The 72,089-nt window shown below is 45.7% G+C and overlaps 3 pseudogenes; all 3 read right to left on the bottom strand.

Moving 5' to 3' along the window:
- Positions 1 to 24,984: 24,984 nt before the first annotated feature.
- Positions 24,985 to 26,332, bottom strand: LOC123165040 (3-ketoacyl-CoA synthase 5-like; annotated as a pseudogene).
- A 6,169-nt stretch (positions 26,333 to 32,501) lies between these two features.
- Positions 32,502 to 33,504, bottom strand: LOC123170807 (3-ketoacyl-CoA synthase 4-like; annotated as a pseudogene).
- Positions 33,505 to 59,636: 26,132 nt separating this feature from the next.
- LOC123170806 (3-ketoacyl-CoA synthase 19-like) lies at positions 59,637 to 71,314 on the bottom strand (annotated as a pseudogene).
- Positions 71,315 to 72,089: the final 775 nt, after the last annotated feature.

The following is a 72,089-nucleotide window of genomic DNA, read 5'->3' as shown; positions in this document are numbered from 1 at the left end:
ATATTAAGACACGAGTGATTCAAAGCAATAGTCTATCATTTAACATAAAAACAATAATACTTCAAGCCTACTAATAAAGCAATCATGTCTTTTCAAAATAACATGGCCAAAGAAAGTTATCCCTACAAAAATCATATAGTCTGGCTATGCTCCATCTTCACCACACAAAATATTCAAGTCATGCACAACCCCGATGACAAGCCGAGCAATTGGTTCATACTTTTTAATGCGCTTCAGCTTTTTCAACCCTCACGCAATACATGAGCGCAAGCCATGGATATAGTACTATAGGTGGAATAGAATATGATGATGGGGGTTATGTGGAGAAGACAAAAAGGGAGAAAGTCTCACATAGACGCGGCTAATCAACGGGCTATGGAGATGCCCATCAATTGATGTCAATGTGAGGAGTAGGGATTGCCAGGCAATGGATGCACTAAGAGCTATAAGTGTATGAAAGCTCAAACTGGAAACTAAGTGGGTGTGCATCCAACTTGCTTGCTCATGAAGACCTCGGGCATTTGAGGAAGCCCATCATCGGAATATATAAGCCAAGTTCTATAATGAAAATTCCCATTAGTATATGAAAGTGATAACTCAAGAGACTCTCTACATGAAGAACATGGTGCTACTCTGAAGCACAAGTGTGGTAAAAGGATAGTAACATTTCTCCTTCTCTCTTTTTCTCTCATTTTTTCCCTTTTCCCCTTTTTGTGGGCCTTCTCTCTTTTTTTGGCCTTTCTCTTTTTTTTGCCTTTCTCATTTTTTTTCGTCCGGAGTCTCATCCCGACTTGTGGGGGAATCATAGTCTCCATCATCCTTTCCTCACTGGGGCAATGCTCTAATAATGATGATCATCACACTTTCATTTACTTACAACTCAATATTACAACTCGATACTAGAACAACGATATGACTCTATATGAATGCCTCCGGCGGTGTACCGGGATGTGCAATGATCTAGCGTAGCAATGACATAAAAAACGGACAAGCCATGAAAACATCATGCTAGCTATCTTACGATCATGCAAAGCAATATGACAATAAATGCTCAAGTCATGTATATGATGATGGAAGTTGCATGGCAATATATCTCGGAATGACTATGGAAATGCCATGATAGGTAGGTATGGTGGCTGTTTTGAGGAAGATATAAGGATGCTTATGTGTGATAGAGCGTATCGTATCACGGGGTTTGGATGCACCGGCGAAGTTTGCACCAACTCTCGAGGTGAGAAAGGGCAATGCACGGTACTAAAGAGGCTAGCAATAATGGAAGGGTGAGAATGCGTATAATCCATGGACTCACATTAGTCATAAAGAACTCATATACTTATTGCAAAAGTTTATTAGCCCTCGAAGCAAAGTACTACTACGCATGCCCCTAGGGGGATAGATTGGTAGGAAAAGACCATCGCTCGTCCCCGACCGCCACTCATATGGAAGACAATCAATAAATAAATCATGCTCCGACTTCGTTACATAACGGTTCACCATACGTGCATGCTACGGGAATCACAAACTTCAACGCAAGTATTTCTACAATCCACAACTACCCACTAGCATGACTCTAATATCACCATCTTTATATCGCAAAACTATTGCAAGGAATTAAACATATCATATTCAGTGATCTACAAGTTTTATGTAGGATTTTATGACTAACCATGTGAATGACCAATTCCTGTCATCTCTCTTAATAGATATAAGTGAAGCAAGAGAGTTTAATTCTTTCTACAAAAGATATGCCCACACTCTAACAAGTATAAGTAAAGCAAAAGAGCATTCTATAAATGGCGGTTTTCTATGTGAAGAGAAACAGGCAATCCAAACTTCAAATGATATAAGTGAAGCATGTGAAGCATTCTATAAAGCCATACTCAAAGAATATAAGTGAAGTGCAAAGATCATTCTATAAATAAACCAAGGACTATCTCATACCAGCATGGTGTATAAAAGAAAAATGAAAACTAAAGCAAAAGACGCTCCAAGATTGCACATATCGCATGAACGAAACGAATACGAAAACATACCGATATTTGTTGAAGAAAGAGGGGATGCCTTACGGGGCATCCCCAAGCTTAGACGCTTGAGTCTCCTTGAATATTTACTTGGGGTGCCTTGGGCATCCCCAAGCTTGAGCTCTTGCCTCTCTTCCTTCTCCTCACATCGAGACCTTCTCGATCATCGAACACTTCATCCACACAAAACTTCAACAGAAAACTCGGTAAGATCCGTTAGTATAATAAAGCAAATCACTACTCTAAGTACTCTTGCAAACCAATTAATATTTTTTTTGCATTGTGTCTACTGTAGTATAAATTTTTCATGGATTAATCAAAACAAGAAAACTATGCATCAAAAACAGAATCTGTCTAAAACAGAACAGTCTGTAATAATCTGAACATTCACCATACTCCTGATACTTGAAAAATTCTGCCAAAATTAGGAAAAATAATTTTTTTTTATAAAAAGACAGTGCAAAAAGAATCAGAACCATTTGTCATTCCAGTAAAAAATTAAAAATCGCGCACTACAGCCAAAGTTTCTGTCCTGCACCGTACAAACCATCAAGCATTGTAAACATCCTAAAGGCAAACCTTGGCACATTATTTTTATAATAAAATGTAATTGTACAAGGGGATAATTATTTTTGTTGAAAATTTTCTGTAATCAAGATTCACAAAGTTTCCGTGAGCATGAACAAAGTTCAAGGCCAACTCCCACTTCAACAATGCTCGTCTTTCTCACTTTCGCTTTTCTTTTTGAAAAGTTTCGGGTTCCCCTCTTTTTTTTTTTTTAAACTATATGAAAGCACTCAACAGAAATAAATGACTCTCTAAAACTTCCGGGTTGTCTCCTTGGTAGCGCTTTCTTTAAAGCCATTAAGCTAGGCATATAGTGCTCAAGTAGTGAATCCACCCGAATCCCAAGGTATATCAAAGCCAATTTTAATTAGCAATGATTTGTAATTTAGTAGTGAGCACAAAGCAACATATATCATGTAATGACGAAGTCTAACTCTCTTCCTATGCATCGGCATGTCATAAAAGAACAATTCATGCACACATAGTAAAGGCCAATGCATAGTATAAACAGTTTCTTGCAATTTTACCATGTTGGAAACATAGAGAGGTAGAGATATAGGTCCTCTCTCATAATAATTGCAAGTAGGAGCAGCAAGCACATGCATATTATATCTATCAAAATCATCATGTGCAACGGTAAAAGGCAACCCATCAATATAATCCTTAATAAGGGTAAACTTCTCCGATATAGTGTAGTTGGGAGAATTCAAAAAGATAATAGGACTATCATGTGTGGGTGCAATAGCAACAATTTCATGTTTAACATAAGGAACTATAGCAAGTTCATCTTCATAAGCATAATTCATATTGGCATCTTGGCCATAAGCATAGCAAGCATCATCAAAAAGGATATTTCAAGAGAATCAACGGGATCATAATAGTCCTCATGGCAATCATCCTTCGGTAAGCACGAAGGGAAATTAAACAATGTATGAGTTGAAGAGTTACTCTCATTAGAAGGTGGGCACGGGTAGCTAATCCGCTCTTCCTCTTTTTGTTCTTCGCTCTCCTCATCATCTTTTTCATCCAATGAGCTCACAGTTTCATCAATTTCTTCTTCCATAGACTCCTGCAACATATTAGTCTCTTCTTGGACAGCGGAGACTTTCTCAATAAGTGCATCAATATAGGAATTATATTCATAATTATCATAGCAATATTTCAATATAGCAAAATTTTTAGGCCTATAAACATCATCATCAAAAGCTTCATACTTTTCAAACGAAGATTCAATTTCGTAAGCACCCTTAAAAGCAACAAATTCTTCTATTTGTTCCCCATCATAGTAATCATATATACAATTAGCATAAGAAGCTAAGGTTTCATTATCATTAAATTTGCATGAAAAGGGAAGGTGTGGAGCCCTCATCCTAGAGCAACAAGTATAATCATATCTCAAGCATACTTGCCGAGCATACCACTTCAACATATAAATTTGATCCCGTAATAGTTTCCCTTTTTGAGTCAAGCGATGATCCCTAAAGTATTCACGTTGATCCAACGTGTCTCCCATTACATAATTGAATGGGGTTTTCTCAGGATTATCAAAGTAGTACATAATTTGTTTCACATAATGAGCATCGAGGGTTTTAGGAGGTTCCCCATCTCCATGAGTAGCAAGTACACCTAATTTTTTTGGTATTTCGTGTTCCATATCCATAACTAAAGATAGAGAACAACTAAGAACAGCAAATAAAAATTACTTAGTGATAAAGCAAACAAGCACACACGAGAATATTCACCCCACGCTATTACTCCCCGGCAACGGCGCCAGAAAAAGGTCTTGATAACCCACAAGTATAGGGGACCAATTGTAGCCTCTTTCAATAAGTAAGAGTGTCGAACCCAACGAGGAGCTAAAGGTAGAACAAATATTCCCTCAAGTTCTATCGACCACCGATACAACTCTGCGCACGCTTGACGTTCGCTTTACCTAGAAAAAGTAAGAAACTAGAAGTACTTTATAGGTGTTGTTGGATAGGTTTCCAAAATAATAAAGAGCGCGTAAATAAAAAGTAGGGGCTGTTTAGATGAAGACACAACTAAATTAGTTTTAGTAGAGAGCTTTTTGTTACGAGATAGTTATTTGTCCCTAGGCAATCGATAACTAGACCGGTAATCATTATTGCAATTTTATTTGAGGGAGAGGCATAGGCTAACATACTTTCTCTACTTGGATCATATGCACTTATGATTGGAACTCTAGCAAGCATCCGCAACTACTAAAGATCATTAAGGTAAACCCAACCATAGCATTAAAGCATCAAGTCCCCTTTATCCCATACGCAAACAACCTACTTACTCGGGTCTGTGCTTCTGTCACTCACGCCACCCACCATAAGCAAATCATGAACATATTGCAAACCCTACAGTGGGAATCCCTCATGCTTGCGCGACATGGAGAGCACCATAGGACAGCACCAATAATAAAACATGCAACTCAAACCAATCTTGATCATCAAATAGCCCATAGGACAAAACGTATCTACTCAAACATCATAGGATAGCCATACATCATTGGGAAATAATATATAGCGTTGAGCACCATGTTTACGTAGAGATTACAGCGGGTAAGAGAGAGGTTACACAGCTGCATAGAGGGGGGAAGAGTTGGTGATGATGGTGGTGAAGTTGTTGGTGAAGATTGCGGTGATGATGATGGCCACGGCAGCGTTCCGGCGCCACCGGAAGAGAAGGGGAGAGGGGGCCCCTTCGTCTTCTTCTTCCTTGACATCCTCCCTAGATGGGAGAAGGGTTTCCCCTCTGGTCCTTGGCCTCCATGGCGTGGGAGGGGCGAGAGCCCCTCCGAGATTGGATCTGTCTCTCTGACTCTCTCTGTTTCTGCGTTCTCAGATTCTGCCCTGGCACCGTTTCTTTTATATCCGGAGATCCGTAACTCCGATTGGGTTGAATCTTTCGCCCAGATTTTTCTCATAAAATTAGCTTTCTTGCGGCAAAAGAAGAGCACCAACCGCCTTACGGGGTGCCCACGAGGGTCCAGGGTGCGCCTGCCCCCCTAGGGCGTGCCCCCCTGCCTCGTGGCCCCTCGGGCACCGTCTTGTGTTGATTTTACTTCCCAAAAATCATAAATATTCCAAAATAATTCTCCGTCCGTTTTTATCCCGTTTGGACTCCGTTTGATATTGGGTTTCTGCGAAACATAAAACACGCAACAAACAGGAACTGGCACTGGGCACTGGATCAATATATCAGTCCCAAAAATAATATAAAAAGTTGCAAAAGTATATGAAAGTTGAATAATATTGGCATGGACAATCAAAAATTATAGATACGACGGAGACGTATCAGCATCCCCAAGCTTAATTCCTGCTCGTCCTCGAATAGGTTTATAAGGGCCTTTAGTCCCGGTTTATAAGGGCCTTTAGTCCCGGTTCTGGAACCGGGACTAAAGGGTCGTTACTAATGCCCTAGCCCTTTAGTCCCGGTTCTTACATGAACCGGGACAGATGGGCCTCCATGTGGCCGGTGCGGCGAGTTCAGGCAGGAGAGCCTTTGGTCCCAGTTGGTGGCACTAACCGGGACCAATAGGCATCCACGCGTCAGCATTCCAGGGGCTGGGGTTTTTGTTTTTTTTAAAGGGGGGTTTGGGGTTTTGGGGGGTTAATTTAGGTGTTTCATATATTGTGTTAGCTAGCTAATTAATAGAGAGAAGTTTCCTCTCTTATCTCCATGGTTGGTCGACGCTACGTACTATATACGTATAGAGAGGATTAGACACGCTAGCTAGTAAGCAAATGAAGGAAATAGAAGACCGGCATGAACATATGCATACAGAGAGAAGTGATATCGACCACCTCTCCTTCTCCGAGAGATTGGTCGAACAACAAGTTCTCGTATATCTATCCGACACTACCGGCTACATATATACAATAATTATCTCTTACAATATAATCTCCTAATTATATATGAACACAGGGTCCACATAGTATTCTCTGTTTTCAGCGATCACGTGGTCAAGGAAGAATGCCACCAATTCCTTTTGAATTGCTCGCATACGATCTGGTGCTAGGAATTCATCCCGCATCCGAAAGATCAAATTTGAAGAAGGGGGTCAATACATATATATATATATATATATATATATATATATATATATATATGAATAAATGAAACTCAACACAAATGATGGTAATAAAATAGAATTGTGAATATTATTGCTTACACACTTCATATTGTTTGTCAGAGTAGCCCCGCTCACAGGTCGTGTGGCGGATGGACTCGCAAACGTAGTATCCACAGAAATCATTCCCTTGTTCCTGCCACAACCACTTTGCAAGAAATAGAGGTCAATCAAACTGATAAGCAAGCATGCTAAATGATATTGATGAAACTAGCGCTTGAATCACTAGGAGATGCGCGGAACATGCTACTATAGTACATACTTTCGGGTGTCTAAATTGCAGCTTCTTCGGCGGTCCCGGAGCTTTTTTGGTGAATTTTCTCCAAACCCTGCCAGACAAAGAAAACAATTACTTGATATCAGGAAATGAACAAAGTTGCTGATATGGTGGATAATGATCGATTTAACTTACTTCTCGAGCATTTGAGTCATGTCTGCATAGTCCTGGAGATCTTTTCATCTCGAGTCTAAGACGGTTACTACTCCCTGATCAAGCTTAATCTCTAGGAGAATATAGTGGAAGCTGCACACGCATGCATAAGTCATCAATTACATTACTATAACCTGGACTAATAAGGGAAACCAAATATGCACAAGACAGTAACACTCACTTGAAGTTGTAAGGAAAGAGTATTATATCTTTGTTTTCATTTATTACCAACGATCGTAGCAAGTTGGCCTCGGTATTTTCGGCATGATATTTAACCTCAGTTGCATCTATGAGATTTGTGTTAATGAACCCAATATCACCGATTTGTCTTTTCTTCAATTCGGCGATCTTCAATCTGCATAATATAGTGAGGATAATTATAAATACATGCAATGAAAGAGCTGACCTATATAGAGAGACTTAATGACAGAAGTAGTACTACTTACAGACAGTAGCAAGTGACCGTTGATTTATCGAGGGCCTTCTGATTGAAAAACTGGAAGAACTCCTCAAATGGATCATTCAACAGTTCAATTCCAACGAGGTCATGCTCCTCTTTAACTGTCAGCGTCAAAGTATTCCTCCCCCCAGACTCTCTGCAGGTTTTCATGTACCAATCATGTAATCTTTGCATCATCGTTGTTAGAGATCTTTCATCTTTGACGAGAGGCTTCCCGTAATGGTATTTGTGTTCGTCCACCTCCAAGAAATCATAATGTACATCGTCGGGCAGGTAATCTCCAAGATTGCTACAACCGGGCACCATCCTCGGATCATTAGCGACGATGTCGCTAGACACCTTGAGCGGGGGGCACGATTGGTTCGCTTGTTTGCCGAGCTGGGCAATTTTTTTCCCAGCTCGTCGTTCTTTTAACGTTTGATCACTGACAGTACTTCGCGACCGCTCTGCTTCGACAAATGTCTTTGCAATAATGCGCTCATAGTTGCCTCTCAGCGGAGACTTTGGTGGTATTGTCAGGGTAGCCAGAGTGCGCTTCGCTTTCACCGGATCTACCTTCTCCTCCGGAGGTGGATGTTTCTTTGCTTTCACCCCTTCAAAGAAGTTCATCACTTCAGCTCGCACAATCTTCGTGGTTTCCTCCTCAGTCCTCTCGTATGGTAACTTCTCTGGAGTCTTCAGAGAAGGACCGAATCTGTATTGCCTCCCGCCTCTGGCTGTACTGCTAGACGCCGGCAGAGCAGACGGAGCGGCTGTGGCTGTCTTCTTTCCTTGCTTACGAGGCGGAGGAGAAGGACTACGACACGCCGGAGCAGCCGGAGCGGCGGCGGGTCTCTTCCGCCCTTGCTGACGAGGCGAAGAAGGAGGAGGCTGGCTGCTCGGGCGCGCCGGCGCAGGCGGAGAAGGAGGAGAAGTGCCGCCACGCGCCGGAGAAGGAGGCTGAGTGCCCTGATCACTCGCCGGAGGAGGAGGCGGAGTGCCGCCACGCGCCGGAGAAGGAGGCTGAGTGCCCTGATCACTCGCCGGAGGAGGAGGCGGAGTGCCCTTACTCGCCGGAGGCGTCCAGTTCGGAAGGTTGATGAGCTCCTTCCGCCATAGGCATGGAGTCTTCAGAGCAGAACCCAGTCGAGTCTCCCTTTCACCGGTAGGGTGGTCAAGCTGGAGGTCCTCAAATCCCTCCGTTATTTCATCCACCGTCACCCTAGCATATCCTTCTGGAATCGGACGACAGTGAAAAGTTGCGCCGGGTTCAGGAGGTTGAACAGAGCAGACAGCCGCCTTGACTTTGAAGTTCTGCCATTGCATCATAAGGTGGCAACGTTGAGACTCCGTGATAGCATCCACGGGGTAGCTAGTAGGAGCCGTCAAGACATGCTCCGACTGAAGCAGCTCGGAGGAAGCCACGCTACCTCTCCGCTGAGATGGCGGGGTAGCTTCGGTGGTAGTTTCGGCAGGTCGATTGCCGTCTCGTTCCTCTAGCGCTTGAACCCTTTCGTGCAGCTTCTGAATTTGGGTCTGCTCCACTTTTTTCCTCCTCTCCTGGCTTTTGTAACCGCCTGCGTCCGAAAACCAGCATTCCACGGAACGGAGCCTGGCGTGTCTCGTGTCCGTCCAGGGTGCTCAGGATTCCCGAGGGCCATTGTGAGCTCGTCGTTCTCTCTGTCTGGAACAAACGTCCCTTGCTGCGCTGCATCAATATAGTGCTGAAGCCTCTTGACTAGTATTCTCAAAAGCTCGTCCATCCAAACGCACTTCCCTGATACAGGGTCCAATTTTCCGCCAGCCCCGAATAATCAAGTCCGGCAACGGTCTGGCCAGTTCATTGTCTCTGGTTCGATCCCTTTATCAAGTAGATCATTCTCAGCCTTGGCCCACTTAAGCCGGGCTTTGAGGTAGCCACCTGAACCCGTGCGATGTTGAAGCTTCTTCTTCGCAGCATTTTTCTTGTTTGTCGCTGACAACTTCTTACTCTTTTCCGATGTCTTGTGGGCCACAAATGCGGGCCATTGATCTCTGATCTTCTCATATTTGCCGATGAATTCTGGTGTCTCTTCTTTGTCGACAAACGTTTTGAGCTCATTCTTCCACCTCCTGAATAGGTCTGCCATCTTCTTAAGAGCATGAGACTTGATTAATTGCTCTTTAACTGGCTTCTCCGGATCCTCCTTTGGCGGTAGGGTGAAATTTGCCTTCAGCTCAGTCCAAAGAACATCTTTCTGCATATCATTGACATAAGACACCTCAGGGTCTTCCTTCTTAGGCTTATACCATTGGTGGATGCTGATCGGGATCTTGTCCCTAACAAGAACCCCGCACTGAGCAGAAAATGCTTCCTTTGTCCGGATGGGTTCAATCGGTTGGCCGTCGTGCGCGATTGCTGTGATCTCAAACCTTTCATCCGAGCGCAACTTTCTCTTTGGGCCTCGTCTCTTTACCGAAGTTGTGCTCGATCCGGAGGGCTAGAAAAAAGAAGAAAGACGAGAGTTAATTAATATGTGTACGTACCAAAACAATGAATGCATCAATTAGCTAGTCATCACAGGCTTAACTAATACATTTACCTGGCCGGACTATGTTCGGTCACCGGAGCAGTCACCACGAGCTCCTTCTTGCACCAGCATTTGTTCACCGGAGCCATCATAATCATGTCTTTCCTCCTCCACTCTTCGATCACCGTAGCCTGCTTCTTCACCCTGTTCTTCCAGACCATCATTGTCGTTAAGATACGACAAGACATCACCTCCGGCTAAGATTATGTCCCCCAACACCTCTTCTGCTTCCTCGTCTCGTCCGTGCTCCATTGTTTCTACAAATATTACAACATGGCAATTATTACACAAACATGACAGCGGGTGGATATATTAGTGCAAACGTAGACCTAGCTTATTCCGGGTTTGGGGTGGCCTCGGCAACGCTTCAAGGGTAGGGGTGCGGCGGGAGGGGGTAGGAGACCGACATCTTTTTTTCTAGGGTTTGGGTGTCCTCGAGAGTTTTGGTCGAGCGAGAGGGCCTGGGGGTGCTCCCATGGTATAAGTTATCACGGTCGAAGTTATCCGGGAGGGGGTTATATCGACAACGTCGACATACATACATGGGAAAATAATGTTATCGGGGAGGGGGTAGGTCGAACCCCCCCTCCTCGTGTTGAAGTTATCGGGACACGGGGTATATCGACAACGACATATCCGATAAAAAATAAGAAGACGAAGAAGAAATAAAAAGAGGAGAAGAAGATATTAATAGAGGAGAAGATTGAAGAAAAAAAGAAGAAAAAAAAGAGAATATTCTATTTTCTCTTCTTCTCCTCTATTCCTTTCTTCTTCTCCTCTTCTTTTTTTTCTTTTTTCTTCTTCTTATTTATTTCTCCTCTTCTTCCTCTCCTCTTCTTCTCCTTTCTTCCTCTTCTTATTTTCCTTTTTCCTCTCATTCTTTTTCTTCTTCTTCCTTTCCTAGCTAGATATATAAAACTTTTCTAAAAATGTAACTTTTGCATATATACATGGAAAAAAAATGTTATCGGGGAGGGGGTATATCCACCCCCCCTCGACCCTCTTTTCCTTCTTCTTCCTTCTTCCTTCTTCCTCTTTTCTTCTCCAACACAAAACACATCTCATCTCATCTCATTTCATCCAAACATAATTCTTTGCATATGAACATACATACATTTACTTTTTTTCTTAAATTTTACATATGAACATTTTCTTAAATGAGCATATGAAAATTTTCTTAAATATTAATGAGCATATGAACATACATATCACCAAAAAATAGACCTTTTTCTTGGTAAAAAAAAATGCAAAAACGAGCATTATACAGCATATACAGAGCATTATACAGTGAACATACATACATACATCGTAACAAAAAAAATGAAAAATAGGCCGGTGGTCGGCGCCGGCGACGATGGTTGGCGGTGGCGCGCGCTTACGGATGGCGTGCGGGGACGGCAATGAGAAGGAAAGGGGAGGAGGCAGGGGCTCCTAGCGCGGGGAGGGGTTGAGGTCGCCGGCCGGAATCGGTGCGGCGGCGGACGAACGGCCTCGGGGATGAACGGGTCGCGGAGCCGGCATGGTGCTACCCCGCAGCGACGGCGACGACGGGCGTGGGCGACGTCGACGGCGACGACGGGCGCGGGCGACGACGATGGCGTCGGCAGGGACGGTGGGCGGCGTCGGGCCAGCCTGGCGGCGACGGGGCAGGGGCGACGACGGGGGCGCGCGGACGGCGTCTGGGCGGCCGGCGGCGTCGGGGCAGCGGACGGTGTCGATCTGGGCAGCCTGGCGGCGTCGATGAGATCGGCGTCGTCGGGGCAACTGGCGATGAGTTCGTCAAATTTTCCTAAGTGCTACTTATATACCCAGGCCTTTGGTCCCGGTTCATAGCAGCAACCGGGACCAAAGACACTCTTTAGTCCCGGTTGGTGCCACCAACCGGGACTAAAGGGGGGGCATTGGTACCGGTTAGTGCCACCAACCGGTACCAATGCACCCCTTTAGTCCCGGTTGGTGCCACCAACCGGGACCAAAGGCCTTGTGTTGCTGCGCCCGCGTCGAATGTTTAGTGCCACCTCGCTAGTTGAGAGGGGCGCGCAGTGGTTTATAAGCCCCCACTGCCGCTCCCCTCTCGAGCTCCTCTCCATTGCAGGCTTACGGGCCTAATTGTCACTACTATGCCTGATGGGCCTACTAGGCCTTCTGCGGGCCTGAATCCTGGCCCATCGATGGGTTTCTAGTCGTATTCAGGCCGTGGTGGCCCAGTAGGTGGCATATTTTTTATTTTTTGCCTGTTTTTTGTTTTCTTTTTTGCTTTATTTATTTTGTTTTGTTTCTACTTACAACAAAAAACTTATTTATTTTATTTTGTTTCTTATTACTTATTTATTTTACTTTATGATAATTCTTTTTGCTATTAAAGTTTCTAACAAAAAAAGTTCTTTCACTACTAGAATTAGCTTATTTGCCGTCTGCTTGTTCTTTGCCGTCCGCTGGCGGACGGCAAAGAAGGTCTTTGCCATCCGCTTACAGAAACGGACGGCAAAGAACATGCTGATGGCAAAGAAGGTCTTTGCCATCAGCCTGTTCTTTGCCGTCCGCTGGCTGACGGTGAAGAGAGAGCTGGCGCTAGTAAACGAGCTAATTGGAAAAAACTTAATGGCCCCCTCTTTGCCCTCTGCTAGCAGACGGCAAAGAGGAAACAAAGCGGACGGCAAAGGCTGGGCGGACGGCAAAGATGTGACCTAACTAACGGCCGAGCCCCACCCTGCCACTTCTCTCTGTTTCTCTCCCTCTCTCCTCCCCGACGACCACAGTAGCCCCCGCCGCCCGCCGCCGCCCCCACTACCCGTCGTCGCCCCCGCCACCTTCCGCCGCTTGCCCCGTCAACCCACCACCCCGCCGCCCCCACGCGCTGACGCCTCGTCGCCCCACGACCCCGCCGTCCCGGCGCCCCGCCGCCCCAACCACCCCGGCGCCCCGCCGCCCCCACCACCCGCCCACCACCCGGCGCCACCGTCGCCCCCGGCGCCACCGCCGCTGCATTGCCCCAGCCTCCTTGCCGGCTCGGCGCCGCCGCTCACAGCCCCGGCTCCGCCACTCACCGCCCTGGCGCCACCGTCGCCCCCGTCGCCGCCGTTCCGGTGAGTTATTTTTTTCTTCTGTTTTTTCTATTTTTTTGCTGTTTAATTGTTAGTGTTAGATACAAATTAGTTTTAGTGCTATAATGACTAGTTTTAGTTATAGTTTTACTTTAGTTATAGTTTCAGTTTAGTTTTAGTTTTTATTTTTAGTTTAGTTTATTTTAGATTAGTTTTAGTTTTAGTTATAGTTTTACTTTAGTTTTAGTTTTAGTTTAGTTTTAGTTTTATTTTTATTTTAGTTTAGATTAGTTTTAGTTTTAGTTTTAGTTCAGAAGAAGAAGAAGAGTAGAAGGAGGAGGAGGAGGAGGGAGGAAGAGGAGGAGGGAGAAGAAGAAAGAAAAGAAGAAGAAGAAGAAGAAGAAGAAGAAGAAGAAGAAGAAGAAGAAGAAGAAGAAGAAGAAGAAGAGGAGGAGGAGGGGGAGGAGGAGGAGGAGGGAGGAAGAGGAGGAGGAGGAGGAAGAGGAGAAGAGGAGGAGGATGGAGGAAGAGGAGGGGAGAAGAAGAGAAGAAGAAAAGGCTGTCACGTGCCCCGACCGCAACCCACACCCTGACCCCGACCCCCACACCCCGACCCCGACACCCCGGCCCGACACCCCGACCCCCGACACCCTGACACAGCACCCCGACACCGACACGGCACCTCGACCCCGACACGCCACGCCGACACCCCGGCACGACACCCCGACCCCGACCCCCGACACCCTGACACCCCGACCCCGACCCCCGACCCCCGACACCCTGACACCACACCCCGACCCCAACACCTCGACACCCCGACCCCCGACACCCAGACCCCGAAACAGCACCCCGACCCCGACACGCCACCCCGACACCCCGGCACGACACCCCGACCCCGACCCCCGACACCCTGACATCATATGTTTTCGATTTTGTTATGAGAAACATCATATATAATTGTGTTGATCGGGTAGATTTAAACATCATATATATATTTTGATTTTGTTATGAAAAACATCATATATTATTATTCATGTCGGTATTTTTTATGTTGTACTAATTTCGTTTACTCTTTGTCATGGCAGGTGTTGAAAGATTGTGGGCGCTGGTCGGGAGCGCTCAGAGGCCCCTTCTTCGTCGGCGCGTGGTGGGAGGTCTTCCATTCCACACGCACCTCTCCGCCGAGCGTTGCTGGACAGTATGGCGACACCGCCGGGCCCTTCTTCGTCGACAGTGGTGCCCAGCAGGGGACGAGGTAAGGGAGGGAAGAAGAGAGGAGTTGGAGCACGTGGTTGCGGCCGCGGGAGAGGAGGTAGGGTGCCTGCTAGGGCGCCTTCCTCGCCGCCACCCCCAGCTGTTTCACCCGAGCACGTGACTGCTAGGGTGGACTCATCCAAGGAGGAGGCTACACGGACTCTGGTCCATGAGCCTTCGGCCCACGAGCCTCGGGTCGACGGGCCTTCGGCCCACGAGACCCCAGAGGAGCACACGTCTGGATGGGGTACCTGCCCGGATGAGCCTGAAGGGCCGAGTGGCCATGCTAAAGATGGCGGGGAGCCGACTGATATTGAGGAGGAGGGGGGCACCGTCTACCAGCGTGGTTGTACACGGCTCCCGTCCGTGCCGGCGACCCGCGAGCAGAGGTGGTTGATTTACCCTGATGGGGAGAGGTAAGGGCATTTAATCTTTTTGTACCTTATGCATTCACGTTTCTTCAAATATCTAATGCGTTGGCCTTGTCATGCTGTAGGGGTTGGGACCACCATCATAGTGTCCGCCGGCCCAACTCCGTCCTTGGAGTGCTTTGCCGGCAAAACTTCCCGGGGTTTGTCACGTTGCCTGGTGAGGGTCGGCTTCCAGAGCTTGGATTGAGCTGGGAGCACTACTTGGCTGCCCCGGCCCCGCCGGGTGAGATTATCGACGGTGTCTTGTGCGGCACGAGGGCAGACGTGGTGATCAGAAAGTTCTGGGCAATTTCTCCTTTACACATTTAAAAATCTTCAACTAGCTAGTTATTAATTGTACTAATCAATACTATCTCATTTGATTGCAGACATTCTACAGGTGTGAGGAGGGATACGAGGAGGCGGCGGCAAATGTTATCGAGAACGTCTGCAAGCGCCTACTACAGAACTTACGGCACGAGGCTCGGGTGCAGGCTGTTCGAGAATACTACGCCTTGCGTGGTATCAAGAAGCCCAAGCCGGCGTGCCGCGATAAGTTCCTGAGTAAGGAGCAGTACATGAAGGTAATTCTTAAGGCCTTGTACTTACTTCCTTCATTTAGTAATTCATAGCCGTAGCGCTCAAGTTTCTATTTGCTAACTTAGGCGCCTCCGAGATGGTGTGCGGATCGGATGGATTGTTGGGAGGTGTTGTTCAATGAGTGGTGCTCAAAAGAATGGCTAGCCGTCCACAACGCGGCCAAGGACAAACGTGCCCAAATGGAAGGTGTGCCACACCATCAAGGCAGCTCCAACTTATATCAGTTCAGGCGGAACTGGGTATGTGGTTTGCTTCATGATTCATGCAACTCATTCATCTTGCTAGCTTGAGCCCTTTAATTACTAATTTACTTTGTTTCTCTCTTTCAGGCACGCTACAATAAGGCGGATAAGGTGCCAGAGGTGTACGACCTGTATGCCATGGCCCACACTGCCTCTTTTAAGAAAGTCAAGGCATTCTCTCCGTCTGACCTCGATGATGCAAACAACTTCACCAACATCTCCTCCCACGACAAGCTCGTGAAATATAGAGATGAGGGGAAGGCGAGGAAAGGGGAGGACTTTAACTCGAGCCAGGGTCCCATTGATCCAGAGCTGGTGATGATATCTGGTGGCGGGAGGTCCCATGGCTCCATAGCCATTGGAGATGGACTTATCCGTTGTCCTAGCACTCTCCCGGAGATCAAGGCGCGCCAGTCGAGCTCCGCTCCTGAGATAAGGCCTCGTGAACGGCCAGTCCAACTCGCCATCAAGGTTAGTTATACATACTCAGCTATCTTTCTCCATTACAATGTGTGTGCTTCCATCAATGATTATAAAATGGTAACGAGGAGTGGTGTTGCAGGCTGCTATACAGAGTGAGAGAGATAGAACGGAGAATCGTCTGGCGGAGGTGGCGGAGAGGCAGCTTGAGTTGGAGGAGAGGACGACAAAGATGTTGGAGGAGGAGAGGGCACGGAATGACATGTAGGCAAGGGCCATGTACGAGCTCCTTGTGGTAAGTTTCTTCTGCAGACTAGCCATAACATTCATGTAGTGTTTGTCTCATTACTAACTAGTATGACTGAGTCGTCAAAACCAAATGTGCAGTCTGTGTGCGAGAAGACCGGTATGACCCCTCCGCCGATGCTAGTGATTGCTCCTGGGACCACGGTGAGTTTAATTTGAATGGACATTACTTGCTAGTCTTAACATTTGAGTGTCATCATGCTAACGAGACATTGGAAATGATCTTTCGTGCAGCGTAACTCCAGACAAGCATCGCACGATCCTTCTCCAGCTACCGGCACGAGCCAGCCCGCTCCTACACCTCCATGATCATGGTAAGTTTCTCTAGTGTTTTGCTTAACAAATGCATAAAGACCTAGACTTAGCCTTATTTCCTCCAATATGCTTACCACAATGACCTAGACTTAGCATAATTAGCTTAGTTAGCTCATAAGCAATCCATTTTACCCAAGTTAGCTCTAAAATGACCTATTTTACCTTAGTTAGCTCATAAATGATCAATTTTACCCAAGTTAGCTCTAAAATGACCCATTTTACTTAGACTAGCTCCAAAATGATCCATTTTACCTATGTTAGCTCTAAAATGACCCATTTTACCTAGGTTAGCTCCAAAATGACCCATCTTACTTAGGTTAGCTCCAAAATGATGCATTTTACCCAAGTTAGCTCTAAAATGACCCATTTTACCTAGATTAGCTCATAAACGATCCATTTCACCTAGGTTAGCTCACAAACGATCAATTTCACCTAAATTAGCTCATAAATGGCATATATTCTTCTTCTTCTTCATTTCCTTCTTCTTCTTCTTCTTCTAATCTTCTTCTCTAACTTTCTTATTTCCCATTTTGCAGAATTCATTCGCTTCACGGAAGCTTGCATAGATGGAGTGCTTGTTTGGATGAACTATGTTTCTTTTGTATCGATGAACTATGCATGTATGGTAGGATGACACTATTGTAATATGTATGGTTGGATGCATGTATGTGGAACTTGCTATGTATGGTTGATGGAACTATGCATGTATGATGAAATTATATGTGTTGGATATCTCATATGTTTGCTGTGAACTTGACATGTGAAAAATATATATGTATCATCTATTTGCTGTGAAAATGGTTGGGTATAAGAAAAAACAAAAAAAAGAGGCAACGCAGGCTCTTTGCCGTCTGCCACCGACGGCAACGGGCTCTTTGCCGTCCGCGGCGGACGGCAAAGAAGCCACGTGGCAACCACCTGTGCTTCCTGGCAGCTGACCCATTTGGTCAGTTTGCCTACAGTGGCAGACGGAAAAGGCTTAATGCTCTTCGCCGTCAGCGGCGGACGACAAAGGCTGCCATTAGACGCCTAACGGACTAACAGCGAATTTATTGTCGTCAGCTTTCTTTGCCGTCCGCTGATGGCAAAGGCCCCTTTGCCGTCCGCTTCAAAAAGCAGATGGAAAAGAAGCTCTTTGCCGATGCCTACTTTGCCGGAGCCTTTTGCCGTCCGCGGCAAACGGCAAAGGCCTTTGTCGTCCGCCATCCTTGCCTTTGCCGTCTGCCGTGGCAGACGGCAAAGTAGCTGATTCCAGTAGTGTTTATGACAATTCTTTTTTCTTTCAATGATTTTGAACAGAAAATACTTCGATAATTTTAGTTGCATCAATTTTATTTAATTTTAGTTTAAATAATACTAGAGGTTGCTTATAATGTTTTGAACAGAAAATACTTTGATAATTTTAGTTTCATAAATTTTATTTATGTTATGAAAGTTTATTTTATTTTGTTTGTACTTATATATTTTATTAAAGTTTATATTATTTTGTTTCTAATTACTTATTTATTTTATTTGTTTTTTTTCATGCACCATTTTTCATGCATTTACTGATTATTTTGAGCTATAAGACCCTAAAAGTGAAAAGCATTTCAAATGAACTCTAAAAAGGTTGAAAGTTGGCATGGTATCATCATTTCATCCACATAGCATGTGCAAGAAAGTTGAGAGGGTTACGGCAAAAACTGGATGCATTTCGTGTACAAAACGGACAATCTCTTTCGAAGTATCAGGATTTCATACGAAAACTCGTCTGTTACAAAGGGATTTCATATTTTAAAACTTATTTGAACTCCTGACTTTTTGTGTGTTCAAAATGCACCATTCAAAGCCACATCATCAATTTTCAACCCTTTCTGACTTCATTTCTTATTTTTCATGCATTTATTGATTATTTTGAGCTATAAGACCCTGAAATTGAAAAGCATTTCAAATGAACTCTGAAAAGGTTGAAAGTTGGCATGGTATCATCATTTCATCCACATAGCATGTGCAAGAAAGTTGAGAGGGTTACGGCAAAAACTGGATGCACTTCGTGTAGAAAACGGACAATGGTATCATACTCGTCTGTTACAAAGTTGGCATGGTATCATCATAATAGTTGCGGGAGAAAGTCTTCACTTTTTCTTCGCTTGTGTCATTTGCTTATTGCGCCGTAACCATGGATAATCTTCATCGTTTATCAAGATGCTTGGGTCAGCCTTGACTTTGAAGGGAGGAATTTCATGAAACTTTTCATAATCTTCAGACATGTCTGTCTTGCCCTCCACTCCCACGATGTCCCATTTTCCTGAAAGAACTATGTGGCGCTTTGGCTCATCGTATGATGTATTCGCTTCCTTATCTTTTCTTTTTCTCGGTTTGGTAGACATGTCCTTCACATAGATAACCTGTGCCACATCATTAGCTAGGACGAACGGTTCGTCAGTGTACCCAAGATTTTTTAGATCCACTTTTGTCATTCCGTACTGCGGGTCTACATGTACCCCGCCTCCTGATAGATTGACCCATTTGCACTTAAACGACCCTAAAATCATGTCCGTAGTCAAGTTCCCATATGTCCACTATGTAACCATAATATGTGTCCTTTCCCCTCTCGGTTGCTGCATCAAAGTGGACACCGCTGTTTTGGTTGGTGCTCTTTTGATCTTGGGCGATCGTGTAAAATGTATTCCCATTTATCTTATATCCTTTGTAAGTCAATACAGTCAAAGCTGGTCCCCTGGACAACGAGTACAGCTCATCACAAACACTGTTGTCACCTCTGAGACGTGTTTCCAACCAATTGCTGAAAATCCTGATGTGTTCACATGTAATCCAGTCGTCGCACTGCTCCGGGTGTTTGGAGCGCAGACTGTTCTTGTGTTCATCGACATACGGGGTCACCAAGATAGAGTTCTGTAGAACTGTGTAGTGTGCTTGAGACCAAGAATGCCCGTCCCTGCATATTATTGAGTCCGCTCCTAGCATGCCTTTTCCAGTCAGTCTCCCCTCATACCGCGATTTAGGGAGACCTATCTTCTTAAGGCCAGGAATGAAGTCAACACAAAACCCAATGACATCCTCTGTTTGATGGCCCATGGAGATGCTTCCTTCTGGCCTAGCGCGGTTATGGACATATTTCTTTAAGACTCCCATGAACCTCTCAAAGGGGAACATATTGTGTAGAAATACGGGCCCCAGAATGACAATCTCATCGACTAGATGAACTAGGACGTGCATCATGATATTGAAGAAGGATGGTGGGAACACCAGCTCCAAACTGACAAGATATTGCACCACATCACTCCTTAGCCTTGGTATGATTTATGGATCGATCACCTTCTGAGAGATTGCATTGAGGAATGCACATAGCTTCACAATGGCTAATCGGACGTTTTTCGGTAGAAGCCCCCTCAATGCAACCAGAAGCAGTTGCGTCATAATTACGTGGCAGTCATGAGACTTTAGGTTCTGGAACTTTTTCTCTGGCATATTTAATATTCCCTTTATATTCGACGAGAAGCTAGTCGGGACCTTCATACTGAGCAGGCATTCAAAGAAGATTTCTTTCTCTTCTTTAGTAAGAGCGTAGCTGGCAGGACCTTCATACTGCTTCGGAGGCATGCTGTCTTTTTCGTGCAAACGTTGCAGGTCCTCCCGTGCCTCGGGTGTATCTTGTCTTCCCATACACGCCCAAGAAGCCTAGCAGGTTCACGCAAAGGTTCTTCGTCACGTGCATCACGTCGTTTGAAGAGCGGACCTCTAGGTCTTTCCAGTACGGTAGGTCCCAAAATATAGATTTCTTCTTCCACATGGGTGCGTGTCCCTCAGCGTCATTCGGAACAGCTAGTCCACCAGGACCCTTTCCAAAGATTACGTGTAAAGCATTGACCATAGCAAGTACATGATCACCGGTACGCATGGCGGGCTTCTTCCGGTGATCTGACTCGCCTTTGAAATGCTTGCCTTTCTTTCGACATTGATGGTTGGTCGAAAGAAATCGACGATGGCCCAGGTACACATTCTTCCTGCACTTGTCCAGGTATATACTTTCAGTGTCATCTAAACAGTGCGTGCATGCGTGGTATCCCTTGTTTGTCTGTCCTGAAAGATTACTGAGAGCGGGCCAATCGTTGATGGTTACAAACAGCAACGCGTGCAGGTTAAATTCCTCCTGTTTGTGCTCATCCCACGTACGTACACCGTTTCTATTCCACAGCTGTAAAAGTTTTTCAACTAATGGCCTTAGGTACACATCAATGTCGTTGCCGGGTTGCTTAGAGCCTTGGATGAGAACTGGCATCATAATGAACTTTCGCTTCATGCACATCCAAGGAGGAAGGTTATACATACATAGAGTCATGGGCCAGGTGCTGTGATTGCTGCTCTGCTCCCCGAAAGGATTAATGCCATCCGCGCTTAAACCAAACCATACGTTCCTTGGGTCAGCTGCAAACTCAGCCCAGTACTTTCTCTCGATTTTTCTCCACTGCGACCCGTCAGCGGGTGCTCTCAACTTCCCGTCTTCCTTACGGTCCTCACTGTGCCATCGCATCAACTTGGCATGCTCTTCGTTTCTGAACAGACGTTTCAACCATGCTATTATAGGAGCATACCACATCACCTTCGCAGGAACCCTCTTCCTGGGGGGCTCGCCGTCAACATCACCAGGGTCATCTCGTGTGATCTTATACCGCAATGCACCGCATACCGGGCATCCGTTCCGATCCTTGTACGCACCGCGGTAGAGGATGCAGTCATTAGGGCATGCATGTATCTTCTGCACCTCCAATCCTAGAGGACATACGACCTTCTTTGCTGCGTATGTACTGTCGGGCAATTCGTTATCCTTTGGAAGCTTCTTCTTCAATATTTTCAATAGCTTCTCAAATCCTTTGTCAGGCACAACATTCTCTGCCTTCCACTGCAACAATTCCAGTACGGTATCGAGCTTTGTGTTGCCATCTTCGCAATTGGGGTACAACCCTTTTTTGTGATCCTCTAAAATGCGATCGAACTTCAGCTTCTCCTTTTGACTTTCACATTGCGTCCTTGCATCGACAATGACCCGGCGGAGATCATCATCATCGGGCACTGGTTCCTCTTGAACTTCAGCAGCTTCCCCCGTTGCAGCATCATTGGGCACATCGTCTGGTTCCTCTTGATCTTCAGCAGCTTCCCCCGTTGCAGCATCACCGTATTCAGGGGGCACATAGTTGTCATTGTTCTCTTCTTCTTCGCCGTCTTCCATCATAACCCCTATTTCTCCATGCCTCGTCCAAACATTATAGTGTGGCATGAAACCCTTGTAAAGCAGGTGGGTGTGAAGGATTTTCCGGTCAAAGTAAGACTTCGTATTCCCACATTTAGCATGGACAACACATAAAACCATTCTGCTTGTTTGCCTCAGCCACTTCGAGAAAATCATGCACGCCCTTAATGTACTCGGAGGTGTGTCTATCACCGTACATCCATTGCCGGTTCATCTGCGTGCATTATATATAATTAAGTGTGTCAAAAACCATTACAGAACATCATGAATAGATAATTAAGTGACCAAATTAATAGAAGTTCATCATCACATTAAAACCAAAGTACATACATAGTTCTCATCTAACAACATATAGCTCTCCAGAGCATCTAATTAATTAAACCATACATTGAAACTATGTAAAACATTTCAATGCGAAAACAAATGCGATCATAATCGCAACCAAGGTAACAATTGATTCAATGGCATAATGATACCAAGCCTCGGTATGAATGGCATATTTTCTAATCTTTCTAATCTTCAAGCGCACTGCATCCATCTTGATCTTGTGATCATCGACGACATCCGCAACATGCAACTCCAATATCATCTTCTCCTCCTCAATTTTTTTTATTTTTTTCTTCAAGAAATTGTTTTCTGCTTCAACTAAATTTAACCTCTCGACAATAGGGTCGGTTGGAATTTCCGGTTCACATACCTCCTAGATAAATAAAATCTATGTCACGTTGGTCGGCATAATTTTCATAAACAATAAATGAACCAATAGTTATAAAGATAATACATACCACATCCGAATCATAGACAGGACGAGGGCCGATGGGAGCGGATACCAAAACCATCGCACTATATAATAACAAGCAATACAATAGTAAGAAAATTAGACAAGTATCTATCTAAAGTAAGATTTTTTTTCTTTCAGAAAGAAGATACGAACAAGAGGCTCACCACGGTGGTGCCGGCGACGAGATCGGCGCGGGCGGTCGACGGCGGTGAAGACGGGAGTGGGACGTGACGGGCCGCTAAACCTAGAAAAATCTCGAGGAAAATGGAGCTTTGAGGTCGAGCTTCGAGAGGAGAAAGCTTAACTAGTGTGGCTCGGGCATTTCATCGAACACCTCATGTGCATAGGAGGTGAGCTAGAGCACCACAAAGCCCTCCCCTCGCCGGCCAAAGAAAAACAGAGCACTGGAGTGCTCTGCTCATGGGCGAGGGGTATATATAGGCACCTCATTGGTCCCGGTTCGTGGCATGAACTGGGACTAAAGGGCAGCCTGTGGTCCCGGTTCAAGCCACCAACCGGGACCAATGGTGGTGGGCCAGGAGCGAGGCCCATTGGTCCCGGTTCGTCCCACCAACCGGGACCAAAGGGGCCAGATGAACCGGGACCAATGCCCCCACGAGGCCCGGCAGGCCCCTGGCCTCACGAACCGGGACCAGTGCCCCCATTGGTCCCGGTTCTGGACTGAACCGGGACTAATGGGCTGACCCGGCCTGAACCAAAGCCCTCTTTTCTACTAGTGGGTCCTTGTTGATACGCTTCCAATTCTACCGCTATGTGAGTTTCTCAAACATAGTTATTTAGTAATTTATATTGTTTATTTCAAAATAGTTCACAGCTTATTTTCATTCTTCAAAGAATGTGCGGATGATGGTAGACAGAACCTACTACACTGATGGCTCAGAATTAACTTATCAGGAGAAAAATCATCTGATCTCATTTATTAGTGATCTTGAGAATTACAATATGTGTTATCAAACTCCTCCACATTATGGTCAATATGTGCCACTAGTGCACGTGTTGAACTATGGTAACATCCATGGAGATGTCATGGTAAGATTTTTTACTATTACGACATCCGTGCATCTTTTGCATAAATTCCTCTAAAACTGAACTACATTGCTAACTACGAAGTTATTACTATGTTTTTCAATAGAAAATCCCGAAGGATTGTGTGCCCCATCTGATGTTTCAGAAAGGCCGCCTTGATGTTTTGAACATACAGCCAGGTCATCCTACGAATCACTCATGTTCATATCGGATTTCTAAAACCGATGAAGACATGACAATCAAAAATTGGAAAAAATGTATGGTCAATCATATGGAGCTACTTGGAAGCAACATTGTGCGAAGGGCAAGAATTGGAGACAGGATAATCTCCATTCTCCATAATGGAGAGTCAGGGCCTATCTTGTTTTATGCTATTTTACCTAAGAGAAGGTAGTAGGTCCTATGAGAGAGAAGTAGGTCCTAGGTACAATGTGTTATTATGTGGTATAATGTGTTAAAGTTGATGATGATGAGGAGGAGTTGTGATTATGACTAATGACCAACTTGCTATATGATGTCTCATAGATGAAAATGATGATCATGAGGAGGTGTTATATGACAATGATGTATTATGATGATAAGTTGTTAATGACATGATGATGATAATGACATTTATTACATCATTGGGTGAAAGAACCGCTGATTAGTTTCAAGTGGATATCCATCCACTTGAAACTAGTCCACGGTTCTTTCACCCAGTGATGTAATAACTCATTATGATGTAAAAACAATCTCTAAATTGCTACTGTATGAAAACTTGTATAAAGGTGTATGAATACAACATGAAATAAAAACAAATAGAATACGGAATAATAGTACTAGCGCGGGCTGCGAGAAGCGCTGCTAGTAATTACCAGTAGCGCCCTTTCCAGGAGGCGCTACTACTAAGTGGATATAGCAGTAGCGCGGGTAAACCCACGCTACTGCTAACCTTTAGCTGTAGCGCCGTAGCAGTAGCGCTGTCACCCGCGCTACTGGTAGGCCAAAAACCCGCGCTACTGTTATGCTTTTCCCTAGTAGTGCGTCACCAACCGACAAATCCCAACCTAAAATTATTCACTGCGTATATCATGTGGTATGCCAAGCAGATAACACAAAGTCCACATGAGTAAATATAGTCCTATATGACCAAAATAATAGCATATTCTACACCTCCTTAGGAACATCTATTGGGTAGCGATAAATGCAATCTTGCCATGCCTTATCAGCACTTTTTGTTGGCTAGATGCACTTTAACACTGCACTGTTACACTTGTATCCGGAGCCAAATCCAATCATCCCAACTCGGCCCCCCTTCCTCATTCGACCCTTGGCCTCACTGTATGCCAGCTCATACCATACCGAGCTACTCGATGTGTTCCCAAACTTGTGAAGTGTCATCCTTGATGGCTCAACATGCTCATCAAGCAGACAGAGGCTACGCTGCACAGCATCGATTACTGCCCGTCCACCTGCATGGATGCACAAATGATCGAAAGCTTTGCGGAAGTCAGGCACATATGACTTGGTGGTTCCATTTAGAACCTTCCGTGAGATGAACGAGTAGAAATGCAATCTTGACTAACAATGGGAGAATAAGCAGTCCAACCGTGGTGATGCTAGCCCCGAGAGCCTTGCCTGCGACGTTCACAAGGCCCTTGGATAGATTGAGACCAAGAACTCCCTTGTCATATCTTCCTCATAAAATACACATCGGTATGCACCGTCTTCGGAGCTGGTGCTCTTCCGAATTACGTGCGCCAGCTCAAAACAAGCTCTGGTACTCGACGTTGAGAGGAGCACCGCGGAGCCACCCATGCGGAACAACATGTCGGTCAGCTGCATTTCACGCTTCCCCCCGGTGTAGTAGGCCCCAGTCAAGATCTCCGTGGACACGACCAGCGCATGCGCGTTAGAAGGAGCGTTCTGCAGGAGGTCCTTGGCAAGACCCACTGCGATTAGCCCTGCGCTGCAACCCATACCAGAGAGTTGCACGTTGTAGATATGATCTCGATGCTTATATCGTCTCATGATCATGTCCGCGAGGGACGGAGTTGGGTTGAAGAGGCTGCAGTTCACGATGAGTATGGCGATTGCATCAAGATCGATTGACGTCTTCAGGAGCAGCTCATCTATGGTTGTCAAGATGGACAACTCCGCTTCAGCACGGGCTTCACTTAAACAATAATATGGTGGGATATGATGGTGGCAAGCCGGGGAGGTAGGTGTCATCACCAAGGCCTGACCGTTCAGAAATACGGGTCAAGAAGCGCAGATGGCCGCTGTCGTCGTAGGACCAAGAATGGTGAATGTTCTCAATCCATGCGGCCTTGCTGGTGCGGTAGTTCGAGTCAGGCCGGAAACACGCATAATCAACAATGTATACTGTGCGCGAACGGCTCATGAGGTACAGGAGTGTGGTCATAGTAGCTACGCACAGAAAAAATAAGAAGAGGCGGATGTCTCCGGAAGCATCATGACAAATGAAAAATAGGTTGTCTTGGAGTAGTACCATGGCGCTGGTGCCGGGCGGCTATGAAAAGAGTGTGAACGTCTTCACTGCGACCTGGTACTGATACTTGTTAGATGGATCAATAAGAGAGAGTGGAGAGCTTATATTACGTGTTTAGATTGCTGCGCACATATTTATAAATAAGCAAAAGATTGTGGAAAGTGGGCGTGGATTACAGAGCGGCTAGCATCAATGCTTGCACTGTTCTAACACATACCAGCAATGTCCATTTATAATTAGGTCCACCCGTTGATTGAGGTTTTTCCTCCATATGAAACATACAAGTACTCCCTCCGTCTCATAATGTAAAACGTTTTTTAAATCTAGTGTAGTGTCAAAAAACGTCGTGTAGTATCAAAAAACGGAGGGAGTAGCACTTTAACATGTGGCTATAGTTTTCTGGAAAACGTGCAAGTTACATTTTTTGTACACTAAACTGAGATTGCATTTTCCGAAACCGATTGATATATAGATATTAGTAAACCCATTAATTCTTAGTAACTAGCTAGCACAGGAGCCCAAGCACATGCGTCGGCAGCGTCTTATTTTGCCACATCAGTTATTTTTATAAGGCCTCCTTTTGTTCATAGGATATCAGTAGCAAAAGTGACCTTGCATTCCAACAGAAAAAAAATAGACGAGCCCCTAACCCAGTAATCATGACTCGAAACCCTAATAGATCCACATCCTTTATTTTAATATTTTTTGATTTTTTTATTTTTTTATAGAAAAGGAGGATGACCTCCGGCCTCTGCATCTGGGAGATGCATACGGCCACTTTATTGATTATTCTCGAGGACCTTATAAAGTATTACAAACAATATATCTGAATCCACCGTCTTGGCAACATATGCCGCTACTCCTATCCATATGATGAAGGGATGCTAGCTGGGCCACTACCCAAACCACTCACCTAAGCCTAACATCAAAAGCTAGAAGCCCCAGCCGAGCCACATACCGGGTCTGGGGCACAATCCGGTCAGACGCACTCGTGTGTCGTCGCTACCATCTTCCACAGGTCCGTCTTCAGATCATATTGAGGCTTCTACCTTGTCTGGCCACTCTGCCATCAACGTCACCATGACGCCAGACGGCTACCTCCTCCTGCGCGAGTCCATCTCCGCGCATCGGATGCCGAGCCTCCACAGCGCCATGCCGCCGATCTCCGCCGCCATCAATGTGTGAGATGAAGTACCGCTCCACCATCCCCCTAGCCATCACTTGCTCCAAAACGATGCCCCCAGGAGGGAAAGCGATAAAACGTCATCATCGTCCGATCCGGAGGACCCAGATCTTGGGTTTCCCCCGGAGCATCCCGAGCCTGATGACGCAGACTGCAACGACGGCAGTTGCTCCACCAGACGTGTGCCACCGACGTCGCTGGTCCCTTCAGCCGGAGTAAACTCTAAAACGATGCCCTAAAGAGGGACTACGACGCAAATTCGCCGTCATCGCTCGATCCCAAGGAGATCTAGGGTTTCCCCCAGAGATGCCCGCGCTGTCAAGGACCAGACAAGGGTAGAATCCCGGCGGATCTGCCCAGCTGCCGATGAGTCGCACCCGCCACCGTGCCGACGACAGACCAGCGATCAAGGCCCACGCTTGGGCATAGATCCGGCCGCGCCGCCGCGACCCGATCCGGTCACGCCACCGCCGTCTATGGCGACCGCGACGCACCAGATCGCGAGGCCTCCTGCCGCGGGGGAGCGAAGTCGCCGAGGCGCCGCCACTACCCGCCGTGGCGTCCGTCCTGCCGCCACGCTCCGGGCCGGGGGCGCCGGCCCGCGCCAGCCCCACGCGAGCGAGAGGGCCCGAGTCCCCGCCGCCGCCGGCGACGACCAGGCTTCGCCCGGCCGCGCCCTTGGGCGGTGGCGAGGGAGGAGGAGGAGGGGTGGGGGAGGGCTGGCTGACGGGATCTGGGGGCCTCCCGGCCGCCCACGCGGGGGGAGACTCGGGAGGGGAGGGGAGGGGTCTCTGTCTTCGTGTGCTCGATCCTTTATTTTAACATGGCATCACATCTGTGTTCCGCTTATCCTTCTTCCACCCTCATCAACGGTGGCCTCAGTGCTCACACAATTACAAGGTGTTTGAATGTGGTCAATCCTATGACGTCTCTCTTTCTACATAAGATGAGAAATCCCGCCCCCCCCCCCCCCCCCCCCCCCGGCGAGGTTTTGCTGAGGCGTGCATGCATGATTATATATGGTTTCTTTCGTCGCCAAAATTATTTTAAGTGTTCATTTCCAATGCGGATCGGCACCGGTATTAAAGAAAGATGGGTCATGTGTTATTGATTAAGTTTGCACCCTAAATAGCAATTTTTTTTCAAATGATCACCATGTAAATGAACATCATATTCAGATTCCGCATATTTTACTAATCAAATTCCATATATGACATGTTAGAATTGAAGCTAGGGTTTAAAAGATATCCATATTTTTTAATAAAACATGGACCGTGGGTTGATTTTAAGAAATAACAAGGGGTATCTACAAAAAAGCAAAACTTTTTTTTTCCAACCTCACTTAAATCTGGACCCTGGGTTGATTTCAGAAAACAACAGGGTTTTTTTCTTTTTTGCAAAGAGCACAACGGACAGGCAGGAGTGCTTCTCACTTTATTAGTACGTATAGAGAGGAATAGGAAAGTGTTAGGAACTGAGGTGGCATCTATCTCAACTAGAAGCATACGCGCGCCTTGCCGCGCCGTTTTCTCTAACCATTACACGGTAATGACGCTACCATTCGGACAAAAATTCTTTGAACTCTTTAAGGACGCACATATCCAGGGGTGTGGCCTGCCCTCGGTGGTCTGAACTCTTTAAGGATGCACATATCCAGCACATTTGCTCCTCCAGGTCTGACCACCTACCACTCTTGTTAACAGTCAGTGAACGCATGGAATACAGGAAAAAGAACAGCAGCTTTCGGTATGAAGCCATGTGGGAGAGGGAAAATTCCTTGTTTGAGACGGTGGACAGCACATGGAGCAGGTCTGCAACTGCTAGTTCACTGGAGGAAATGAAAGAGAAGTTGGGCTTGATACAACAAGGGCTGCAAAGTTGGGCTAAGAAAGAATTTGGATCCATTGTTAAGAAAACAATGCAGTTGCGCAAGAAACTCGAGAGCCTTTGGGAAGGACCTCCCACAGCTGGTAGGCAGTACCAAATAAACAGAGTAGCGAGGGAACTTGATGAAGTTTTGTTGAGAGAGGAAATTATGTGGAGACAAAGATCTAGAACAACCTGGCTGAAAGAGGGCGATAAAAACACTAAATATTTTCAGCGGAAGGCAACCTGGAGAAGGAAAAACAATACCATCACAAGATTGAAAGATGGTAATGGCCAGTGGGTTGAAGATAAGGATGGGATCCAGCAGATGACCACACGCTTTTCAAGGACCTGTATACTAAAGATGATAAGGTGGCACCACAGGAATTAATCAACATGATGCAAGTGAGAGTTAATGAGGATATGAATAACCTACTGACAAAGGATTTCACAGAAAAGGAAATTAGTGACGCCTTATTTCAAATTGGCCCATTGAAAGCACCAGGGCCCGATCGGTTTCCAGCCCACTTCTATCAGAGGAATTGGGACATTTTAAAAGAAGATGTGGTAGGGGCAGTAAAGAAGTTCTTTGCAGATGGGATCATGCCCGAAGGAATTAACGATACTACTATTGTCCTCATTCCGAAAGGCAGCAACCCCGAGAGCTTGAAGGACTTCCATCCGATCAGTTTATGCAACGTCATATATAAGGTAGTGGCGAAGTGTCTAGTAAACCGACTGAGGCCATTCCTGGATGAAATCATCTTCGAGACGCAGAGTGCGTTTGTCCCTGGGAGATTGCTAACAGATAATGCCTACATTGCGTTTTAATTCTTCCATAAAATTCAGCATAGCAAGAACGCACGAGATACTCATTGTGCGTACAAGCTAGACCTGGCGAAAGCATATGACAGAGTGGATTGGGGTTTCCTTGAAAACACTCGCAAATTGGGATTTAATGAAAAATGGACGAACTGGGTGATGAAGTGTGTTTGCTCGGTGAGATATGCTGTCCGGTGCCACGGTGAGCTGCTGCAAACTTTTAGTCCGTCGAGAGGGCTACGTCAAGGAGATCCCCTTAGCCCATATCTATTCCTCTTTGTCGCGGATGGTCTTACTAGTATCCTGAATAAGGAGATATCCAATGGTAACATCACACCCATTAAGGTGGCAAGAGGGAGCCCAGGTATTTCGAATCTCCTCTTTGCCGATGACAGCCTTTTGTTCTTTAAAGCATCTGTGGAGGAAGCCAATGCCGTTCAGAAAGCGCTCGCTTTGTTTCAAAATTGCTCGGGTCAGCTTCTCACCCCAAGTAAGTGTTCAATACTTTTCAGTGAGCGATGCCCGAACACAACCCAAGAACGGATCAAGGAGACCCTGGGTGTGGTGTCGGCCACGTTTGAGAGCAAGCACTTGGGACTCCCTACTCCAGAAGGGAAAATGAAGGATGATAACTTTCAACCCATTATGGACAGGTTTGGCAAGCGATGCAATGATTGGTCGGAAAGGTATATGTCTCATGCAGCGAAGGAGGCACTTGTGAAATCCGTAGCTCAAGCTTTACCCACCCATGTGATGAGTGTTTTCAAGATGTCTGTAGGCTTCTGTGAGAAATATGAGAAGCTTATCAGAAAATTTTGGTGGGGTGAAGATGGAGAACACCGCAAAGTCCATTGGATGGCTTGGGATAAAATGCTAAAACCCAAGAGAGCAGGTGGGATTGGATTCAGAGATATGCAAGGTTTCAACCAAGCACTTCTAGCTAGACAAGCATGGAGATTGATCCAGAACCCGGATAGCCTCTGTGCTCGAGTCCTTAAATCCAAATATTTTCCGCATGGTAAGCTCCTTGACATAGTCTTTGCATCGGATGCATCACCTGCATGGAGAGGGATTGAATTTGGGCTGGAACTTTCGAAGAAAGGCCTCATATGGCGTGTGGGTAATGGAAGAAGTATTCAAATCACAAGAGATAATTGGATCCCCAGGAAGGAAGGACTCAAAGTGGCGAACTTTACCTCCAGAACTCGGTTGAGATGGGTCAACCAACTATAAGTGCAAGGGGAAAATAATTGGAACAGCGAACTTATATATCGGATTTTCAATCATTTTGATGCAGATGATATTTGCAAAATCAAACTGCCGACCAATCCGACGGAGGATCAGCTTGCGTGGAATCATGAGAAATCTGGAGTGTTCTCTGTGCGGAGTGCGTATAGACTGGCCATGGACGGACCAGGGCGAGACCTAGCTACATCTACATCTGCAGGTGACAGTAACAACCGTAGCATATGCGATCTTATTTGGAAGGCTTCAGTGCCGGAAAAGGTTAAAATATTTGGTTGGAGGGTTGCGACCAATACCCTGGCCACCAAGAAGAATAAATTCAAACGAACTCTGGAGGTGGATACTACGTGTAGCATATGTGGATATGCAGAGGAAGAGGAGTTCCACAGTGTGATAGAATGCACCAAAAGCAAGGCTTTGAGATTTGCAATGAGAGAGGTTTGGGACCTCCCGGATGAGGCGACATTCAGAAACACTGGCAGAGATTGGCTATAGATCATCCTGGACACATGCAATGCAGACATGCGGGATAAAATCCTTTTACTGATATGGAGAGCATGGTTCCTACGGGACAACTGCGTGCATGGGGATGGGAAAGAATCCATCTCGAGATCTGCATCCTTCCTGACAAGATATGAAGAGGAAATCCGAAACTGTCTTGTCGCCACAGATAGCGAGAGGGGGAAAGAGCCAGTGGGAAGCAAGAACATACGTAATGTGAGGCGGGAAAATGATGCAGGCAACCACTGGTATGCTCCTCCAGCGGGATTTGCAAAACTGAATACGGACACAGCATACAACCCTGACTCGGGACTGAGCTATGCCGGAGCTGTGGCTAGAGACCACAAGGGAATCCCCGTTGTCTCCCTTGGGCAGAATACTGGGACCTGCATGGACGTAATGGAGGCTGAAGCATGTGCTATTAGAGAAGGCCTGATAGGCCTGTCCGCTCTGTTTAATGGCCATATAATCATCGAAACTGATTGCAGTACGCTAGCTAAAGAGTTGTCCCCGCAAGCCACAAACCGATCCCACTGTTTTCCGATTATGAGAGTTTTACGTGAGTGCTTGGGGCACTTCGTATCCTGGCAAGTCAACTGGATCAGCAGGGAAAGGAACAAGTTCGCGCACAACCTGACGATGGAAGCAAAAGATCATGGGGACTTCAAGATGATTGGAGCTGTACCAAGTAGGGTACAGGAGGTTTGGTTGTATGACCAAGAACTCCCTTGTCATATCTTCCTCATAAAATACACATCGGTATGCACCGTCTCCGGAGCTGGTGCAGTTCCGAATTACGTGCGCCAGCTCAAAACAAGCTCTGGTACTCGACGTTGAGAGGAGCACCGCGGAGCCACCCATGCGGAACAACATGTCGGTCAGCTGCATTTCACGCTTCCCCCCGGTGTAGTAGGCCCCAGTCAAGATCTCCGTGGACACGACCATCGCATGCGCGTTAGAAGGAGCGTTCTGCAGGAGGTCCTTGGCAAGACCCACTGCGATTAGCCCTGCGCTGCAACCCATACCAGAGAGTTGCACGTTGTAGATATGATCTCGAAGCTTATATCGTCTCATGATCATGTCCGCGAGGGACGGAGTTGGGTTGAAGAGGCTGCAGTTCACGATGAGTATGGCGATTGCATCAAGATCGATTGACGTCTTCAGGAGCAGCTCATCTATGGTTGTCAAGATGGACAACTCCGCTTCAGCACGGGCTTCACTTAAACAATAATATGGTGGGATATGATGGTGGCAAGCCGGGGAGGTAGGTGTCATCACCAAGGCCTGACCGTTCAGAAATACGGGTCAAGAAGCGCAGATGGCCGCTGTCGTCGTAGGACCAAGAATGGTGAATGTTCTCAATCCATGCGGCCTTGCTGGTGCGGTAGTTCGAGTCAGGCCGGAAACACGCATAATCAACAATGTATACTGTGCGCGAACGGCTCATGAGGTACAGGAGTGTGGTCATAGTAGCTACGCACAGAAAAAATAAGAAGAGGCGGATGTCTCCGGAAGCATCATGACAAATGAAAAATAGGTTGTCTTGGAGTAGTACCATGGCGCTGGTGCCGGGCGGCTATGAAAAGAGTGTGAACGTCTTCACTGCGACCTGGTACTGATACTTGTTAGATGGATCAATAAGAGAGAGTGGAGAGCTTATATTACGTGTTTAGATTGCTGCGCACATATTTATAAATAAGCAAAAGATTGTGGAAAGTGGGCGTGGATTACAGAGCGGCTAGCATCAATGCTTGCACTGTTCTAACACATACCAGCAATGTCCATTTATAATTAGGTCCACCCGTTGATTGAGGTTTTTCCTCCATATGGAACATACAAGTATTCCCTCCGTCTCATAATGTAAAACGTTTTTTAAATCTAGTGTAGTGTCAAAAAACGTCGTGTAGTATCAAAAAACGGAGGGAGTAGCACTTTAACATGTGGCTATAGTTTTCTGGAAAACGTGGAAGTTACATTTTTTGTACACTAAACTGAGATTGCATTTTCCGAAACCGATTGATATATAGATATTAGTAAACCCATTAATTCTTAGTAACTAGCTAGCACAGGAGCCCAAGCACATGCGTCGGCAGCGTCTTATTTTGCCACTTCAGTTATTTTTATAAGGCCTCCTTTTGTTGATAGGATATCAGTAGCAAAAGTGACCGTGCATCCCAACAGGAAAAAATAGACGAGCCCCTAACCCAGTAATCATGACTCGAAAGCCTAATAGATCCACATCCTTTATTTTAACATTTTTTGATTTTTTATTATATTTTTATTTTTTTATAGAAAAGGAGGATGACCTCCGGCCTCTGCATCTGGGAGATGCATACGGCCACTTTATTGATTATTCTCGGGGACCTTATAAAGTATTACAAACAATATATTAGAATCCACCATCTTGGCAACATATGCCGCTACTCCTATCATATGATGAAGGGATGCTAGCTGGGCCACTATCCAAACCACTCACCTAAGCCTAACACTAAAAGCCAGAAGCCCCAGCCGAGCCACATACCGGGTCTGGGCACAATCCGTTCAGACGCACTCGTGTGTCGTCGCCACCATCTTCCACAGGACCGTCTTCAGATCATATTGAGGCTTCTACCTTGTCTGTCCATCTCCGCGCATCGGACGCCGAGCCTCCACAATGCCATGCCGCCGATCTCCGCCGCCATCAATGTGTGAGATGAAGTACCGCTCCACCATCCCCCTAGCCATCACTTGCTCCAAAACGATGCCCCCAGGAGGGAAAGCGATAAAACGTCATCATCGTCCGATCCGGAGGACCCAGATCAAGGGTTTCCCCCGGAGCATCCCGAGCCTGATGACGCAGACTGCAACGACGGCAGTTGCTCCACCAGACGTGTGCCACCGACGTCGCTGGTCCCTTCAACCAGAGTAAACTCCAAAACGATGCCCTAAAGAGGGACTACGACGCAAAGTCGCCATCATCGCTCGATCCCAAGGAGATCTAGGGTTTCCCCCGGAGATGCCCGCGCTGTCAAGGACCAGACAAGGGTAGAATCCCGGCGGATCTGCCCAGCTGCCGACGAGTCGCACCCGCCACCGTGCCGACGACAGACCAGCGATCAAGGCCCACGCTTGGGCATAGATCCGGCCGCGCCGCCGCGACCCGATCTGGTCACGCCGCCGCCGTCCATGGCGAACGCGACGCACCAGATCGCGAGGCCTCCTGCCGCGGGGGAGCGAAGTTGCCGAGGCGCCGCCACCACCTGCCGTGGCGTCCGGCCCGCCGCCACGCTCCGGCCCGGGGGCGCCAGCCCCATGCGAGCGAGAGGGCCCGAGTCCCCGCCGCCGCCGGCGACGACCAAGCTTCGCCTGGCCGCGCCCTTGGGCGGCGGCGAGGTTGGAGGAGGAGGGGTGGGGGAGGGCTGGCTGACGGGATCTAGGGGCCTCCCGGCCGCCCACGCGGGGGGCGACTCGGGAGGGGAGGGGAGGGGTCTCTGTCTTCGTGTGCTCGATCCTTTATTTTAACATGGCATCACATCTGTGTTCCGCTTATCCTTCTTCCACCCTCATCAACGGTGGCCTCAGTGCTCACACAATTACAAGGTGTTTGAATGTGGTCAATCCTACGACGACGTCTCTCTTTCTACATAAGATGAGAAATCCCCCCCCCCCCCCGGCCAGGTTTTGCTGAGGCGTGCATGCGTGATTATATATGGTTTCTTTCGTCGCCAAAATTATTTGAAGTGTTCATTTCCAATGCGGATCGGCACCGGTATGAAAGAAAGATGGATCATGTGTTATTGATTAAGTTTGCACCCTAAATAGAATTTTTTTTCAAATGATCACCATGTAAATGAACATCATATTCAGATTCCGCATATTTTTCTAATCAAATTCCATATATGACATGTTAAAATTGAAGCTAGGGTTTAAAAGATATCCATATTTTTTAATAAAACATGGACCGTGGGTTGATTTTAAGAAATAACAAGGGGTATCTACAAAAAAGCAAAACTTTTTTTCCAAACTCACTTAAATCTGGACCCTGGGTTGATTTCAGAAAACAACAGGGTTTTTTTCTTTTTTGCAAAGAGCACAACGGACAGGCAGGAGTGCTTCTCACTTTATTAGTAGGTATAGAGAGGAATAGGAAAGTGTTAGGAACTGAGGTGGCATCTATCTCAACTAGAAGCATACGCGCGCCTTGCCGCGCCGTTTTCTCTAACCATTACACGGTAATGACGCTACCATTCGGACAAAAATTCTTTGAACTCTTTAAGGACGCACATATCCAGGGGTGTGGCCTGCCCTCGGTGGTCTGAACTCTTTAAGGATGCACATATCCAGCACATTTGCTCCTCCAGGTCTGACCACCTACCACTCTTGTTAACATTCAGTGAACGCATGGAATACAGGAAAAAGAACAGCAGCTTTCGGTATGAAGCCATGTGGGAGAGGGAAAATTCCTTGTTTGAGACGGTGGACAGCACATGGAGCAGGTCTGCAACTGCTAGTTCACTGGAGGAAATGAAAGAGAAGTTGGGCTCGATACAACAAGGGCTGTAAAGTTGGGCTAAGAAAGAATTTGGATCCATTGTTAAGAAAACAATGCAGTTGCGCAAGAAACTCGAGAGCCTTTGGGAAGGACCTCCCACAGCTGGTAGGCAGTACGAAATAAACAGAGTAGCGAGGGAACTTGATGAAGTTTTGTTGAGAGAGGAAATTATGTGGAGACAAAGATCTAGAACAACCTGGCTGAAAGAGGGCGATAAAAACACTAAATATTTTCAGCGGAAGGCAACCTGGAGAAGGAAAAAGAATACCATCACAAGGTTGAAAGATGGTAATGGCCAGTGGGTTGAAGATAAGGATGGGATCCAGCAGATGACCACACGCTTTTTCAAGGACCTATATACTAAATATGATAAGGTGGCACGGCAGGAATTAATCAACATGATGCAAGCGAGAGTTAATGAGGATATGAATAACATGCTGACAAAGGATTTCACAGAAAAGGAAATCAGTGACGCCTTATTTTAAATCGGCCCATTGAAAGCACCAGGGCCCGATGGGTTTCCAGCCCGCTTCTATCAGAGGAATTGGGACATTTTAAAAGAAGATGTGGTAGGGGCGGTAAAGAAGTTCTTTGCAGATGGGATCATGCCCGAAGGAATTAACGATACTACTATTGTCCTCATTCCGAAAGGCAGCAACCCCGAGAGCTTTAAGGACTTCCGTCCGATCAGTTTATGCAACGTCATATATAAGGTAGTGGCGAAGTGTCTAGTAAACCGACTGAGGCCATTCCTGGATGAAATCATCTCCGAGACGCAGAGTGCGTTTGTCCCTGGGAGATTGCTAACGGACAATGCCTACATTGCGTTTGAATGCTTCCATAAAATTCAACATAGCAAGAACGCACGAGATACTCACTGTGCATACAAGCTAGACCTGGCGAAAGCATATGACAGAGTGGACTGGGGTTTCCTTGAAAACACTCTGCGCAAATTGGGATTTAATGAAAAATGGACGAACTGGGTGATGAAGTGTGTTTGCTCGGTGAGATATGTTGTCCGATGCAACGGTGAGCTGCTGGAAACTTTTAGTCCGTCGAGAGGGCTGCGTCAAGGAGATCCCCTTAGCCCATATCAATTCCTCTTTGTCGCGGATGGTCTTATTAGTATCCTGAATAAAGAGATATCCAATGGTAGCATCACACCCATTAAGGTGGCAAGAGGGAGCCCAGGTATTTCGAATCTCCTCTTTGCCGATGACAGCCTTTTGTTCTTCAAAGCATCTGCGGAGGAAGCCAATGCTGTTCAGAAAGCGCTCGCTTTGTTTCAAAATTGCTCGGGTCAGCTTCTCAGCCCAAGTAAATGTTCAATACTTTTCAGTGAGCGATGCCCGAACACAACCCAAGAACGGATCAAGGAGACCCTAGGTGTGGTGTCGGCCACGTTTGAGAGCAAGTACTTGGGACTCCCTACTCCAGAGGGGAAAATGAAGGATGATAACTTTCAACCCATTATGGACAGGTTTGGCAAGCGATGCAATGATTGGTCCGAAAGGTGTATGTCTCATGCAGCGAAGGAGGCACTTGTGAAATCCGTAGCTCAAGCTTTACCCACCCATGTGATGAGTGTTTTCAAGATGTCTGTAGGCTTCTGTGAGAAATATGAGAAGCTTATCAGAAAATTTTGGTGGGGTGAAGATGGAGAACACCGCAAAGTCCATTGGATGGCTTGGGATAAAATGGTAAAACCCAAGAGAGCAGGTGGGATTGGATTCAGAGATATGCAAGGTTTCAACCAAGCACTTCTAGCTAGACAAGCATGGAGATTGATCCAGAACCCGGATAGCCTCTGTGCTCGAGTCCTTAAATCCAAATATTTTCCGCATGGTAAGCTCCTTGACACAGTCTTTGCATCGGATGCATCACCTGCATGGAGAGGGATTGAATTTGGGCTGGAACTTTTGAAGAAAGGCCTCATATGGCGTGTGGGTAATGGAAGAAGTATTCAAATCACAAGAGATAATTGGATCCCCAGGAAGGAAGGACTCAAAGTGGCGAACTTTACCTCCAGAACTCGGTTGAGATGGGTCAACCAACTATTAGTGCAAGGGGAAAATAATTGGAACACCGAACTTATATATCGGATTTTCAATCATTTTGATGCAGATGATATTTGCAAAATCAAACTGCCGACCAATCCGACGGAGGATCATCTTGCGTGGAATCATGAGAAATCTGGAGTGTTCTCTGTGCGGAGTGCGTATAGACTGGCCATGGACGGACCATGGCGAGACCTAGCTACATCTACATGTGCAGGTGACAGTAACAACCGTAGCATATGGGATCTTATCTGGAAGGCTTCAGTGCCGGAAAAGGTTAAAATATTTGGTTGGAGGGTTGCGACCAATACCCTGGCCACCAAGAAGAATAAATTCAAACGAACTTTGGAGGTGGATACTACGTGTAGCATATGTGGATATGCAGAGGAAGAGGAGTTCCACAGTGTGATAGAATGCACCAAAAGCAAGGCTTTGAGATTTGCAATGAGAGAGGTTTGGGACCTCCCGGATGAGGCGACATTCAGAAACACTGGCAGAGATTGGCTACAGATCATCCTGGACACATGCAATGCAGACATGCGGGATAAAATCCTTTTACTGATATGGAGAGCATGGTTCCTACGGGACAACTGCGTGCATGGGGATGGGAAAGAATCCATCTCGAGATCTGCATCCTTCCTGACAAGATATGAAGAGGAAATCCGAAACTGTCTTGTCGCCACAGATAGCGAGAGGGGGAAAGAGCCAGTGGGAAGCAAGAACATACGTAATGTGAGGCGGGAAAATGATGCAGGCAACCATTGGTATGCTCCTCCAGCGGGATTTGCAAAACTGAATACGGACACAGCATACAACCCTGACTCGGGACTGAGCTATGCCGGAGCTGTGGCTAGAGACCACAAGGGAATCCCCGTTGTCTCCCTTGGGCAGAATACTGGGACCTGCATGGACGTAATGGAGGCTGAAGCATGTGCTATTAGAGAAGGCCTGATAGGCCTGTCCGCTCTGTTTAATGGCCATATAATCATCGAAACTGATTGCAGTACACTAGCTAAAGAGTTGTCCCCGCAAGCCACAAACCGATCCCACTGTTTTCCGATTATGAGAGATGTACGTGAGTGCTTGGGGCACTTCGTATCCTGGCAAGTCAACTGGATCAGCAGGGAAAGGAACAAGTTCGCGCACAACCTGGCGATGGAAGCAAAAGATCATGGGGACTTCAAGATGATTGGAGCTGTACCAAGTAGGGTACAGGAGGTTTGGTTGTATGACCGTAATCATTCTCCTGTATAATTTGGGGGCTCGTCATTCTCAAAAAAAAAAATTCTTTGAACTGGACATAAATAAAAGGATGCATGAAGCCAATACAAAATTCAAAATGACAGTGCATGAAAAAATAAAGTCTGATCGGTTTATCTAAGCTATCGTAACTAATTTCAATCCTTGAAACACCATCCCGATCCGTTGCCTTATTCGTATTAGTGGATTACAGTGGAGTTCTTCTCCACGTTCTATTTGCAAATTTATGTCTTCCTGAAACATCCAAAAATAACAAATAAGCAAAGCCACTATCAATTAAATTAAACTGCAATACTGAGATGGTGAATAGGAGTCTTGCTACACCATGAACTCTAGTTTGCCATGAACCCAAATACTTTGAAATGTATAATTAGGTGTTGATGAAAGTGAAGAAGGAAATGCAGAGTTTAGAGTGATATAATATATATTTATTCAACCAACTACATGCAATCCCATAGATCACAATAGGAGCATTTTATCCTACAACTAAAGTTCGGCATCATAAATATTGAAGGCCGAAACCTGCACAAAACATATTTAGTAATAATACCACAAGTTACCGACTGAAGCAGCAAATTGGACTCCATTATTCACTATAAATAGTGTATTTGCACAATGACTCTAGGACTTCTTTACCAATGCTCATTAGGAAGCAATGCTACCATCTAGTCAAAACTTAGGTCGTTCAAGTGTAACATGGGACAAAATAAAATTTCATCTCCTCAACCTTGAGCTAATATTTCCGCAACACATTTTTTCTAGAATTCAGTACTGTAGTTACAATGACTAAAACAAGCATCGTTTCAATTTCAGAGTTGTTCTCAAAGCTAGTACCAAAAAAAGTAAAACAAATATGTACTCTCTAGGAATATATATCAGAATATATAACATGAAGAAAAATTAATCTTATGCCCTAGTATTTATTTGAAAGTGACATATCATCAAGATATGCTAATATGTTTAGACCTTCATTACTAAATCTCCAAGAAATTAAAGATGGATGCAGACCTCTCTCCAGGTCAGGTGGAGGGAATGACAGATATAGGAAGCATTATTGTAATATGCTGTTGCCAATTCCTGCAAGCAAAACAAATCCTAACACTAGTAGAAAAAGGGCCTATTCTTCCGGTTCGTGAGGGCCTTCTGTCCCGGTTTGTGAACCGGGACTAAAATGTCGTTACTAATGCCATTGGCCTTTAGTTCCGGTTCTTACATGAACCGGGACAGAAGGTCCTCCACGTGGCCGCTGCGGCCAGCCCAGGACGGGGGGCCTTTGGTCCCGGTTGGTGATACCAACCGGGACCAATAGGCATCCACGCGTCAGCATCTGGCTGGAGCTAAGGTTTTTGTTTTTTTTGAAAGGGGCTGATTTAGGGGTTTTGGGGGTTAATTTAGGTTGTTATTAGGTAGCTATTAGAGAGAAGTGTCCTCTCTTATATCTCCGTGCTTGGTTTAACAACGCTGCGTACTGCTATGCCTAAACATGGCTTAGATTGAAGTGAAGGCAACATGTGGTGCATGTCGAAAGTAATACTAATCCTAACTTGATCAAGTTTGGATTGTACTACTTTCGACATGCACCACATGCATGTTGCCTTCACTTCAATCCAATCCATGTTCATTTCACCCGCTGATATATAATAACTCTTCATGCGCGCATCATGCATCATCATATATAATAACAAGTCCTACTAATCATCATCATACAACTTCTACTCGTTATTAATAACAAGTCATACGATCATCATCCTCATAGTCATCGAACCAACCCTACTTAATTGTTCTTAGCACATGATCATCAGTATTAGGTAGGACCGAAATACCCTCTTTAAGGTAAAATAGCATAAAACAATATAGACCCTGACTCTCCATTATGGAGAATGGAGATCATCCTGTCTCCAATTCTTGCGCTTCGCTTCCTTTTGCTTCCAAGAACCTCCTTGCGACTGTCCATACATTTTTTCCATTCTTTGATTTGCATGTCTCCACTTCTTTTAGAAATCCGGTATGGACAGTTGAGATTCGTAGGATGACCTGGTTGTATGTTCAAAACATCAAGCCTACCATTCTGATACATCAAATGAGGCACACAATCCTCTGGGATTATCTGTTGAAAAACATAGTAATAACTTCATAGTTAGCAATGATGTACTAGTTTTAGAAGTATGCAAAATATGCACGGATGTCGTAATAGTAAGAAATCTTACCAGGGTATCTCCATAGTAGTTACCGTAGTTCAACACGTGCACTAGTGGCACGTATTGACCATAATGTGGAGGAGTTTTACAATAGATATTGTAATTCTCAAGATCAGTACAAAATCCGACCAGATGAGTTTTCTCCTTATAAGTTAACTCAGAGCCATCGGTGTAGTAGGTTCTGTCTACCATGTTCCGCACATTGTTTGAACAATCAAAATAAGCTGTCAATGAAAATAAGCTGTCAACTATTTTGAAATGAACAATATAAATTAGCTAATAACTATGTTTGAGAAACTCACATAGCGGTAGAATTGGAGGCGTATCAACAAGGACCCAAATGTCCATATTGTCTTGCTCGATGTCAGGATCACCAAGATCCATGGTGACAAGCATACCCTCATCAAAACCATACATCTTGCAAAATGCTTCCCAATTTTTGCAACCAAAATGGGTTACGCTCTCAGAATTATACAGATTTACTTCAAAATCTATATCATGATGGGTCCTTAGGTGAATTTTCTTTGTTTCCATACTTTCATGGTCTTCAAAACCCATCCTCTCCAAGACGTAGCGTCTTGCATGGCATGGGATAAGCTAGCCGAATTGTAAAAGATGAAAAGTACACGTTGAAATAGTTGAAGTCGTGCTTAATTACGAAAAAATAACACTTGTCGTCGTTGCGTACCGTTTCAACATCGAAGGTCTCCTCCAGCTTAATACTGAAGCGCCGATCTTCGTCCAGGTGAGGCCTGTCGCACTGACCTCGGTCGTCGTGGCACCAGTCGCACTCCCCCGGGAGACTTTCGTCGTCCGAGTACGACATTTCCTATGTTCATAATTCAAATATTAAACGTCTACAATTAAATATATGTACTAAAAAACCTAAGTTAGATCATTATTATTCATCACGGGTTGACTATCGGTTTGTCGAGTCTTTTCTTGAAAACTCTCAGCTCACGTGGTGTATACATTCGACCGTTGGTGATGGTCGCTCCTCCATTTGTCCCCGAGTGCATTACACCAAAATGTCTAGCACACGGGAACAAAGGAGAAGCGACCCCCACGACAACAGTCGGGATTCTTCGTCCTCTCATATATATATGGTGGAACTCTCCCTCACTGATTCCTCTCTGACATTTGCGACCGTCGATGATGGTAGCTCCTCCTTTCGTTCCCGAGTGCATTACACCAATTTGTCTAGCACACGGGAACGAAGGAGAAGCTACCCCCACGACAACAGTCGGGATTCTTCGTCCTCTCATATATGGTGGAGACTCGACAGACTTACAGTCAACCCGAAATATCGTTTAATTATCTTTCTAAAAGAGGATTTGGCTGGTCTCACCTCGATGTCGGAGGGGGCGGTGACGGGGACGACGGCGGGGATGATGTAGGGGCCGGGGGCTCCTAGATTTCTGCGAAAACAAAAACCCTATAAGCTATCAACTAATCATAATGCTCTCCAATTTTAGCATTCAAAGTAGGAGTAGTTTTCCACTTTGAGCATTAAATAAGCAAAATCAAATCACAAAATAAAGTAGTATTCAAATTAGGATGCATTCAATTATAAGCAAAACTACATCATCTCCATGCGTCCGTACATCGTCGAATATTATCACTAATACACCTCGAATACTATCATACATATAGCATCGCTAGTACAGCTAGAACAGTAGCGCCCGACGGGTATCGGCGCGGGCGGTGGACACCCAAAGGGACGGAACCATCACAGGATCATAGCTCCAGTGAGATACCTGAAGAACCTGCCAGGTATTGTCGAACCTGCCCTCCAATGCAACCATGTAGCGACGGACGTGCTGGTCCTCCTCGCTGACACGGTGACGTACCACCTCCATGGTGTCCGAAAGCCTCGGCACCGTCACTGGCCCACGCGACCACCACCAAATAAGGATCAGGTCAACGACGGGCTGGCTCCTGACCAACCTACGCCCACCGGAAGGTAGCACCTCCCAACACCAGCCCGGCGGAGCCCAGTCCCGGACATGGCCCCTCTGATCAAGCCGGCCTCCTCCGCCGAGTCGACGATGAGGATGCGGGATAGGCATCGTCGACGTCGATGCGGGAATAATTGCTTTAACTAAAAAAACAAACTAGTTCTATTAATTTCCTTGCTAAAAATAAACTTCTTCTATAGTAAAATATACTAGTTTTGTTAAATCAACTAGTTCAACTACTATAAGCACTTACTATAAATAAAATAAAGTAGTTTTATTAATTAATCAACTAGTTCAACTACTAAGCACTTACTATAAATATATAAAATAAAGTAGTTCTTACTAAAAATAAACTACTTCTATATATAGTAAAATTTAATAAAATAGTTTTATTAATTAATCAACTAGTTCAACTACTAAGCACTTACTATAAATAAATAAAATAAAGTAGTTCTTACTAAAAATAAACTACTTCTATATATAGTAAAATTTAATAAAATAGTTTTATTAATTAATCAACTAGTTCAACTACTAAGCACGTACTATAAATATATAAAATAAAGTAGTTCTTACTAAAAATAAACTACTTCTATATATAGTAAAATTTAATAAAATAGTTTTATTAAATCAACTAGTTCAACTACTAAGCACTAACCTAAAATCGATATCTACTAATAATTAACCTCAATAAAAAATTAATACATATATGAAAAAAAGTATATAAACAAAAAATTTTATGAACATTATATTGATACATACATAGCCACATCCATTCATCATATAGCTACCACATACATATATATATATATATATATATATATATATATATATATACATTATATATATGAAAAAATGCAATGAACAAAAAAATAATACAAATTATATGAAAAAAATAAACAGAGCCGTGGCGTGGCGGCGGCTCACATCGGGCGACGGAGGGCAACGGCGTGGGAGGCGGAGGGCGACGGCATGGGTGGCGGAGGGCGACGGCGACCGCGGCGGGCCGGGGGCGGCGGGCGACGGCGACGGTGACGTAAAGGCGACACGGCTCGGGGGCGCGTGGTGGAGGGCGACGGCGATGGCGGCGGGGGGCGGAGGACGACGTCGACGGGCGACGGCGTGGGCTCGGGGGCACGGGCGACAGCGACGGCGCCGGGGCAGCCTGGCGGCGTAGATCGAGCTCGCGGTGTCGTCGGGCGGGGGAAAACTGGCGATGGAAATCTGAAAATTTCCTAAGTGCTGGCTGTTGGGGATCGTAGCAGAATTTTAAAATTTTTCTACGCTCACCACGATCCATCTATGGAGTATACTAGCAACGAGGGGAAAGGAGTGCATCTACATACCCTTGTAGATCGCGAGCGGAAGCGTTCCAATGAACGAGGTTGATGGAGTCGTACTCGCCGTGATCCAAATCACCGATGACCGAGTGCCGAACGGACGACACCTCCGCGTTCAACACACGTACGGAGCAGCGACGTCTCCTCCTTCTTGATCCAGCAAGGGGAAAGGAGAGGTTGATGGAGATCCAGCAGCACGACGGCGTGGTGGTGGATGTAGCGGGGTCTCGGCAGGGCTTCGCCGAGCTTCTGCGAGAGGGAGAGGTGTTGCAGGGGACGAGGGAGGCGCCCAAGGCTGTTGTGTTGCTGCCCTCCCTCCCCCCGCCCCTTTATATAGGCCCCCTGGGAGGGGGGGGCGCCTGCCAAGTCACATCTACAAGGGGGGGGGAGCGGCGGCCAGGGGGGAGACTTGCCCCCCAAGGCAAGTGGGGCGCCCCCCCACCCTAGGGTTTCCAACCCTAGGCGCAGGGGGGAGGCCCATGGGGGCGCCCCAGCCCACTAAGGGCTGGTTCCCTTCCCACTTCAGCCCATGGGGCCCTCCGGGATAGGTGGCCCCACCCGGTGGACCCCGGAGACCCTTCCGGTGGTCCCGGTACAATACCGGTGACCCCCGAAACTTTCCCGGTGGCCGAAACTTGACTTCCTATATATAATTCTTCACCTTCGGACCATTCCGGAACTCCTCGTGACATCCGAGATCTCATCCGGGACTCCGAACAACTTTCGGGTTTCCGCATACTCATATCTCTACAACCCTAGCGTCACCGAACCTTAAGTGTGTAGACCCTACGGGTTCGGGAGACATGCAGACATGACCGAGACACCTCTCCGGTCAATAACCAACAGCGGGATCTGGATACCCATGTTGGCTCCCACATGTTCCACGATGATCTCATCGGATGAACCACGATGTCGAGGATTCAATCAATCCCGTATACAATTCCCTTTGTCAATCGGTATGTTACTTGCCCGAGATTCGATCGTCGGTATCCCAATACCTTGTTCAATCTCGTTACCGGCAAGTCTCTTTACTCGTACCGCAATGCATGATCCCGTGACTAACGCCTTAGTCACATTGAGCTCATTATGATGATGCATTACCGAGTGGGCCCAGAGATACCTCTCCGTCATACGGAGTGACAAATCCCAGTCTCGATCCGTGCCAACCCAACAGACACTTTCGGAGATACCAGTAGTGTACCTTTATAGTCACCCAGTTACGTTGTGATGTTTGGCACACCCAAAGTACTCCTACGGTATCCGGGAGTTGCACGATCTCATGGTCTAAGGAGAAGATACTTGACATTGGAAAAGCTCTAGCAAACGAACTACACGATCTTTGAGCTATGCTTAGGATTGGGTCTTGTCCATCACATCATTCTCCTAATGATGTGATCCCATTATCAATGACATCCAATGTCCATAGTCAGGAAACCATGACTATCTATTGATCAACGAGCTAGTCAACTAGAGGCTTACTAGGGACACGTTGTGGTCTATGTATTCACACATGTATTACGATTTCCGGATAACACAATTATAGCATGAACAATAGACAATTATCATGAACAAAGAAATATAATAATAACCATTTATTATTGCCTCTAGGGCATATTTCCATCAAGTCTCCCACTTGCACTAGAGTCAATAATCTAGTTACATTGTGATGAATCGAACACCCATTGCGTCCTGGTGTTGATCATGTTTTGCTCTAGGGAGAGGTTTAGTCAACGGATCTGCTACATTCAGGTCCGTATGTACTTTACAAATATCTATGTCTCCATTTTGAACACTTTCACGAATGGAGTTGAAGCGGCGCTTGATATGCCTGGTCTTCCTGTGAAACCTGGGCTCCTTCGCAAGGGCAATAGCTCCAGTGTTGTCACAGAAGAGAGCCATTGGGCCCGACGCATTGGGAATCACCCCTAGATCGGTAATGAACTCCTTCATCCAGACTGCTTCCTGTGCTGCCTCCGAGGCTGCCATGTACTCCGCTTCACATGTAGATCCCGCCAGGACACTTTGCTTGCAACTGCACCAGCTTACGGCTCCTCCATTAAAAATATACACGTATCCGGTTTGTGACTTTGAGTCATCCAGATCTGTGTCGAAGCTAGCGTCGACGTAACCCTTTACGACGAGCTCTTCGTCACCTCCATAAACGAGAAACATATCCTTAGTCCTCTTCAGGTACTTTAGGATATTCTTGACCGCTGTCCAGTGTTCCATGCCGGGATTACTTTGGTACCTTCCTACCAAACTTACGGCAAGGTTTACATCAGGTCTGGTACACAGCATGGCATACATAATAGAACCTATGACCGAGGCATAGGGGATGACACTCATCTTTTCTCTATCTTCTGCCGTGGTCGGGCATTGATCCGTGCTCAATTGCATACCTTGCAATACAGGCAAGAACCCCTTCTTGGACTGATCCATATTGAACTTCTTCAATATCTTGTCAAGGTAAATACTCTGTGAAGACCAATGAGGCGTCTTGATCTATCTCTATAGATCTTGATGCCTAATATATAAGCAACTTCTCCAAGGTCCTTCATTGAAAAACACTTATTCAAATACGCCTTTATACTTTCCAAGAATTCTATATCATTTCCCATCAATAGTATGTCATCCACATATAATAAGAGAAATGCTACAGAGCTCCCACTCACTTTCTTGTAAACACAGGCTTCTCCATAAGTCTGTGTAAACCCAAACGCTTTGATCATCTCATCAAAGCGAATGTTCCAACTCCGAGATGCTTGCACCAGCCCATAGATTGAGCGCTGGAGCTTGCATACTTTGTTAGCATTCTTAGGATCGACAAAACCTTCCGGCTGCATCATATACAATTCTTCCTTAAGGAAGCCGTTAAGGAATGCCGTTTTGACGTCCATCTGCCATATCTCATAATCATAGTATGCGGCAATTGCTAACATGATTCGGACGGACTTCAGCTTCGCTACGGGTGAGAAAGTCTCATCGTAGTCAATCCCTTGAACTTGTCGATAACCCTTAGCAACAAGTTGAGCCTTATAGATGGTCACATTACCATCCGCGTCTGTCTTCTTCTTAAAGATCCATTTTTTTTCTATGGCTCGCCGATCATCGGGCAAGTCAGTCAAAGTCCATACTTCGTTTTCATACATGGATCCTATCTCGGATTTCATGGCTTCTAGCCATTTGTCGGAATCCGGGCCCGCCATCGCTTCTTCATAGTTCGAAGGTTCACCGTTGTCTAACAACATGATTTCCAGGACAGGGTTGCCGTACCACTCTGGTGCGGAACGTGTCCTTGTGGACCTACGAAGTTCAGTAGTAACTTGATCCGAAGCTTCATGATCATCATCATTAGCTTCCTCCCCAGTCGGTGTAGGCACCACAGGAACATCTTCCCGCGCTGCGCTACTTTCCGGTACGGTAGGGGTGACTATCACCTCATCAAGTTCCACTTTCCTCCCACTCAATTCTTTCGAGAGAAACTCTTTCTCCAGAAAGGACCCGTTCTTGGCAACAAAGATCTTGCCTTCGGATCTGAGGTAGAAGGTATACCCAATAGTTTCCTTAGGGTATCCTATGAAGACGCATTTCTCCGACTTGGGTTCGAGCTTTTCAGGTTGAAGTTTCTTGACATAAGCATCGCATCCCCAAACTTTTAGAAACGACAGCTTAGGTTTATTCCCAAACCATAATTCGTACGGTGTCATCTCAACGGATTTCGACGGAGCCCTATTTAAAGTGAATGCGGCAGTCTCTAAAGCATAGCCCCAAAATGAGAGCGGTAAATCGGTAAGAGACATCATAGATCGCACCATATCCAATAGAGTGCGATTACGACGTTCGGACACACCGTTTTGCTGAGGTGTTCCAGGCGGCGTGAATTGTGAAACGATTCCACATTTCCTTAAGTGTGCAGCAAATTCGTGACTTAAATATTCTCCACCACGATCTGATCGTAAGAATTCTATTTTCCTGTCACGTTGATTCTCAACCTCACTCTGAAATTCCTTGAACTTTTCAAAGGTTTCAGACTTGTGTTTCATTAGGTAGACATACCCATATCTACTTAAGTCATCAGTGAGAGTGAGAACATAACGATATCCTCCGCGAGCCTCAACACTCATTGGACCGCACACATCGGTATGTATGATTTCCAATAAATTGGTTGCTCGCTCCATTGTTCCGGAGAACGGAGTCTTGGTCATCTTACCCATGAGGCATGGTTCGCACATGTCAAATGATTCGTAATCAATAGACTCCAAAAGTCCATCTGCATGGAGCTTCTTCATGCGCTTGACACCAATGTGACCAAGGCGGCAGTGCCACAAGTACGTGGGACTATCGTTATCAACTTTACGTCTTTTGGTATTCACACTATGAATATGTGTAACATCACGTTCGAGATTCATCAAGAATAAACCATTGACCAGCGGGGCATGACCATAAAACATATCTCTCAAATAAATAGAACAACCATTATTCTCGGATTTAAATGAGTAGCCATCTCGAATTAAACGAGATCCAGATACAATGTTCATGCTCAAAGCTGGCACTAAATAACAATTATTGAGGTTTAAAACTAATCCCATAGGTAGATACAGAGGTAGCGTGCCGACGGCGATCACATCGACCTTGGAACCATTCCTGACGCGCATCGTCACCTCGTCCTTTGCCAGTCTCCGTTTATTCCGCAGTTCCTGTTTTGAGTTACAAATATGAGCAACCGCACCGGTATCAAATACCCAGGAGCTACTACGAGTACTGCTAAGGTACACATCAATTACATGTATATCACATATACCTTTGGTGTTGCCGGCCTTCTTGTCCGCTAAGTATTTGGGGCAGTTCCGCTTCCAGTGACCACTTCCCTTCCAATAAAAGCACTCAGTCTCAGGCTTGGGTCCATTCTTTGACTTCTTCCCGGCAACTGGCTTACCGGGCGCGGCAACTCCCTTTCCATCCTTCTTGAAGTTCTTCTTACCCTTTCCCTTCTTGAACTTAGTGGTTTTATTCACCATCAACACTTGATGTTCCTTTCTGATCTCCACCTCCGCTGATTTCAGCATCGAATATACCTCAGGAATGGTCTTTTCCATCCCCTGCATATTGAAGTTCATCACAAAGCTCTTGTAGCTTGGTGGAAGCGACTAAAGGATTCTGTCAATGACCGCGTCATCGGGAGATTAACTCCCAGCTGAGACAAGCGGTTGTGTAACCCACACATTCTGAGTATGTGTTCACTAACAGAACTATTCTCCTCCATTTTACAGCTGAAGAACTTGTCAGAGACTTCATATCTCTCGACCCGGGCATGAGCTTGGAAAACCATTTTCAGCTCTTCGAACATCTCATATGCTCCATGCTTCTCAAAACGCTTTTGAAGCCCCGGTTCTAAGCTGTAAAGCATGCCGCACTGAACGAGGGAGTAATCATCAGCACGTGATTGCCAAGCGTTCATAACGTCTTGGTTCTCTGGGATTGGTGCTTCACCTAGCGGTGCTTCTAGGACATAATCTTTCTTGGCTGCTATGAGGATGATCCTCAGGTTCCGGACCCAGTCCGTATAGTTGCTGCCATCATCTTTCAGCTTGGTTTTCTCTAGGAACGCGTTGAAGTTGAGGACAACGTGGGCCATTTGATCTACAAGACATATTGTAAAGATTTTAGACTAAGTTCATGATAATTAGGCCGTCCGAGTTAACTAGGCCGTGTCCGATCATCACGTGAGACGGACTAGTCAAGATCGGTGAACATCTCCATGTTGATCGTATCTTCTATACGACTCATGCTCGACCTTGCGGTCCTCCGTGTTCCGAGACCATGTCTGTACATGCTAGGCTCGTCAAGTCAACCTAAGTGTATTGCGTGTGTTCCGAGGCCATGTCTGTATATGCTAGGCTCGTCAACACCCGTTGTATGCGAACGTTAGAATCTATCACACCCGATCATCACGTGGTGCTTCGAAACAACGAACCTTCGCAACGGTGCACAGTTAGGGTGAACACTTTCTTGAAATTATTGTAAGGGATCATCTTACTTACTACCGTCGTTCTAAGCAAATAAGATGCAAAACATGATAAACATCACATGCAATCAAATAGTGACATGATATGGCCAATATCATTTTGCTCCTCTGATCTCCATCTTCGGGGCACCATGATCATCTTCGTCACCGGCATGACACCATGATCTCCATCATTGTGTCTTCATGAAGTTGTCACGCCAACGATTACTTCTACTTACATGGCTAACACGTTTAGCAATAAAGTAAAGTAATTTACATGGCGTTATTCAATGACACGCATGTCATACAAAATAATAAAGACAACTCCTATGGCTCCTGCCGGTTGTCATACTCATCGACATGCAAGTCATGATTCCTATTACAAGAATATGATCAATCTCATACATCACATATATCATTCATCACATCTTCTGGCCATATCACATCACATAGCACATGCTGCAAAAACAAGTTAGACGTCCTCTAATTGTTGTTGCAAGTTTTTACGTGGCTTGTAGGTTTCTAGCAAGAAAGTTTCTTACCTACATATGACCACAACGTGATATGTCAATTTCTATTTACCCTTCATAAGGACCCTTTTCATCGAATCCGTTCCGACTAAAGTGGGAGAGACAGACACCCGCTAGCCACCTTATGCAACTAGTGCATGTCAGTCGGTGGAACCTGTCTCACGTAAGCGTACGTGTAAGGTCGGTCCGGGCCGCTTCATCCCACAATGCCGCCGAAACAAGATAAGACTAGTAGTGGCAAGAAGAATTGGCAACATCAACGGCCACAACTGCTTTGTGTTCTACTCGTGCATAGTAACTACGCACAGGCCTGGCTCATGATGCCATTGTTGGGGATCATAGCAGAATTTTAAAATTTTCCTACGCTCACCAAGATCCATCTATGGAGTATACTAGCAACGAGGGGAAAGGAGTGCATCTACATACCCTTGTAGATCGCGAGCGGAAGTGTTCCAATGAACGAGGTTGATGGAGTCGTACTCGCCGTGATCCAAATCACCGATGACCGAGTGCCGAACGGACGGCACCTCCGCGTTCAACACACGTACGGAGCAGCGACGTCTCCTCCTTCTTGATCCAGCAAGGGGAAAGGAGAGGTTGATGGAGATCCAGCAGCACGACGGCATGGTGGTGGATGTAGCGGGGTCTCGGCAGGGCTTCGCCGAGCTTCTGCGAGAGGGAGAGGTGTTGCAGGGGACGAGGGAGGCGCCCAAGGCTGTTGTGTTGCTGCCCTCCCTCCCCCCTTTATATAGGCCCCCTGGGAGGGGGGGCGCCGGCCAAGTCCCATCTACAAGGGGGGGGGGGCGGCCAGGGGGGAGACTTGCCCCCCAAGGCAAGTGGGGCGCCCCCCACCCTAGGGTTTCCAACCCTAGGCGCAGGGGGGAGGCCCATGGGGGGCGCCCCAGCCCACTAAGGGCTGGTTCCCTTCCCACTTCAGCCCATGGGGCCCTCCGGGATAGGTGGCCCCACCCGGTGGACCCCCGGGACCCTTCCGGTGGTCCCGGTACGATACCGGTGACCCCCGAAACTTTCCCGGTGGCCGAAACTTGACTTCCTATATATAATTCTTCACCTCCGGACCATTCCGGAACTCCTCGTGACGTCCGGGATCTCATCCGGGACTTCGAACAACTTTCGGGTTTCCGCATACTCATATCTCTACAACCCTAGCGTCACCAAACCTTAAGTGTGTAGACCCTACGGGTTCGGGAGACAGGCAGACATGACCGAGACGCCTCTCCGGTGAATAACCAACAGCGGGATCTGGATACCCATGTTGGCTCCCACATGTTCCACGATGATCTCATCGGATGAACCACGATGTCGAGGATTCAATCAATCCCGTATACAATTCCCTTTGTCAATCGGTATGTTACTTGCCCGAGATTCGATCGTCGGTATCCCAATACCTTGTTCAACCTCGTTACCGGCAAGTCTCTTTACTCGTACCGCAATGCATGATCCCGTGACTAACGCCTTAGTCACATTGAGCTCATTATGATGATGCATTACCGAGTGGGCCCAGAGATACCTCTCCGTCATACGGAGTGACAAATCCCAATCTCGATCCATGCCAACCCAACAGACACTTTCGGAGATACCAGTAGTGTACCTTTATAGTCACCCAGTTACGTTGTGACGTTTGGCACACCCAAAGTACTCCTACGGTATCCGGGAGTTGCACGATCTCATGGTCTAAGGAGAAGATACTTGACATTGGAAAAGCTCTAGCAAACGAACTACACGATCTTTGAGCTATGCTTAGGATTGGGTCTTGTCCATCACATCATTCTCCTAATGATGTGATCCCGTTATCAATGACATCCAATTTCCATAGTCAGGAAACCATGACTATCTGTTGATCAACGAGCTAGTCAACTAGAGGCTTACAAGGGACACGTTGTGGTCTATGTATTCACACATGTATTACGATTTCCAGATAACACAATTATAGCATGAACAATAGACAATTATCATGAACAAAGAAATATAATAATAACCATTTATTATTGCCTCTAGGGCATATTTCCAACACTGGCTTATATAGCAAAGGCTTTGGTCCCGGTTCGACGCATAAACCGGGACCAATGCCACCTTTAGTCCCGGTTGGTGGCACCAACTGGGACCAAAGGCCTCTTTTCACCAGCCCAAAGGGTGGGAAGCAGAGGGCTTTGGTACCGGTTGGTGACACCAACCGGGACTAAAGGGTGGGCATTGGTTCCGGTTGGTGCTACCAACCGGGACCAAAGGGGAGCATTGGTTCCGGTTGGAGCCACCAACCGGGACTAATGTGCTGGCACGGTGCGGTGGGAAGTTTAGTCCCACCTCGCTAGCTGAGAGAGCTCAGCACCTGTTTATAAGCTGTGTTGCAGCTCAGGTGCCGAGCTCCTCTCTAATATGCAGGCATTACATGCCTACCCTTGTCATTGCCATGTTGGGCCTATTGGGCCTGCGGGCCTACATCCTGGCCCATATGCAGATGGGTTTCTAGTCGTATGCAGGCCGTGTGGCCCATTAGGCGGCATTTTTTTTATTTTTTCCAGTATTTTTTTTGTTTTTTGAATTATTTATTTTCTTTTGATTTTTGCTTTATTTTTTATTCTATTTGCTTTTAGCTCAGAATAATTATAAACTTTCTGTTACTCCATTAGTTTCCAAATTAGAATAGTTTAAATTTTAATTCTTTACGAAAATTCTTTTTGCTACTAAAGTTTCCAAAAAAAAAATTATGATAATTCTTCTGCTTTTCATGTTTTGAACAAAAAATACTTTGATAATTTTAGTTGCATAAATTTTATATAATTTTAGTTTAAAAAATACTAGAGGTTTATAATAGCTTTTTAGTTGATTCCTTTTGCTATTAGAGTTTATAAAAGCATTTCAAATGAACTCTGCAAAGGTTGAAAGTTGGCATGGTATCATCATTTCATCCACATAGCATGTTTAAGAAAGTTGAGAGGGTTACGGCAAAAACTGGATGCACTTCGTGTACAAAACGGACAATCTCTTTCAGACTATCAGGATTTCATACGGAAACTCGTTTGTTACAAAGGGATTTCATTTTTAGAACTTATTTGAACTCCTGACTTTTTGTGTGTTCAAAATGCACCATTCAAAGCCACATCGTCATTTTTCAATCCTTTCTGACTTCATTTGTTATTTTTAATGCATTTACTAATTATTTTGAGCTATAAGACCATAAAATTGAAAAGCATTTCAAATGAACTCTGAAAAGGTTGAAAGTTGGCATGGTATCATCATTTCATCCACATAGCATGTGCAAGAAAGTTGAGAGGGTTACGGCAAAAACTGGATGCACTTCGTGTACAAAACGGACAATCTCTTCCAAAGTATCAGGATTTCATACGGAAACTCGTCTGTTACAAAGGGATTTCATTTTTTAAAACTTATTTGAACTCCTGACTTTTTGTGTGTTCAAAATGCACCATTCAAAGCCACATCAGCATTTTTCAATCCTTTCTGACTTCATTTGTTATTTTTCATGCATTTACTCATTATTTTGAGCTATAAGACCCTAAAATTGAAAAGCATAATGAACTCTTAAAAGGTTGAAAGTTGGCATGGTATCATCATTTCATCCACATAGCATGTGCAAGAAAGTTGAGAGGGCTACGGCAAAAACTGGATGCACTTCGTGTACAAAATGGACAATTTTTTTGAAATTATCAGGATTTCATACGGAAACTCGTCTGTTACAAAGGGATTTCATTTTTTAAAACTTATTTGAACTCCTGACTTTTTGTGTGTTTAAAATGCACCATTCAAAGCAGAGACTGATTTTGAATGGTGCATATTCAACACATAAAAAGTCTGTAAAGATCGCCAACCCCAACATAAGAAAATGAGCATAGATGCGCTTATAGAGAAAATTCAACCTAAATTCATAATAAATTTCTATGAATTTCAGAGAAACTCACTCTGAATTTAGGTCAAATTCCCTGTATAAGGGCATCTATTTTCTTTTTTAGAGGAGCTCAACAAGGCAGAGAGGGACGGGCTTATAAACCGGTGTGTGCGCCCTTCGGTTGGCGAGAAGGGACTAAACACTGGCCGCAACGAGAACCAACCCTTTAGTCCCGGTTTGTGGCACAAACCGGGACTAATGGTCATGGGCCAGGGGCGAGGCGCATTGGTCCCGGTTCGTGCCTTGAACCGGGACCAATGGCCCACGTGGCCCGGCCGGCCCCCTGGGCTCACGAAGCGGGACTAATGCACCCCATGGGTCCCGGTTCGTGCAGAACCGGGACTAATGGGCTGGCCAGGCCCGAACGAAAGCCCTGTTTTCTACTAGTGTAAGTAGATGGATTATTCTTATTCAACTATATAAACGGCAAAATTTACAGATATTTATGCACTTGAAATTGACCCAGACCAATGATGAGTCACCTTGAGAGTTAATGTCCTAAATAAAAATTACTTCTGAAAGCACTGTCAGTTAGCAACAGAACATATGTTCTAGAATTGCAATCCGTCCTTTATATAATCTTGACAGGAGTTATTTTATCAGAGTACCTTTTATTTCAAATAGTTGTTAACATCCCGCAAAAAAAGTTGTTAATGGAAGTTTCTTCTACAACAAGTAGACTCTCAGCATAAAGCTCTTTTCTCGATTCCAAAAACAGAGGAATATACTGGAACATCTGTAACACATCTTCTTTTGATAGAAGGCTCTTTTACTGAGTGTAGCCCAGCTCAAAGGCAAAAATCCAATCATCTACTTACTTAACGATGTCACTCATGCTTGCAATCTGCAGTAACTGAAGAAAACCTGCGCATCTTCATACAAGAGATCCTGTTGGTTGCCTATTGTTGCTTGCTGCTCCTATCAGCAAACTCCAGAACTGACCGGCAGTTATACATTGAGGATTGCAATTATACATATCCAAAATAGAAAAGGTTGAAAATGTAACAACAAACTATCGTGTCACATAAAGAACATAAATTTCCAGTTCTTGGCTTTCATAATGTGACAGCCACAAACATTGAACCCAATGCTCCAAATAAGTACTGCAAAAAATTAGTACAAAAGGAGACTATTATTAATCCCTTCTCTATACACAGATGTCATTATTTTTCCAGTTCATGGCTTCTTGCCACTACACTAATACTGAAAGAGCAGCAGTAAACAATATACAGTACAACTTGAAGAGCGGCAGTAAACAATATAAAGTACAAGTCGAAGAGCAGCAGTAAACAATATGCAGTATACAATTCAAAGAGCAGGAGGCGGAGATGGTCAAGGAGTCATTACCTAGACTCTGCGATGCCACCGCCGGTGGCACTGAGGTCATGCATCGGTACATGGCGCTGTAGGTGCAGGAGCTCGAGTATTGAGTTCGAGCCTCCGAGGCAGCCGAGAAGAACCCCCTGCCACACATGCTCTTTAGAATGAAAATCCTATGGCAACATAAATACAGATGAAATCTAGTACCTCTTCTTCCGGAGGGAGGACACATAAAAATGAAGATTAAACTCCTTTGACAACATCTAGAAATACCATGAGCTCACCACAATCCATAGCTTGAATGAACCAAATAAGTATAGGCCTCCAAATTGCCCATGATTTTGCTCGAAATTAAGATCTACTTTTCTGAAATTAGTCCGCGAGGATAACAATAGAATCAGACAGAGATTGGGAAAAGAGAGATCCGAGTAGGTGGGGGTGAGGGGAGGGGATGCGACCATGGTGGGCTTGAGGAAGGCAGCCGAGCCTGCAAATGGTGGACGTCCCTGTCCAGCGCCATCACAACGCTTCTTGTCGGCGGCACGGCGCACGGTGAGGGGCTCGCCGGCCTCCCGCGGGCAAGGTGGTGTAGCCGGGGAGGAGATGTGCGGTGGTGGACGGAGCTGGGTGGGCGGCGAGCGTTAGGCGGGTGTGAGGAGGGGATGCGAGGGAGGAAGGCAGGAGGCATGAAGGAGTAGGCGCCGTCCACTCCAGCCGACGGCACTAAAGAGTGGGGACAGCCTGCCTACTGGGCCGGCACGGCCTGCATATGACTAGAAACCCAATCTCTAGTTGGGCCAGGATGCAGGCCCGTACGGCCCAGTAGGCCCCACAGGGCAGAAGACTTGCAATAGGCCCACAAAGGCCAGCTTACAGAGGAGCTCGACACGGTAGCCGCGGCGGGGCTTATAAACCGGTGCGAGCTCCTCTCAACTAGCGAGGTGGGACTAAACATTGTGCACTGCGGGTGGCAGCGCACCACCTTTAATACCGGTTGGTGGCTCCAACCGATATTAAACGGGGGGTCTTTAGTACCGGTTGGAGCCACCAACCCGTACTAAAGGCCACCACCTCTTTAGTACCGGCACTAATGGTCACATTAGTGCCGGTTCAATTACAAACCGGCACTAATGAGTTTCACATTAAACCTTTTTTCTACTAGTGTGAGCGCAGCGACGGAGGAAAAGAAACAGTGTGTTGCGAGGACGCAGGCTTTCTTTCAAAGATACTACCGACTAACTGTAGCCCGTTCGACCAGGCCGGCCCAGCTTTGACCAGCTCCGACGAATTGTAGCTAGCCAAATCGAGCTGTGCAAACACACACCATCGGAGAAAAGAAGCAAAACTAAACCTGCAATCTTTTTTTTTTTCAGGGAACCTGCAATCTCACTAAGCGCTCCAATTCCTGGGAGCTTAGTAACTTTACTGATTCCGATAGGCATCTATCTCAATTCTGATAGGTGAAAACTATTAGTGGCACGGCCATAATTTCAAATGCGACTGGTAAGTAGTAACTGGGCAAAATACCAGTGGTGTGCGACTTTAAAGAGAACGACACTAATAACATCTTATTAGTGATGTGCCATGTAAAGGACACACCATTAGTAACTAGACTAATCTGTTCCCACGCTAATAGGCATGCCGCTAGCGTAAATTACAATTTGTTGAAAAATATAAAAACTGTAATATTAGATACCTAAAGACAAATCTGCTACATATATTCACATGTGTTTTGTGTAGTATCATACTGTACCATGTAGTCTTTGATATTTTGTGCTAGCATTAATTTTATTTTGAATGGGATGAACTACTAAATCAACATTCACATCATGCATATATAACTCCGAACATACAGATTTGCATCCTCACAAAAAAAGAACATACAGATTTACATGCTATAATGTGGTATTCATTCGTAATTTGGTTATCAAAGCTCATGCATGCAATGCACGTTTACCTTACTACTTCCTCCGTTTCTAAATATAAATCTTTTTAGATATTTCAGTAAGGGGCTACATATGGTACAAAATGAGTAAATCTACACTCTAAAATATGTCTATACACATACGTATGTATTTTGAATTGAGATCTCTACAAAGACTTATATTTAGAAACGGATGGAGTAGTATATTTGGATGTGGAATATGTGCTTGCTCACTGGCCAGGAGTTCTTTTTTTTGCGCGCACTAGCCAGGACTTTTGAGTAGCTGTGTAGCTGGTGCTGCACAGCTAGCTGGTTTTTGTTTGGGATTACTTCTATGCTATCATTTTCCCACAAACTAAAATGATACAAAATATTTTCTGCCCATCTCATATTTTATTTAACATTTTCGGTGTTCATACTGCCATATAAATTGAAATATATTTTCTCAGTACCTCTGAAAACATAAATATTATACACGCAGACATATTCCATAATGATACTCTAAAGAAGATGCACTCGCAGTTGTGAGTGTCACTGTGATAATTTTTCAAGTATACTGCTATATATAATCAGAGGAAGAGAAGTTCCCATGCTCTTATTCACCGCACTTGTGATCCGTAAATGACGTACGCGCCGTCCACGTGGTTTACAACAGAGGCAACGTGGAATCGTCATCAGCGTTGTCATTTATCATTCAGCTATACTTGTCCATATACGGATTGGCTGTGCTCTCCAGCGGGTACTCATCAATGCAGTCGGCCCACGCACCCATGTCCTTCAGATCGCGAATCACATCCCACATGCAGCTGTTGCACTTGAAGCCCGATCCGAAGGTCACCATGAGCACCCTGTCCTCTCTCTTGAGCCTCCCCTTGGCCTCCATGTACGCAAGCACGTACCACACGCTGCTGGCCGACGTGTTTCCCCAGCGGTGCAGCGTCATCCTCGACGGCTCCACGTCTGCCTCCTCGAGCCCGAAGTTCTTCTTCACGGCGTCGATCACCGCGACCCCGCCTGAGTGGAGGCAGAAATGGTCGACGCCGGTCTTTAAGTTGACATCGATCTTCACTCGCTTGCGTCGCTTAATTTTCTGCCACGTAAAGCTGGCGGCAAGCCGGAGGAGCTCCCTAGCAGGGAGGATGTAAGGGACGAGGCGTTTCAGGTTGGCGGCGAAAGCTCGGACGGCAGCCTTTGGGAGGGTCTTGTTGATGCTGAACCCGGTTATGTTGTGTGCGTCCTCGCGCTGAAAGATGGCGGAGTACGCATCGTCGTTGGCGGCGACGTTGGCGCGCACGAGGCGGCATAGCTTCATCTTGGCGCGCCCGCCGAGCGCGGGGTCGCTGGTGAGCAGCGCCGCTGCCCCGCCGAAGCGGAAAAGGCATAGTCCCAGCATCATGGACCTGTCCGTGCCCAGGTAGTTTCCAGGCGAGAGCACCTCCGTCGACAGCACCAGCGCAAGCACCGGGCGCGGCGACCGTGCCCGCATGACGTTCAAGACGATATTCAACGAGACCAGCGGGGCGTTGTAGCCCATGCCCGAGATACGTTGTACGCCACTACGTCGTGGCGCATGCCGTAGCGGTGCGTGATCCGCGAGGCGAGGCAAGGTTGCGGGCAGAACATGTTGACGTTGACCACGATTACGTCGATGTCCCAGGTCCGAATCCGGTCTTGGCGAAGAGTCCGGCGACGGCGTCGATGGAGAAAGCGTCTGCACACAAAATCTCCGCGCAACATCAGGATATTTGTCGTGCTTTCGTGACGACGAACGATTGCTTTACAAGCAAAGCAACAAAGATCCCCTCGCTTTCGTAGAGAAGAGACGGCCGCTTTTCAGCGCAAAACGGCAAAGATTACCAAACCCTAGGGCTGCTAGGTCTCGGCAGAGAAAAATCATAAAAAAAAAGACATGTGAAAAAGTAATGTATTTGTTGATAGATCGATTGTTGGGGGTATTTCCAATCGGCCATGGCCTTATATATAAGGCATGCTTGACTTTAACGTATATAAGGCAGGACTTGGCGTACACGAGTTGAATTCCAGAATCAAACCGATTAGAATCTAATCAGATCATCCTAATTGGGCTACCATGTATAGTACTTGACGTTTTACATTAGGCTAACCTGCATGGCGATCCCTTCTGACCGTAGACACACCTTGCCTTATCAATTAAATATTCCGGCCACGTCGCTATTACCAGATAATATAGTAGCTCAAGTTCTAAGCATACTCGTACAAATACCTTGAGCCTTCAAAGAAAATAATAAAAATACTCCAGCAATGTCGCAAATCAACCTGGATAATAGCCATCAGCACTAAGCATACTTCTCCCCACACGTAGCTATATAGACCATGCACTCCACGCCCATAGTTTAGCTTAGCATCCGATCCTTCTTAAAACTTGCATCTTTGTTGTCCATGAAAATTTCGGTTGCCGTACTTAAAAAATGCATCAACCGACCAGGTTGATAAATCATTGAATCAATTTGGCTCATCATATATTAACTAGCCAAATTACATCATGAACACATGCCCCCCTGTTTTTGGTATAATTGTATTCACCAAAAACATATTATTCCTTACGACAATGTTGATAACTTCATTAGCCATATAGTTGCTTAGGGCGATATTTCAAAAATTATATCGGCCACATTATCTCATGTTTTCTTGAACATGCTATGACAATACTTTTTTTAATATTTTCCGTTGGGAGCTTTGGGCAACTTCTCCCCCACAATGTGCTTCTCCCTCCATGTCATTTTCGGCACCATTGGTTTTTCCTGATCGAACAAGCGCTTCTTCTCGACTATCTCTTCCTCCATTTCAAATGCCCGTAGTCTCTGCACACGTCGTTTCTGAGTGTGTGTGAGTCCCGTTGGACACCACCGAGGTCTTGATTTAGTCTCTGGTGCAGCCGACTTAATTCTGTTGCAACCCGAGTCTCTCGGCCTGTACTGACGTACTTCTGCTTTTATGGCAAATATTTTATCTCTGGCCGAAATACTTCTCTGCTGATCATGTCCATTACTAGCTTTAAATTTCTGGCCGCGTACATTGCTCAAATCCAAATTAGTGCTAGATTTGAAATTTCTGGACACTCCTGGGCCACAACCTCCCATGAATAAATCAACATATGAGCTTGCCGATTTAGACCGTTGATTAGTACATGAGGATACAATGAATTCTTTGATCTGTCCAAAATTAGTTTCCTTTTCAAACTGATTACGTCGGACGGTTTGGTGCAACTTCACGCCATCACTATTCTCTTCTGTACCTATGGCTTCAATTTTCCCATTGTCTCTAGTAAATTCATCAGCAGATGCATCAACCAACTCACTAGTACATACAATTTTCTTGTCTACATGTGTCTGCACACTAGGCTACAAATCATTGTGTAAACTATTATCTTTTATTGCGCTAATCTTGGTGCAGCCACGCACAGTCCCATCATGTGCCTTTGCATCACTTCCACGATTGATCGGCACCCACATAAATTTTTGACCACCTATATGAACTTCACCATCTGCACTGCGTACCAATGACCGGTCCCTTTGGACAACAATTGCATCACATGATCTACCTGCCTCATTGAGCGGAGCCCTTTTCTCATGTATGTCTGCTCTGAACAAAGGCCTCGGCGGAACCCACTTTGGGTGAAAATAACCTGGCACTGTAGGGTATGGCACCCAAGGATTAAAACCCCATGGAGGAAACTGCGGGTACATAGGAGGTGCACAACCCCAATACGTCGGCTCCATTGCAATATAGGGCTGCTGGTCATATAAATTTCTTTGCCATTGCTCATGACTGCCAGGTCCAGAAGGAGATCTAAGACGTTTATTATCTCCAAGCCGGTTAAACACATTGCTGGTCTTGCGTGAGGTGTAGTTTTCCAACAACATGCTAACTGACGGCTTTGGTCTTGGAGCTTGTTTCCTTCTTCCATTGACTTTCCAAACTCCTACTTCTGGATTTTTTGTTTGATCGTCCTTGGAGAAGCATTATCATCAACAACATTTTTCTTTCTTGCGGATTCGGTCTGATCCGACCGAATAAGAATTTTCTTACTCTCAAGCTCGACTACATTGATAGGGAAAGCGTCACTATCGAGCTTCATCTTAGAACTTTCTGTAAACGTCAATCGTCCTTCATTAATGGCCGAGTGCACCTGTTGAAGAAACATGTTACAATCATTAGTAGCATGAGAGAAAGAATTGTGCCACTTGCAATAAGCTCTCCTACCCAACTCTTCTGTAGGTGGAATTACATGACCCTTTCTCACTCTAATTAATTTATTTTGTAGTAACATATCAAAAATTCTATCACACTTACTAACATCAAAAGTGTATTTAGTTTCATCTCTTCTAGCAGGTGTGGGTTTCAAAGTAGAACATGCAAAGGGTTTTGACTTTGGCGCTGGAATCCATTCGGCTACACATATATTAACGTCAACTTTACTAGCCGAATTACTATCATAATCGAAGGCATTACCTACATGATTATCCTCCTCATTATCAATATTATCTTCAAACCAGCTATATTGTTTAATCCCCTTAGTCCAGTTTTCTTGCGCCAAAGCCTTTTGGAAAACTTGATTAACATCTAAAAATTCTCGCCCTTCTAGTTTATCCTTAATATGAGCGAGAAGACCCGAAAAGGCAAGACCGGCTAAATCCTTTTCGGCTATGGTCAAGCTGAAACATCGGTTTTTTACATCCCTAAACCTCATAATATAATCATGAACGTGCTCATTATATTTCTTCCTAACCATAGTTAAATCTGAAAGCCGAAGTTCTGTTTCACCGCTATAAAAGTACTCATGAAATTTTTGCTCCAATTGTGCCCATGTTGAAATAGAATTAGGAGCAAGCGATGTAAACCAAGTAAATGCAATACCGAACAAAGACAACGGAAATAATTTAATCCTATAAACATCCGATGTGCCGATATCACAACATTGGGCTAAAAATTGTCCGATATGCTCGAAAGTGGATCTACCATCTTCCCCTATAAACCTAACAAATTCAGGAATTCTAAAATCGCGAGGATAAGCCGTCGAATCAAAGTAATCAGGGTATGGTTTTTGATATGCACGTGCTTTACTCTTAGGTTCTAAACCGAATTCTCTTAGTATACTAGCAAGCTTATCCTTAAAACTATCATTCGGATGTAGAGAACTATTTTGGGGAGCAGATGGAACGCTAGCACGTGATGGAAACTCCGGCAAAGAAATTTGAGCTTGTGATGCTTGCAACGGAGACTCATTAAAATATGAATCGGGTACCGGCCCGCACGGAATCCCGGTACTGACAGTCAATAGCGGTGGTGTACTATATTCTACAGTTGGATAAAGAAGTTGTTGCAAAATAGAATTAGAACTAGCACTTCGGTTATTGCTGTTGTGATTTTGTGGAACCAAAGTTGAGACAATAGGAGCAGCTATGCTAGGCATAAAATTATTAGCCGAACTGCTCTCATAGTTCCGGCCACCTTGATCACTATTTGAAGGAACATGGGGCTGCACAATGTTATTAGCCGATGCTCCAGGTGTATGATTATTACTAGGAAAGTTAATGAAGCCATTATTCTCAATCGGTATTTTCTCAGAATAATTATCGTTGATTTGCAGCACTAACGACCGAACATGACTAGGTAAAATATTTTCAAGATCTTTGTGAAGCTGCTCCTTAAATTCTTCAATTCTATTAGCTACTGATTGAGTAATTGTGTGTGTCGTAGTTTTCACATCAGAATCATACTTGGTAGCTACGCACATATCAATAAGATGGGAAATTTCTTCGGTTGACTTTTTTACCTCGGTGTTGATCGAATGTGAAGGGTTCGACACATGTACCTTCTTGACGACGCCGATCCTTGTCTTGCAGTATCCAGTCAACTTCAATTTTAGTCGCTCGGCCATCTCTTTCTTAAGCTCTTGTTCAAGCTCGCGCCGATCATCTTCAGATAGATCGTCGAGTGTGACGGCGATGACGTTCTCCGGGTCGATGTCGCTCCCGTTCCTGGACTCCGTACTCATCGTGTGCCTCTTTTTCTTCCCGTCCCCAGCGGAGTTGCCAATTGTGATGGCACGCAAAATCGCCGCGCAACACCAGGATATTTGTCATGCTTTTGTGACGACGAACGATTGCTTTACGAGCAAAGCAACAAAGATCCCCTCGCTTTCGTAGAGGAGGGACGGCCGCTTTTCAGCGCAAAACGGCAAAGATTACCAAACCCTAGGGCTGCTAGGGCTCGGCAGAGAAAAATGATAAAGAAAAAGACATACGTGAAAAAGTAATGTATTTGTTGATAGATTGATTGTTGGGGGTATTTCAATCGGCCATGGCCTTATATATAAGGCACGCTGGACTTTGACGTATACAAGGCAGGACTTGGCATACACGAGTTGAATTCCAGAATCAAACCGATTAGAATCTAATCATGTCATCCTAATTGGGCTACCATGTATAGTACTTGACGTTTTACATTAGGCCAACCTGCATGGCGATCCCTTCTGACCGTATACACACCTTGCCTTATCAATTAACTATTCTGGCCACGTCGCTATCACCAGATAATATAGTAGCCCAAGTTCTAAGCATACTTGTACAAATACCTTGAGCCTTCAAAGAAAATAATAAAATACTCCGACAAAGTCGCAAATCAACATGGATAATAGCCATCAGCACTAAGCATACTTCTCCCCACACGTAGCTATATAGACCATGCACTCCACGCCCTTAGTTTAGCTTAGCATCCGATCCTTCTTAGAACTTGCATCTTTGTTGTCCATGAAAATTCCTGTTGCAATACTTAAAAAATGCATCAACCGACCAGGTTGATAAATCATTGAATCAATTTGGCTCATCATACATTAACTAGCCAAATTACACCATGAACAGCGTCCATCTCGTGGAGAGCGTCCTGGTGGGTGAGACACTTCTCGCGGCCGGCCAAGACGCCAGGGGGGTGGTAGTCTGCTCACCCAGACCGGCGCGAGACGTTAAGCGGAAGAGGTACCATAACTCGGACATGCCGAGATGATTGTTAGGGCATGTACAATGGTTGATAAGACATGATTATTTCTTACATGTAATTTAGAGATGACAATAAAATGTTGTCTATAACGGATTATTTCTTAGCCTTATCTTTAATAATTAGCAATTCCTAAACGCGTGGTGGGACATATTGTGCTAAAAGAACATCTCTTAAATAAGAGAAGACAAACATTTTCTTATAATTTGTCTCTCCTTCATCTCAACATTTATCTATGTGACACTCCTAAGATAGCAGCATTGTACATGCCCTTACTCTCGGTCATTGCGTACAACATATCCGTTGTCACCTTGCGGTAGCCTGGCGGTTTGTAGTAGACATAATCGAGTACGTTGTTAGATAAAACGAGATCAAACGAGACACGGGAGACACCGAGTTTTACGCGGAAACCCTTGCGGGAGAAAACCACGGACGCACGAAGCCGCAATCACTATGATTGAGGAGTATTGCAAGCATGAGTCGAGAGAGCGTCTTTAGGTGCGACTACACGGGTATATATGAGGGAAATATACAAGAGTCCTTGGAGGACAAGTAAACGAGTTGTACTCGTACGTGTCGGTACCAACGCAAAGGCCCACACCATATGTACTACGTCTAGTCCAATACGGTAGAATTTGGATCACAATTTAACAATCTCCACCTTGAGCCAAATTTCCTCCAGTAGTCGAAGAAAGTAAATAACTCCATCCAAATCAGCATAAACACCTTGTGCTTAAAGTCGATAGGACTAGTGAGAAATACCAACTAAGTCTGAGCAAAGCTCAAACTTATTGGTAGGAACTGGCTTTGTCATCATATCAACAGGGTTATCATGAGTACTTATCTCGAATATAATGATATCTGACATCAATGTGCTTTGTTCTCTCATGATACATTGGATTCGCTGTAAATATATAGCACTTTGACTATCACTAAATATGGTAGGGCAAGATGAATCTCCACAAAGCTCATTGTATAAACCTCTCAACCAGATAGCTTCTTTGCATGCCTCAGAAATAGTCATATACTCGACATCAGTAGTGGAACACGCCACAACAGAATGCAAAGTTGCTCTCCAACTCACAGCACAACCACCAATGGTGAAAACATAACCCGTGAGTGGTCTTCTCTTATCCAAATCACCAACAAAAATCAGAATCAACAAACCAATAAGTCCATCTCTAGTTTTCCTAAGCTGTAAATAAGCATTAGAAGTACCACATAGGTATTTGAAAATCCACTGAACTGCTTTCCAATGCTCGTTTCCAGGATTTGCCATGTATCTACTGACAACACTCAATGCATATGATAAATCAGGACGAGAACAAACCATGGCATACAGAAGTGAACCAACTGCACTCGAATATGGAACTCTAGACATGTACTCAATATCGGCATCTGACTTCGGACATAAAGCTGATGATAATTTGAAGTGTGCAGCTAACGGAGTACTCACCGGCTTGGCATTATGCATATTAAAATGACGAAAAACTTTATCAATGTATCCCTTCTGACTTAGATATACTTCTCCAGATGGTCTATCTCTGGATATTTCCATACCAAGTATTTTCTTTGCTGCACCTAAATCCTTCATCTCAAATTCATTACTCAATTGCTTCTTTAGTTCATCAATATCTGGCATACTCTTTGCAACAATTAGCATATCATCAACATAAAGGAGTAAATAAATAAATAATTGAACCAATGACGTGCTGCATTAAATGGAACCCACTAACTACATCTTATTAGTGGTGTGCCATGTAAAAGACACGCCACTAGTAGCCAGACCAATCTGTTCATAAGTAAAAAAAAACTGAACCAATTACTATTGGTGTGTGGTATAACAGGTACGCCTCTAGTAAAAAAAATTAAGAAATAAAAAGGTGCAATACATGATGCCTAGAGACAAATGTACTACATATATACTCAGATGAGTTTTGTGTAGTATTATACCATGGTGTTTGATATTTTGTAGCATTAATTTGATTTTGATTGGGATGAACTACTACAAGAATTAAATGAACATCCACATCATGCATATATAACTCCAAACTTACATATTTACATACTATAGTGTGATATCCATTGGTAATTTTGTTACAAAGCTCATGGATGCAATGCACGTGTACCTTACGAGTATATTTGTATGTGGAATATGTGCTTCCTCACTAGCCACTAGCTAGGACTTTGAGTGGTTGTGCAGCCGGTGCTGCACATCTAGCAGTTTTTTTTGGGGATTAGTTGTATGCTATTATTATTTTTTCTCGAATACGGACGAGTGTGCGTATCATCTTTTATAGAAGGGAGGGGTAAGAACCCGAACCACCAATGTTGTTACAGAGTTTTAAGCGCTACAGTAACAACAACACGTAATGTACAATCCACCGTTCCACCTACAAAACGCGGCGAACGGGACTACTCACTCCCTACCCACCCTACCAGAAGATCAAATATGCTATCCACTTCGCCCTTCAATAAGCTCGCCTGCTGCCAAGCCTTACCTTCCGTGACGATGCGCCCAACTACCTGCTGAAGTGATGGAGCAGCGCCGTCAAACACAATGGCATTCCCGTGCTTCCACAACTCCCAAAGCACTAGGGTGAGGAGCGCCCGTATCTCCTTCGGCTTGTGGACACTCGACGTTCGTGCTACACACCAATCCTTTAGGTTGTCTTGGGCCGTTGGGTACCACTGCGGCTTCCCCAAGGCCGAGCACAGAGTTCTCCAAACTGATCTAGCGAACACGCATGTTAGAAGAATGTGATCAGTGGTTTCGTCCTCCTGGTCGCAGAACGGGCAAGCATCCTGATGCGGGAGGCCGCGACTGGCAAGTCTGTCTAATGTCCAGCATCTGTTTCGCATAGCTAGCCAGGTGAAGAAGCGGCACCAGAGAGGAGCCCGAGATCACCAGGAAAAATCCGCCGTCGGCGCGACCTCCCTACCAACAAACCATGCCGCGTAGGCAGACCGTACCGAGAATTGTCCATTCGTTTCCCAGGCCCAAGTAATGGCGTCGGGGACGTGCTCCTGGAGCTAGATCCCTTGTAGTCGCCGCCAAATCTCCAGATAGTCCAGCAGAGCCTCATAGGCCAGGGCGGGGCTGATGTCCCTAGTCCAGGAGCCAAGAGAAACGGCTTCATGTACTGTGCGCGTGGTCCTTGCTCGTTTTGAGATCCTTTCATAGATTCCAGGGGCAAACTCCTGAATTCGCTGTCCATGTAGCCAACGATCTTCCCAAAAGAGAGTTTCCATCCCGCTTCCAAGCGTCACCTTGGTAGCTGCTGCGACTAATGCTAGGGATTCCTTGGGGAGGACAAGCTTGAACTCCGTCCAAGGTCGATCGCTGTCCACCCGATGTAACCAGGCCCAACGGGCCTGCATGGCAATGTTAAGCCACCTAAGGCACGGGATCCCAAGGCCTCCCGCCCATCTTGGCGTGCATACGTCCTCCCAGGCTACTGAGCAGTGCCCACCGTTAGCCTGAGCATTGCCACACCAGAGGAAGCCTCTGATTATTTTGTTTATGGCCGCTATCGTCTTTGCCGGTAAGTCCAAGGCGAGCATCGAATGTATAGGGATCGAACAGAGCACCGATAAGACCAGAACAAGCCTGCCACTCTTTGGCAGGGTCGCCGCCTTCCAGGTGGGCAGGCGCGCAGCCAACTGCACCACCAGGCCGCTAAGTTGCGCCGCAGATGGTTTCTTAAGGCCTAGGGGGAGGCCTAGATATTTGCATGGAAAGGACCCAATGCGGCACCCCAGAGCGCCTTCCAGACGTGCCACCTCTTCCTGTGAGCACCTGATGGGCATGGCCGACGTTTTGTGCATGTTAACCCGGATCCCTGATGCCATGCCATACATTTGTAAGATCCTTGCTGTCGTAACCAGGTCGAGGTCCACCGGCTTGAGGAAGATAATCACGTCGTCCGCAAAAATAGACATGCGGTGTTCACATCCCACATGTGCCAGCGGCGCCAGCAGGCCAGAAGCGGAGGCCAACTTAAAGAGGTGATGTAGGGGCTCCATGACAAGGATAAACAACATCGGCGATAACGGTCCACCCTGACGAAGGCCACAACAGTTGAAGATCGTGGCCCTGGGCACCCCATTAACCATGATACGCATTGTGGAGGTGGACAAAAGTCCCACGATCCAGGATATCCAATTTCTGCCAAAACCCATGCGATGGAGAACTTCTAGGAGGAAAGGCCACTTCACCGTGTCGAACGCTTTGGATATGTCCAGTTTGACCATCAAAGCCGACTGCTTCAAGGCATGGAGGCGGCGGGCCGTATAGTGCGCTAGCATAAAGTTGTCGTGAAGGAGCTGTCCCTTGACAAAACCGCCTTGATGCTGGCGCACCAAATGTGGTAGGTCTTCGACAAGGCGGCACCCCAACACCTTGTCGAAAATTTTCACCGCACTATGCACCAAACTCACCGGGCGGTAATCCTTTAACTCCTCGGCTCCCTCCCTCTTTGGCAACAGAGCCACTAGAGCTTTGTTAAGTGATGCTAATCCACGCATGTCCCCATGATAGAATGCCACGAGGGCATTCATGAAGTCGTCCTTGATGATATTCCAGCACAGCGCATGGAACCGGGTCGTAAAGCCATCTGGCCTGGGTGCCTTGTCAAGAGGCATGCTTTTGATCACTTTGATTACTTCGTCAGCCGTGAATGGTTCCTCCAAGTGATGCAAGTCCATGTAGGGTAAGTCCAGTTGTGCCAGATCGATCATGAACTGGCGGCCCGTGGTGGAACCGAACAATGCCCCATAATATGAGTCCACAACGTCCGCAATCCTCTCATGGCCCGAGACCACCTCATCGGTTTGCCGGAGTGACATGATCACATTCTTCCGTTGTTGGTGCCTGGCATGGCGATGAAAGAACTCCGTATTCGCGTCCCCCTCCTTCAGATGCAACAACCTTGAGCGTTCCCTTGCGATCGACCATTGTAAGGACGAGAGACCCAGGAGCTTTCTTTTCAGCACTTTACGAAGCTCAAACTCCTCGTGGCTCAGCTGTCTTGTCTCCATGGCCACGTCAAGACGTAGTATCAACTCCAGGGCAATGGTGATCTGCATACGTATATTGCCAATCCACTTGTCGTTCCACCGTTGGAGGTTCTTTGCGGTGGCCCGCAATTTATTGTTCAACACCATATAGGGGTTGCCATCCGATGATATGGAGTGCCACGCCTCCTGCACCGTTTCCATGAAACCTGGAGCCTTGGGCCAGAAGGCTTCAAACATGAAGTGTTTCCCATATTGGAAGTCCGCGTGCATGGCCACTAAGAGTGGTCAGTGATCCGAGACCGCAGAACTCAATGCCATTAGGAAGCTGGAAGGGTATAGATCCTCCCAACAATTCGTCACCAACACGTGATCGATCCTTTCCAACGTGGCCCTAGACCTCTCGTTGGACCACGTATAGCGTTTCCCATTCAAATATATCTCCTTGAGCTCCAACCTATTCAGTTTGGATCGAAAACGGCTGATCATGCGGCGGTTAACAGAGTCATTGTTCTTATCCTCCGGGTTGACTAGGAGATTGAAGTCGCCGACCAACAACCACGGGCCAGCCAAGAGCTCCCGGACCTCCACCAATTCCCTCATGAATTCCACTTTGGCCGCATCCTCCGAGCATGGTCCATACACAACCGTTAGCCACCACATTGGTGCTCCCAATGGCTGCACAAGGGCGGACAGCGTGTTTTCCGAATGGTGAGGATTGGACAAGGAAACCACCACTACAAAAAAAAGACACATCCGTGGCATTTTGGGCCGAACGAATTTTTTTTCTGTCATACATATGACACTTCTATGATGATAATTGTGACAAAACCCGGTATCATCATAGATGTGGTGGGCTCCTACTTCTATGACAAAAAATCATGACAGAAAATGGGCTTTTCGTCCTGGGCGGGCCGGAGACACAGCTGCATGACATTCTTTGGGCCGTCCATCACGGAAAAAACCTTGGTAGAAGCGAGGGGGAGGAAAATTTTGGGGAGTTCCCGGTTACGGTGGGAGGTCGGGGGTCGAGCGATGCGCGTTTCTC

Source organism: Triticum aestivum, chromosome 7D, assembly GCF_018294505.1.
Source record: "Triticum aestivum cultivar Chinese Spring chromosome 7D, IWGSC CS RefSeq v2.1, whole genome shotgun sequence".
Lineage (NCBI taxonomy): Eukaryota > Viridiplantae > Streptophyta > Magnoliopsida > Poales > Poaceae > Triticum > Triticum aestivum.
The sequence above is the reverse complement of the archived record's forward strand: the minus strand, read 5'-3'. Positions and strand labels throughout refer to the sequence as shown.